This window comes from Ptychodera flava, chromosome 8 (genome assembly GCF_041260155.1).
Source record: "Ptychodera flava strain L36383 chromosome 8, AS_Pfla_20210202, whole genome shotgun sequence".
NCBI classification, from domain to species: domain Eukaryota; kingdom Metazoa; phylum Hemichordata; class Enteropneusta; family Ptychoderidae; genus Ptychodera; species Ptychodera flava.
The window spans coordinates 19,851,076-19,913,736 of NC_091935.1; the positions used below are offsets into that span (position 1 = coordinate 19,851,076).

General features: G+C 39.0%; 2 protein-coding genes and 2 long non-coding RNA genes across 4 annotated transcripts; 3 read left to right on the plus strand and 1 right to left on the minus strand.

The window, feature by feature from the left end:
• Nucleotides 1–26,739: 26,739 nt before the first annotated feature.
• Nucleotides 26,740–28,406, minus strand: LOC139138739 (uncharacterized). The gene is made up of 2 exons (XR_011553665.1): nucleotides 27,670–28,406; nucleotides 26,740–27,277 (listed from the first exon to the last, which is right to left on the minus strand). It is a non-coding gene; the product is annotated as an uncharacterized lncRNA (long non-coding RNA).
• Nucleotides 28,407–52,113: 23,707 nt separating this feature from the next.
• On the plus strand, nucleotides 52,114–52,552 carry LOC139138740 (uncharacterized). The gene is made up of 2 exons (XR_011553666.1): nucleotides 52,114–52,338; nucleotides 52,515–52,552. It is a non-coding gene; the product is annotated as an uncharacterized lncRNA (long non-coding RNA).
• Nucleotides 52,553–55,920: 3,368 nt separating this feature from the next.
• On the plus strand, nucleotides 55,921–57,645 carry LOC139138000 (uncharacterized). The gene has a single exon (XM_070706218.1). It carries the CDS (start codon nucleotides 55,921–55,923, stop codon nucleotides 57,643–57,645), a length of 1,725 nt encoding a protein of 574 aa, XP_070562319.1.
• Nucleotides 57,646–57,657: 12 nt separating this feature from the next.
• Nucleotides 57,658–58,602, plus strand: LOC139138001 (uncharacterized). Its single transcript, XM_070706219.1, has one exon. The coding sequence runs from the start codon at nucleotides 57,658–57,660 to the stop codon at nucleotides 58,600–58,602; it is 945 nt and encodes a 314-aa protein (XP_070562320.1).
• The last annotated feature ends 4,059 nt before the right edge of the window (nucleotides 58,603–62,661 follow it).

Here is a 62,661-nt window from a genome sequence, read left to right on the forward strand (position 1 = left end):
TTACCGTCGGGTCACTCTATGAATTCTACCCCAAAGTAAGTCTTTGCAATTGATACATTTAGGTGAGAGTTTGTTAGGTTGACCTCCGGTGGCCCGTTGCAATGAATTGAAAGTTTGTATTCTTTTGATACGTAGTAGACAAGTGACCAACGAAGTGTAAAAGTCACCTGGGGCGTTTTTTTTATGCGCGACACACATACCTCTGTCGTACTTTTATGAGAAGCGAATGTAGCTTTAACCGACCGAGAATCTGGTTTACAAGAATACTATGGTGTATTCACTCAGCATTACGCGGAAATAAGATCTATCTCCAATTGAAGGAGTCAAGCCTTGCTACGTTTAGGCCCAGTTGATCTCGTATGAGAATTAAGTGTTTTCGGTTACCATGCCTTCATTTCGCAAACCTGCCACCCCTCAAAATTCGAACGCAAGTCCGATGAAATGGTGGGAAATATTCTGAAGTACAGTCTGACAACCTCAGAGGTATGGTCTAACTATCCCGCAGCCAAAAACTATTTAACGTGAAATCAAAAATACTCATGTTTCAATTTAGCCACAGCAAGGTGATTTTTTTATGTTCAAACAACTGTAAGCAATAAAACCTTACAGGACGAACGAACCCCCTCCCTAAAATACACAAAAACCATTTACAAAAACAGGCTCAGTACGAGGACGCTATGCAAATATCCTTTGCAACCTTGTCCATATATATCATGTGTCACGTGAAGTCCGCTAGCAGGAAATAACGATAACAGACGAGAGACATTCTTCGAGGGAACGAGTCAGTCTGTTCCAAGTCAAAGTACCAAAACCTTGATGAAAGGATCAGATATGTTCATAATAGTGGATTTTATCATCCTATCTTTGCCAATATCTTTAACAGGTATGTTAAGTATAACAACTATTTGTTTACCTAGGCGGGTTCATTCTTAATTATAGACATGAAAGTCGTCGGGGCCGGGCACTGTCTCTCTTCTTCGAAAATTTACACCTTCTAATGTGTTTTGAACATGACACTTCATATATGTGAGTGTTGTCTCATTCAAGTGTGACAATGGACCAAGACGGCTCCTGCGTCTAGCCTTCCGAAACTTCAAAATCCCAATCGTTTATTGACACCTTCAACATTAAAGCACAAGATCTAGGGTCCAGCGTTTAAGAAAGGCTTAGACACGGTTTTCTGCTAACATTGCTGGTACGCTTGTACGCAGGAAATCCTTCGTCAGAACGATGGCAAGAGCGTTATAGTTAGTTGTTCATCGAAACTTTTTTCAAATAAAGATGTTGCTGCAATTATCTAAATTTAGGGAAAATAATAGTTGAAAATAGTTGAAAAGAGATGCAAATTGAATGTGCTGTTCAGTTAACTTTTGATATCTGGGCACTATTATTTTTTGTGACTTTTACTGCATACATCATTAAAGTTAACATTCAATTGTCGACCACCGTTTAGCAGAGATTAAAAAAATGCAGGCTTTGTAAATGAATTGTTAAATGATATTTGTTTAATGACAAGCTCTATTAAAAGTTTATTTCATGAATATTAGGTCTACATGAACAAAATTAGGTCAAAATGGTCAAGTGGAACCCAAATTCTTCCATTGAGTTACGATGGTTTGTCATATCCCCAGCACTTGTACATCAAGAAGACCGTAATATTGATAAACAGGAAGTATTTTACCCATAATTGTAGGCAACCGAAAAGCCTCAGTGATTTTGGATATCATATCATCAGAAAGTAACCATGCCGCTGAAATTATGCGGTCGCCACATCACAAATAAATGCTCGAGACCGAAACTATGAAAGTAGACAAAACAATCTTTGTTGAAGAACTCAAAACAGTTACGGAAAACTAGCCATCATAAATATCCGAACAAGAGATGCTTGTCAAGCCTTATCAAGTATTGAATTTCAATTCCGAATTTTGAAAAACTCTCTCGGCTATCGTACCTAAGTGATAAAGAATTTATAAATTTCTATAAATTCACCGGTACTACTGTCTGTCAATGATTATACTTAACTTCTTAAGCATAAAAAACCGAGAGTCGTAGTTATAAATTCACGAACGTTCACGAGGAGACACCTCGGTCTGTCGCGGATTTTTGATATTTTCTGCGAACTTGCTACGGTAAAGCTAGTTACTATGCATACCAGTAGCCTCGAAAAAGTGGAAGAGATTGTCTCAGATTTAGTTGCTTTTTTTGGTCCATGAAAAGATAGACTCATTTTCTAGGCTCTATGGTGAAATCAACCGGTCGCCAGTGTAATGTAATAAATCAACAAGTACATTTATTTTACTCAAGAACTTATTTTCAAAAAGCAAACGCGCCGGAGAAAGGCAACGTAACCAATCGCTGTCTTTTGCGATTTCCCATGAAATTCTTTTCACGAACATTATACTGAGTTTCACATCTCTTTATGTCTTTCAATCTGACACTGTAATGCCACCTGTACGGTAGCACATTCATATCCCAGCGTTCGACTGTTCAGTGGCTAAAGAAATTCTATTCTGAATCTGTGCGGCCAATGAACACATCTCTTTAAATCCCAGCTTTCATGCTCAATCAAATACCTCGTCGAATCGATGTGTAACTCCTAGCTCCATGCCGTTTGCAACGGTGAGGCCGAGGCCCGATAATGCTGGATTGCATTAAACGGGAAGATAAAGGACTGTGGGTACACAATGGGGGGATTACTGATGACGCAGCCATTTGTTTTTGAGTTTTTGAATTATCATCTAAACTATTGATTTCAAGAGGTAAAGACTATATGTTACACACAAGGGGGTTAGGAGCATTCAATTATGGGCCTCTTCACACACAGTCCATTAAAACGCTTCTGAAACTTCTCAGGTCAAATGCTGGCATAAAAAGTTACATGTGGACGCTTCTAAATGGTCTGAAATATTTCACATTTGAGACGGTGTAGCTGGCCAGACCTGAGCAAGTGTACGGATTAACCCTAACCTCAACTCGCTGTTTGAACGGAGCCTTAGAGACGTTCTTAATTTCCTCAGATGACATGTATTTGTAACGTATAACAAGTTACAACCAATATTCAGTTCACTTTCGTCATGGCGGCTGAACAGAGTACTACATCTCGTGGCAACAATTGGTCCAATGAAGAGATGAGTTTACCTGAAAAGATTCTGCAAAAATGGGTTTAGCAGGGCATCTGAGTAGTGCCACCGGAAGATCAAGGCGCCGAAAAACATCTGAGAAAATGTGGACAGCAACAGGCGACTTGGTAGAGGGAGAATATTATTCACGCCTGCCATCTTGCCACAATGCTGTGTTTTGGCCATGTACACCTTTTGAACTCAAGAGAGCGCATTGAACCGGCTTAAAACACCAAAACAAAGACTTCACTTTGTGTATGTGTAGACACAAGCGGACTTAAAGCCGCAATATTCAATTCCTGGTTCTCGCATTAGTGGAGTTCTCCTCCCATTCAAACACTTGGTCAGTACGATGTTTGATTTTTAAACATTAATTACACAAACTGATCTCAACCTTTTGGAACCTTTTACTAATCCTGCAAACATAGTTTATACAAGTGTTTGATTGACGGTCGGTTCAAATCGCCAACGATTCCCCACCACCAACGCTCAAATTTCCTAAAAATCGTCTTCCAGTTGCATTAGAACTTGAATATCGTCACAGAGTTCGATCGGCAGCAGCTTCGCGCTGACCGCTTGGCAGTCTGTCTGCGTTTTTTCCGGCCGAGAAAAACTAAAAAGTGGCATTTTCTGGAGCTTGTGCCGCGTGTTGCCTGTTTGTGTCCACTTACACAATGAACGCCGCCATAGCTTCGCGCCCTTCTAAAGGGAGGCTCCGCCTTCAAACTTTTAATCCTCCGTGTTTGCATATTACAAATATGTGTTCATACACGGGCCATTAAAACGCCTCTGAAACAGCTCTGGTCAATACTGCCTTAAAAAGTTACGTGTGGATGCTACCAAGTGGTTCTGAAACGTTTCAAATTTGAGACGGTTTAGCTGACCAGACCTGAGCCGGTGTAGGGATTAACTCTATCCGCAACTCGCTGTGTGGACGGACTGAGCCGCTTCAGAGCCGTCTTAAACACCCTCACTCGCACGTATTTCTAAAATATAACAAACGACACAATATTCAATTTATTTCCTTTTGTCATGGCTACCAAATGAACAGAGCACTATATCTCGTGGCAATAAATGATCTGACGATGAGATCAGTCTGCTTATCTCAGTCTGAAAGTATACAGAGAATGCTGAACGGAACCTGTAGAGACAGCCTCGTTTACAAAAAAAGAAATTGCCGAAAAGGCTCTACAAAAGGGTTTTTAACAGATAGCTGATCAGTACCACCGCAAGATGAAGGCACTGAAACTTAAGAACAAAGAAGTTGTTGACACCAATATGGAGGTGCCTCCATGGTACGACATCGTTCATGTCAGCCATCTTGTTAAAATGCGGTATGCTTTGTCATATCTTTTAATTAAGCTGGCTAAAACACCAAAACAAAGACTAGATTTTGCGCGTGTGGACACAAGCGGACTCAAACTATTAATCCTTGTGTTTGCAAATCACAAATAATGTCACAGAAACGTTTCAGATGTTTTTCTGTCTGAACGTAATAATAGTGTCGCTGAAACGTTTCCAGTTTTACCCAGTGTGAACACAGTTTATTACACCTCACTCATTCAGCGTGCACTGCCATTGGTTAAACACGACTCACGTGACATGTAAAAGTATACACATATTGACTGGCCATGAGGGCAACAGCATACGTCTGTACCCCGAGGGACTGTGAGTCACCCCCAAAAACAGACTGTTTCCCAAGGCCGTAGGCCGAGGGAAACAGTCTGTTTTTGGGGGTGACTCACAGGCCCGAGGGGTTAAAGACGTATGCTGTTGCCCTCATGGCCAGTCAATATGTGTTTGTAACACACCTCATCATCTTTGGGGGTGACTCACTGGCCCGAGGGATTAAAGACGTATGCTGTTGCCCTCATGGCCAGTCAATATGTGTTTTGTAACACACCTCATCCGTAGTCATACATAAGAACGTACCATACACAAAAGTTGTCGCGTGTAAGCTTATGATGTAATATGTTGGAGTGGTTCAGCAAGAAAAAGTTTTTCCCGACAGGGTCGCAATACTTCTGCAAAACGTTCAATGCACCTTTTGATTATTGTCTTCGTTCGTTTCGAGTCCTTGTTTGAAACCAGAGCATTCAGTTCTTCTTCAGAAAGTAGGATAAACCGAGAAATTTCTCGACTATCGTTTCGCTCGGCCGCAGACGACATCTTTGTTTACATTCCAGTTCGCGCATGCGCAAATGTTTTTTTACGTCATCAGGCATCATTTTTGGAACTGATGCCTGGCAGGCAACAGTTCCGACAAATGATGCCTGATGACGTCGTTTACGTGGATCAGCACAAAAAGAACGCATCCCACGTGACTATCAATTGGCGAATTAGAACACAGACTGCAGATGAGGTGTGTTACAAAACGTGATAATGCCCTCTGCGAACGTGATGATGCCCTCTGCGAACTTGATGATGCCCTCTGCATTTGATATTACATGGATGACGTCATTTTACTTACTGCGCATCCTTTCTGCTGCTCTTCGCCAAAATAAATTGTCGTTCGCTTGTTGTACTTTGCAGTTGGCAACTTATGGCTGCAAAGCGTTATGCAGAGCTGTCACTGGCACAGTATAATACGATATTTTGATGCAAGTAAACAGCAAACGAACGAAAATGGCAACAAGGAATGCAATTGCTGTGTCAGCGACTATGCAAGCAACAAATTTTGGATACGCCACCGAGGAGATCGGCAAACTTTAGCGGCAACCCTAGACTCGGCACTGACAACATTTTACGCTGAGGTCCGGACTCAGAAGGCGAACTGTACTCGAAAAAGTCTTTGTGTTTTGGTTTCTTTGTATGTTTGCTTGTTGGGTGTAATAAAAATAATAACACATGAGAGCTTGGGCAATATCACGATATTTTGCCTGCCCTCGGGCTGGTCGTCATGATCGAAATACTGATGATGCCCGAGCCGTATCCCCGTTTGTCTGGATACTCTACCAATATGTAGTTTTCATGCCCATGAAGATATTTTTACTCTCATCGTATGTTTTGCATTGCACTTTTAAATCGCCGTGGCTTGAGTAATCATTGATTTTGTTATCAATTCTTGATTGTGTCCTCCATGAACTGTCAACAGAATGGACAAAGATGCCCTCTGCGAACTTGATGATGCCCTCTGCATTTGATATTACATGGACGACGTCATTTTACTTACTGCGCGTCCTTTCTGCGCAAAATAAATTGTCGTTCGCTTGTTGTACTTTGCAGTTGGCAACTTATGGCTGCAAAGCGTAATGCAGAGCTGTCACTGGCACAGTATAATACGATATTTTGATGCAAGTAAACAGCAAACGAACGAAAATGGCAACAAGGAATGCAATTGCTGTGTTCAGCGACTATGCAAGCAACAAGTTTTTGGATACGCCACCGAGGAGATCGGCAAACTTTAGCGGCAACCCTAGACTCGGCACTGACAACATTTTACGCTGAGGTCCGGACTCAGAAGGCGAACTGTACTCGAAAAAGTCTTTGTGTTTTGGTTTCTTTGTATGTTTGCTTGTTCGGTGTAATAAAAAATAATACCACATGAGAGCTTGGGCAATATCACGATTTTTTGCCTGTCCTCGGGCTGGTCGTCATGATCGAAATACTGATGATGCCCGAGCCGTATCCCCGTTTGTCTGGATACTCTACCAAATATGTAGTTTTCATGCCCATGAAGATATTTTTACTCTCATCGTATGTTTGCATTGCACTTTTAAATCGCAGTGGCTTGAGTAATCATTGATTTTGTTATCAATTCTTGATTGTGTCCTCCATGAACTGTCAACAGAATGGACAAAGATGCCCTCTGCATTTGATATTACGTGGATGACGTCATTTTACTTACTGCGCATCCTTTCTGCGCAAAATAAATTGTCGTTCGCTTGTTGTACTTTGCAGTTGGCAACTTATGGCTGCAAAGCGTTATGCAGAGCTGTCACTGGCACAGTATAATACGATATTTTGATGCAAGTAAACAGCAAACGAACGAAAATGGCAACAAGGAATGCAATTTCTGTGTTCAGCGACTATGCAAGCAACAAATTTTGATACGCCACCGAGGAGATCGGCAAACTTTAGCGGCAACCCTAGACTCGGCACTGACAACATTTTACGCTGAGGTCCGGACTCAGAAGGCGAACTGTACTCGAAGAAGTCTTTGTGTTTTTGTTTCTTTGTATGTTTGCTTGTTCGGTGTAATAAAAATAATAACACATGAGAGCTTGGGCAATATCACGATTTTTTGCCTGCCCTCGGGCTGGTGGTCATGATCGAAATACTGATGATGCCCGAGCCGTATCCCCTTTTGTCTGGATACTCTACCAAATATGTAGTTTTCATGCCCATGAAGATATTTTTACTCTCATCGTATGTTTTGCATTGCACTTTTAAATCGCCGTGGCTTGAGTAATCATTGATTTTGTTATCAATTCTTGATTGTGTCCTCCATGAACTGTCAACAGAATGGACAAAGAAATGGCATACCGTGTCAAAATTGATAAATACTTCTATAGCCTTTTTACTGTTAAAATCTTATTAACTCAGTGTGTCGATCATCATTGAGACCGCATTGACAGCGTACATAAAACACAAAACTCAAGATGTGATTATCAGTTTTCGTCAATCTTAATTGCGCATAATGGAAAGTGAAAAAATGATCATGACCAGAGTTTCAAGTTGTTCAAAGTCGTATTATGCAGGTCCTAGCCATGCCTCTCTTCAGCGTATTGCCTGTAATCACCCCTGAAAGCTACAATACATTTTGGTTACGCCTCATGACTTTAACTAATATTATTGCATTGCATCGAAACTTGAATATTTAGAAATATTTGCATTGCCGCACTGAGGAATGAAGCATTTTATTATGTAATCAAACTCATTTTGGTTTCAAGAGAGACGGGTGTATTCAAAGGTGATAAGATCGACAAGTTTCATCTCATCTTGAAAGATGGTATTTTTTACGAACGGAATACTGCAGTCGCGGTGTTTTTGAAAGACCACTTCCTTTCTGGTTATCATTGACTACTCGTGATGAATGATAGACTATTTTAAGCGACAACCGATCAGTCATTGTTCCTACTTTTGCTTTGCGTGATGGTGAGTAATTAGAGTTAGAGAGAGAGAGAGAGAGAGAGAGAGAGAGAGAGAGAGAGAGAGAGAGAGAGAGAGAGAGAGAGAGTTTTATAAAGATTCACCACTTACTAATTTTCATTACAGTCAGTGGCCAACTTTCATTCAATGACATTCAGATCGACAGACGTGATAGCGACTCACTAATGTTGAGCGTCGACGTAAATGGCAATCCACTGACTATTGAAGGATGTCGCATTGAACTCGACCCACCATCTAACGATGGAACTAGCGTCATCGTTCTCTCTGACACTGAGACATACAACCTGTTACAGACTGACGGCAGACATCATTACGAATTTACTCAACTCAGCCCGGGGACATCTTACACAGTAACCTTTGACATCCTTGATGCTAGTGGTGGTACAATAAACACGGTGTCTATCACAAGCGGTAAGTGCTTTAATCTACTCACGATCTTGCCGCTGTGAAAATAAACCATGATCCATTATTACGCTCACTGAGTGCTATAAGAAGAGGTTTGTCGGCGAGTTTGTGGAATGCATTTATATTTTATATCATCATGTTCAACAAATTCATTGTTATCGATATAATAGGATTACTAAATTAAATTAACATCAAAATCGCAAAAACGCCTGCATACATCGCCTATGCAGCAATCTGTGAACACTCCTGTATAAGATAACATTTATCTGTGGGGAGGTTACAGTAATTTTAAAGATTATGCTACACAACAAAACCTTTCAACTTCACTTCTACTTCTATTCTAGCTTGCGAATATGTTTACGACTGTGTCGGTAAAGATTAAGTTTAAAACAAATAAAACACCATGCCAACGTCCAAATAGGATTAGCTGGATGGCGATGGCAGTATTAATATTGCTCATGACACGCACCGAATAATGATTTTGAGACAAATAATTCGAGTTTTTCAAACGATTTTCACACTAGATGACCTTTGCCAAATAGCCAGTTCTCCGTGCAAAAATGGAGGCACCTGTTGGGACGATGGCAATAGCTACCATTGTACGTGTACACCTTCCTGGACTGGTACGGACTGCCAGAATGCTGCAGACCCATGTCATCCAAACCCATGTTTAAACGGCGGTTTCTGTTTCATTGTGGTAGGAGATTTCATGTGCAGTTGTCCGATTGGCTATGGGGGACACGACTGTGGAGACCGTAAGTACATCTCCATTCAAGACACTTTGAGGTTATACAGGAGCTAAAATGTAAACAATGACCTGCGCGATGATAATTATCAATGAAAACCCCTTTGGATCCTATCATGAACTTGTGCTTCTCATCAGACTGATTCTTGTAATTTTTCGTTGTGCCATGGATACCATTTTGTAAGGTTCTAGCACAGTTACCACCCAGACAAATACCCCTGGACAATTACCACCAGATGTTTACTCCTCAGCTAATTACCACAAACCATTTACCACCGAGACATTTACGCCCAAAGACATTTACCACCCGGAAATTTACCCCACTAATTTTATTTATAACGACAATATTGCTTTGTCGAAAATGATGTCAAGTGGGAAATGATGAAAAAAGAAGGTTCCCGAACAATCGCGAAGACTGCGTTTGCGTTTTTTTCTAGTACTGTCTCCTGGATGCCATATGATCTGCCTTGTTCAATGCCTGGCAAGTGTTACCAAACGTTCTAATTTTCAGCCTTTCTGACTCTTAACCTATGCCTATCAGGGAAGCGAACCCAGACGCCCGATACTAAAGACCCTCTCTATAACCACTAAGCCACACGGAGTTGTCTGGGGCTGTCAGTTAAAATGTTAATCTTGAACTTAACACTGTATTTCTAACCATGCATTATATAATAATGAATACTATGAAAGAATAATAATATAATAAAATAATATTTACTTCTTTAAAAACGCACTACACATACGTATCTATACGAATCATTTTATTGCCTTACCTTAAACCTAACCTTGAAGGCAACCATTAATATTTGTCTCCATTTTCATTTTTGTCTCTTATAATCTAAACCGGGTTGCATCGAAAGTTACACACATCTTCAAGTTCGTGTTTTACGGGTAGAATGTGTGTTAGATGTTTCATAAAATATTTACTAATTCCTTCATCACCAACATACAAAATACACTCCATAAGGCTGTTTGAATCATAGATAGTGTCTATGCTATGTCAAAACAAAGATGAAACTGTTTGAAAATAAAGATAATGGATCAGTTATCCTTTAAAATTAATTTTAAGAGAGGGGTAATTGTCCGGATGGTAAACGTCTTCGTGTGGTATATGTCTGAATGGTAAGTGTCCGGTGGTAAATAGCCGCAGGTTAAATGGAAGGTGTCAAATGTCCGGGGACTAAATGTCCTGGGGGTAACTGTCCTGTTACCTTCTTTATTCACTCTGTTACTTCGGGAACATTTATTTTTAAGATGTTATTGAATGCCGTAATGACACATTCGAAGTTTTTCATGTCGTCAATTCTCATGTTCAAGACAGTACTTATCTCAATGGTTCGCGCCACCTGATATCTTGTCACTTTTGTGTACGTACACCTGAATCTGTCTGTCCGTAGATGTATCAGTCGATTTCTTGCTGAGGCGATACGTCTCTGGTTCGTTGCAACTGGCTATTTCCTCTCTCACACATAATCCGCTGACCATGTTAATGAATATTTTGTTCTTGTGGTATCCTTTACTCTCTTCTTTATCTGTCTCTCCCGTCTATAACCTCAGTTGTTCTGGTAAACGTCGGCAATGGAGCAGTGACGGTCAACGCTAGGTGTCTCAGTGCCGACATAAGCTGGGAAGTGCAAACTATCGGACTGACGCCTGATAAATACCAGGTGTGGGGTTATGACCTCTTGTCTGGCGCAAGCAGTATGAGAATGTTATGTGAGACCGACCCAAGCACAGTTCCCGTACCTGGTGAAACGATTGGGTGCATAGCATCTAATCTCACACAAACGACGACCTATCTGTATTCTATCAGAAGTATAGTTAATTCAGATTCTAGTGAGATAGACACTACTTCAATTACGTTCACAACGACAGGTGAGACTCTATTATGTCCGTCTATTCACAAAATTTCCCTTTTATCGTTGATGATTTCGGAAATAACTTTTGCGGTGTTGGCGATGGACTTGAGACGAATTAAAACTTTCAGTTTACAGGGACATAGTCTAACGTGTCAGCTTTCTAAAACTTTTTTGTAAGAAAAGTTTTTTGAGTCGATCTACTATAGGGCTGAACACATTTCTGATAGTCTTATCATTTACTTTTGATTTTGTGAGTCAGATCAGCCATCGTTCGTGAATTGCCCAGAAGATCTTGAAGCTCAGTACAGTGAAGGAGGGGGAGGGGCTACTGAGGTGTGGTGGGATCCCCCTGATGCAGAATGTCTTGGATTAGGCGATATAGTGTTCCCCTCCCACAATCCAGGCAACAGCTTTCCTGATGGCACTTCAACAGTTAGCTACAGACTGATTGTGTCTGCCGCCGTAAAGGACACATGCACTTTTGATGTTACAGTTGATGGTGAGTAAATTTTGTGGGTGAAAACCTGATATTGTTTTTATGACCATTGGTTGAGCGTGAAGCAAATGCAATGATCGTCAACCATTATCAATTCAATTTCATTGTGGATTTCGTGGTTTGTATAACTTGGCCTTCCAACGGTCTAGAGACAGATTTCTGGACCGTTGAGAAAGGCGTTTGCTTTTGTCATAAGGAATCGTAAACACGGCCGAGGGGAATGAATATGCTCCATTCTTCTTCAATCTGTGAAATTTCCAATGACGACATGTACTAAGTGCCAAAACCTCGTCTTCCTCTAATTATAATGAATACTTTAGTTGTGTGTGATCCTTGATTGTTGACGACCAATTGCTAAATAACGTGTTGACTTTACAAGATAAGCAAACAGATCGGTCAACCTCAATGACGGGAAAAGAAAGCTATCTTTCATTTATGTATTTTCATTTCTCTCCTATAGTCCAGTCAAAATAGGGTAAGCATAGGGTTAGCCACCACAAATCGCAACAGATTTTTTCACACTTAATGTACCCACCTTACACACAGCCACATCATACATCATTTACAAGCTTATTATCTCTACTTCAAGAAAATGACGATGTGGAGCTGCCAAGTTGGGCCATAACCCCCTAATTTGCATAATTCACATGGGTACCCAATTTGCATAAATGTGATATAAAATTAGGAAATTCATTGTTAACTACTCTAAACATACTTTTAAACTATGGAGTGATATATCAAATGAAAGGTATTTGCATGTAGAACACAAAATTGATATCCAAAAAGATATTTAAGATGGTTTTACTGAAATATTTTCATATTAATACTGAAAAAAAAATATTTTACCCTTTTGAATAACAATATTTTAAAAAGTTGAACACATACAGCCACATCATATATCATTTTAAAGCCTACTGTCTCAACTTGAAGAAAAAAGACTACATTTAGCTGTCAAATACGGCCGTAGCCCCTAATTGGCATAAGTCCCACGGGTACCCAATTTGCATAAATGCGATTAATATTAGATATTTATTATTCACTACTCGAAACATACTTTTAAACTATCGAGTGATATATCAATGATATCAATGAAAGGTATTTGCATGTAGAATACGAAAAAGACATCCAAAAGATATTTAAATTCATTTTACTGAAATATTGTCATATTTATTTTGAAAAAAATATTTTTCCCTTTCCAAAAACAATATTTAAAAAAAATTAATACAAAAAGCCAAATCGTACAGCATCATCATACGTTATTTGAAAGCTTACTATCTCTACTTCAAGAAAATTGACAATGTGGAGCTGTCAAGTACGGACGTGGCCCTTAATTTGCATAATTTACATAGATACCCTATTTGCATAAATGCGATATGAAATTAGAAATTTATTAACTACTATAAACATACTTTAAACTATCGAGTGATATATCAAATGAAAGGTATTTGCATGGAGAATACAAAATGGATATCCAAAGAGATATTTAAATGATTTTACTAAAATTTGTTCATACTAATGTAAAACAATATACTTTCCCTTTAGAATAAGGATATTTTAATAATTTTAACACATAGAACCGCATCACAGAACCACATCAAACGTTATTTGAAAGCCTATTATCTCTGCCTCGTGAAAAATGACGATATGCAGCTGACAATTAGGGCTGTAATGATTTAATTTGCATAATGCACACGGGTACCTAATTAGCATGAATACAATATAATATTACAAAAATCCATTGTTAAGTACTCTAAACTTACTTTTCAACTATCAAGTGATATATCAAATGATAGGTATTTGCATGTAGAATAGAATCATGAACTCCAAACGTGTATTCAAAATATTCTTATTGAATATTTTCAATTAAATTGTAAACATCTTGACTAGTTTTTGATATATAAAAATATTGTGTACTTAATACGAATATTGCTAGCGTTATGGGGATAAATATCTGAATTTGTTTTGCAATTGATTTTTTGTTTATTAAGGATACGCAAACTGGAACCTTTTCCTGTCTAATTCCCATATAGCTGAACAACAAGAATACATAAAACCAATTTGAACTAATTCGGGATAATTAGGTCTTCATATTTTGCAAATTTCTAAAACGTGTTTGTGCTCTATAGTCGAGTGTTGAAATATAACAAGTTACTCTTAAAAACAAGTAAAAAGAAAAGCATAAATTTGCAAATTAGACCGACATTACTTCACCATCCAATTATCCAAAATTAGTTCCAATCTTGTTATAAATAGCTGTGTGTTGAATGGCCCATTTGTATTATTGATGTCATTTTAATTTCAATTTCTCTAGAAATCTTGTTTTAATGGAGACTTCATTGGTTACTACATCTGTGTTACATCTGTATTTTCAGTTCAGTTATGTGGAATATGTAGACGGAAGGCACCATATTTCATTTATCGTATTTATTGTTATATAATGAAGGAAAAGCAACTCAACACACCGTTCATATCTTCGTTGTTTGCATTTTGTGTATGATATTGTGTACATTGTCAGTGTATATTATGTTTGGCTGTTTTATATAAAGTGTTGATTAGCCATGGCGATTATTCCAGTTAACAGTAAAATACTAGCACCACTTACAAGTTGGTACCTCATGCTAAAAATACAAGTGAACAAAATGACGCTCACCAGGAAAGTTCGTAGGCCGCCCAATTGTTAGTGGATGATGCAGTCGAACCTTCACAGATCAGAATTCATTGACTATTTTGTCAAACAAATCGTGAAGAAATAAATAACATACATCAAAGATACGACAGATTTTACACAGAAAATTGAGACAATAAAAGTTCCGGACAATGCGACATTGGGAACACTTGACATTGTTTCAATGTACAGAAATATGGAGCAATGGAATCAGTCGACAGAGCATAAAATCAGGAAAGATCATCAAATGATTGCATAATCAAACAACCAACAACAAAATACACGATAGCTATGCAGAAAATGATCTTAAAAACAACACTTTCAGGTCAACAGTGACTTTTGCCTTCAGGTATTTGGGTGCGGTACGGGATCTCCAGTTTTACCAGAAATTCCCGACATTACATTTCACAAGACGAAATGAGAATAATTCAGCAACACACTGAACAAATATCGCTCTGACTGAGATTCAGAAACGATGTATGATTCTCATTGGAACTCAACACAAGCTAAATGAATTCATTTCAAACATGAACAAATGCATCATACTTTCAAATTTTCGAAAGCTCTTCTCAAGAAATCATATCGTTAGACCTCATTATCTATAAAGGTCATCGGTGGAACAAAGAGAACATTCTCGACTGCAAAACACACACAAAACCAACAGATACATGCGGTTCATGAAACCAAACGGCAACATTCAAGGGCCTTGTAAAACGCGAAACATTACGATACATTAGAACAATCATGCAACAATAAGGCAATAGAGAATACAATATATTTTCGAGATAAAAGTAATGAAATGCGACCAAACGATTCTAAATCTTGTTTAATTGTTACTAACTTTGGACAATCGGATGACATTTAAATGTTATTAATTTTCATTAAATTAATTTCAAATCTTGGAATCGTAAAAGTAAAGAAAACCAAAACTTTTTCAGGTCCCCTATATGCAGATCAAAATCTCAAAGTACCCCTCTACAATCTTCCAAAATTTTCGAATCCAAACCGAATTCCTCTGCCTCTTACCGTTATTTGTGAGCGTAGCCTAATCACATACATAAGAAACGGAAATATAAGCGTTACGATTATGTCAAACTTCACAAAACCTACAACAGTCCGATCTCCGATTCAAATGAGCGTACACAAATACAGCCTGAACGAACAGTAGACATTCTAGCTTCCGTACTTGAACAAACTGAACTTCAGTGGAACAACTCGACTGGTAACACCTACAATCATTCAATCAGTGCACATGTTTCACCAAAAAAATGAAGGACTGATGAAGACAACTCTATTCTCGAAAGGTAGCATCAAAGGATCGCAGTGTCACATTAGTCTTGCTACCCCAAAGGGCAGGACACGTAGATTAGGGCTACGTCTCGCCATGGCAAATCAACACTATACATAAAACGGCCAAACATAACATAATATACACTTACAATATACACAATTATATCATACACAAAATTCAAACAACTAAGATATGAACGATTTGCGGAGCTGCTTTCTCTTATTACATGTCACCAATTGTGTCTGCTGTCGAATTAATCTTCCCTGCACAGACCTTTGTTCCTGCTAAGGCAGCGATAACTTTGGCAACCGTTTTACTAATGACAATGCTGGTGAAGAAGAGGATGATGAATTCATACAATTACTAAATTTACTTGAAATGACATGAATGATTTGGGTCATGAATCACGCCATTACTTTGACAACAGCTTACTCTGACACATTGTTTCAGCTACAGAGCTACATTTCAACAACTACAATAGTGTCGTTCGTGTGGATCTTTTTGTTGCATTGATACTTTACTTAATTTTTTTAAAATACCATTATTCAAAAGAGGAAATATTTATTAACAGAAATATAAAAAATTTCCGTAAATTAATTTAAATATCACTTTTGATATCAATTTTGTGTTTTACATGCAAATACCATTACAACAGACAATATCTCACTTGATAGTGTAAAAGTGTGTTTAGCATAGTTAACAATGAATTTTCTAATTTCATATCTCATTTCTGCAAATTGCTTACCAGTGTAATTTATGGACATAAAGGGGTACGGCCTTCCTTGATAGCTCAAATTGTCAATTTTCTTGAAGTAAAGATAATAAGCTTTCAAATGATGTATGATGTTGCTGTGTGTTGTGGCTGTATGTGTTAAAATTTTAAAATATTGTTATTCAAAAGGGGAAAAATATTGTTTTCCATATAAACATGAAAATCAGTATAATCAATTTCAATATCTCTTTGAATATCCATTTTGTATTCTACATGGAAAGACCTTTCATTTGATATATCACTCGATATAGTTTAAGCGTATCGTTAGAGAATTTAACAATAAATTTCAAACATTATATCGCATTTATGCAAATTGGGTACCCTTCTTATTATACAAATTAGGAAGTTATGGCCCTACTTGGCAGCTCCACATCGTCAATTTTCTTAAAGTAGAGATAATAAGCTCTTAAATGATGTATGATGTGGCCGTATTTAAGGTGGGTACATTAAACTCCTAAAATAGGCCCTTTTGTGGATTCGCCGCTCGCCTAGAACAACATATTAAAAGTTTACTCGAATCTACCTTGGGGAAATATGCCTAATTTGCATAGGTCAAATATGGCGGCCAACCATCCGATAAAATAACATAATTGGCCATATATCACATGTTAAACAAGCTATTTCAGTGATTTCAAAGTCTGACACTAGTAATTTGGCTCAGGGAATCATTTTGGAGGTATAATATTTTATATAAACACTTCATTGAATTGCATAACTCCAATATGGCGGCCAACATTCCTACAAAAGACATTTTCGGTCGTATACCACGTATTAAACAAGCTATTTCAGTGTTTTGAAAATAACAGTATATTTCTTTGGCATGGAAAAACGGTTTTCGAGATGCAATAATTTGCACTGGCAATTTGTTAATTTGCATAAATCCAATATGGTGGCCAACATTACTACAAAGGACATTGTCGGTCATATACCCCGCATTAAACAAGCTATTTCAATGATTTTAAAGTTTTGATATTTTTCTTGGGTATGAAAAAACACTTTTAGTGGTTCAATTTTTACAAAGGACCTTTGATAATTTGCATAAATTAAATATGACTGCCATATTAATGCCCCATTGCTTAATAGCTTATAATATTAATAAGGATTTGGTATAGTTTTTAGCATTAGGAATCTATGAAGAAGAAACTGTTAAGTCCTTGGACATCTATTTTTAAAATTTTGATTTTTCTATATATGACGACTGTTAGTGGTTGTTAATCTTCTGAATAATATATTTTCTTTCTGAATATAGCACTGGATTCATCTGTCTACGGCATTATTTGTAATTTGTATAGGTGTTTAATACTGTACAGTGTCAAAACATGTAATCTGTAATGTTTACTGTTAAAAAAGACGTGTACAAAATCTTTAGTTTTTAACTTAGACTGAACCCCCTTCTTATGGATGAGTGTATCTTTATATGATCCCCCTAGATGATAGGCAAGAAGTCGTCACAGAGAACAGCAAAAATACAAAAAACACAACAAAGCTAAAAAACAGAAATGATACAACCAAAATAAAAAATGCCATAATATACACAAATTAAAACTTAGTACTATTGCAAACAAATTCATAACAACTCACAAAACTTAAAACTGCATGCTTTAGCAAAGGCTTACAATTAATCCAAATACGGAATCCAACTATTACACAATACAAACAAGTACATCTTGGGTCATTTTTCCAAGTGAAATTTTTCCAGTTGTACATGTTTGTATCGCGTAAGAGTTGGATTCTGTTTGGTTGATGAGTTGTTGAATTAACTTTAAGCCTTTGCTAAGCATGCACTTTTCAATTTTTGTGAGTTTGTGTGTTGATCAAGTTTTAAGAGTCTGACATTGTTTGCAACAGCGCTAAGTTTTAATTTGTCTATATAGTGGCATTTGTTATTTTTGGTCACATTATTTTTTGTTTCTGCATGTTTATTATCTTTGTTGTGTTTATTGTATTTTTGCTGTTATATGTGATGACGTCTTGCCTATCATCTAGGGGATATACCAAAGATGCACTCGTCCATAAGGAGGGGGTTCAGTCTAAATTAAAAACTAAAGATTTTGTACACGACCTTTTTAAAACAGCAAACGTTAAAGATGACATGTTTTGACACTGTAGAGTATAAGACACCTATAAAATTCACAATTTATGACGTACACAGATGAATCCAATGTTATATTCAGAAAGAGATTATTATTAGACGACTAACTATAGGTAAGCAGACGAGTAGGAGGCGGTTTACGGAATTTAACGGTACAGTTTGCCAGTAAAACTCCGAGGCCCGCAGGGCCGAGGAGTTTTCTGGCAAACTGTACCGTTAAATTCCGTAAACCGCCGACTACGAGTTCGCTGACCGTGTTATACCACGAATTTGCCGATCCGAGTTTTAGAGCCTTGTTTGCACGCCGAAAGTTTTTATTTGTAATTTTAGTGCAGTGCAAGTTGAAACTTTGGCAGGAAAACATTGACGCGTTTTGACACCTTGTTGAACGAAAGTGTAAAAAACTAACCCATGATTGGATAAAACAAAGTTGACATGTGTTGCTATTGTAGTGCGATGACGTGGTTGCGCACCTGGTTTGATTTGAATTGTATGAATTATGTTTGATTGATTGGTTGGTTGAATGAAGTGAAAAGGTGTTAGCAGATCGACGTTAGAGTCACGCTTTGCTCATTTGGGTCGAAAACTTTGAGCAGCATACACGCAATTGCCGAGTCGCTCTACGTATATCGATATGGCGGATGAAGTACAAATGAAAGCTGTATCCGGTGCACTTCAACTACCAAGGCCAAAGATGGAAAGAAAAGTGCCCCTGTCACGCCAGTGCTAACGGCCACAATCGGAAGACCAAGCTACACAGCCACGTCAGAGAAAGGCGCAACAGAAACTGCAAGTACAAAAAAATACGTGTAGATCCACAATGACTGTGGTACTGCGTGTGTGTTTGCCTGTGGCTAGATTTAACTTTACCAAAGGCGACTGAAACCTCTACATTCAGTGTTGATAACTGACTTTGAAGTCTTAAATTTCAGCTTCGAATGATCGTGATAACAATAACCTTAACACAGAAGTGATATTTGCAATCAATACCGTTATTTCACGGTGACCTGTAATTGATTTTGAGATGTACAGTCGTGCAAAATTAATTCAGTCCGGTGATTCTTTTAAAGTGTCTTTACTCTGTACTTAATGGTGAAATAAATTTCTTCTGGTATAATGTCTCGCATTTGTTTTTTTTTTACTCGTCGCCACGTGACTTTCTTTTGTTTAAAAAGTGTCCATTTTACAAGTTCTTTTGTTTAAAAGTGTCCGATTTACTAGTAAACCGGACAGTTTTTAACAAAAGAACTGTCCGATTTACTAGTAAATCGGACACTTTTAAACAAAAGAACTTGTAAATCGGACACTTTTTATACAAAAGAAAGCCAGGTGGTATATAATAAAATATTCGGTTATGGAAATTAGAGAGCATGGTTAGAACAATGGGCACGAGGCGGAGAGTGGTATAACAACCATTAACGGTAGTCATATATAGAAAAATCACAAAATAATTAAAATGCATGACTTTCTTATATCTCAAGAGTAATATTTTAATCCGTTCGGAAGTCATATATATGTAATTCTACCAAATTTGCTGTAACATTCTTTTCAAAATACAATATATTTATGGAGTATTTTAACAAGTTCAGGTATCACAGACACCTATTAAAATAAACTTTAATTCTTAAATGGATCATTAATGTAAGTATAGTAAATTTTCCACATTTATAAAAATAAATGTCAAAGGACTTAAGATTGAGCTGCACGTAGCCAACAGTTTTTTCAAAGGAATATTTCTCTTCTAAGGTGACATAGAAACCCATTGAAACTATCTTGTGAAATGTAATATTTGACTTGAAACAAGAGTATATGTAGAAATAAACGACAATTTAATTTTTCATTTCTATCCTCATTTTAAAACGGCATGGGTTGAAAGACTGACACTCAAAAAAGTGCTTAAAATCATGATTAGCAAAATAAAATGCCTCTAATTCAAAATTATTGCAAAGCAAAATAATTGTTTAGTTATATAGCATTTAAAGAACATAATGTGAAAATTTCAGAAAATTTGACCCAGCCAGACTAAATTTAAATTCTTAGGAAATTTGATATTGGGATAAAGGGAAGCAGAAAATCAGGTGATTTGCATACATTTGCATACATTAACATTTCTATATCATGCAACTTACGAATCTTTAGCAACTTTAAAATCACAGAAATAGCTTGATTAACACTTTGACTGCTGTAATTTGTTACACCAAAATGTTAATGCAATATTTTAACAATGTCTGTTAACATTTCTGTAATTTTTTCGTATTTTGGACCAAATGGATATACTTTTTCAACAGCTACAGTTTTTTATCAAATTTCTGGCAAAATGCAGAAAAAATTGACTGTGGTACATTTAATAAAGTTGGCAAAAATAGACTTTGGCGCTTAAAGGGTTAATTCGTGGTATATGACAGAAAATGTCTTTGTAGATATGTTGGCCACCATATTGGATTTATGCAAATTAACAACTTGCCAGTGCAAATCATTGCATCACGAAAATCGCTTGTCCATGCCAAAGAAGTATACGTTTGACTTTAAAATCGCTGAAATTGCTTGTTTAATATGTGGTATATGACCGAAAATTTCTTTTGCAGGACTGTTGGCCGCCACATTGGAATTATGCAAATTAAAGTTGCAATATGGATCAGAATTGTCGATTTTTTTTCGTAAAACTAAAGCAAATAGACCATAGTACGTTGAAGTACTCTTCTTAGCTAAGCCTCTTACCAATCCCGACACACAAATACGTTCATTTTGATACGTTGCGGCCGCCTAGAAAAGCTGTTTTGTAAACAAACTTTCAAAACAAAAACATTGGCGTTTTCTGCTGTGCACGTGACAAGTACAACCAAGAGTGATGACGTCGCACTGGAGTGCACGTTGGAGGGGCGATGTTGTTACGCTGACAGAACTGGACATATATAATGATAATTCATTGTAAACTTTGCGTTTGCCTAACTTTGGTAGCATCACAATGTTTCAGAAATATAAGTATATCGATATGATAAAGTACAGCTCTACAAAAGATCGTGTGATTGATTTTTCTCACCCATATACATGTATGTCAGTGCCGCGCCGTGTGGCACCTACTGTGTACGTTCGATCGATCGAGCGTCCAGACCACGTGCACTGATCTGGTTGTGTTCACCGCGTGCCTGACAGCGTTTCCGCAATCCTCTCCCCGTTGCATGTTGTTACATTTTTCATGTTAAAAGGCGAGGTATCTGCTCGCTATATTTATTTGAAAGCTTTGCCCACTTCAGTATCATCCACCACTGCAGAAGTTCGGCAACTGTCTTGCCCCTCAGTCTGGTCTTGCATGGCCATGTCAGCGCGTCGATCGACGGGTCGTAAATGAGACCATGCCATGCCATTAATGATGGAGACTGCCGTTTTTCGTTGTTTCCGAAAAATGCATATTTGACCTGAAGGATATAGATTATCAATGAATGCTAACAGATCTAAGTTATTTCCTTGCGGGGGGGGGGGGGGGGGGGGCTATGGCCCGGTTCACATTACAAATCGTGGGGTCCGCACAGCCACGGTGTTGGTAGGTCGGTGTTGCCCGAGAAAACACCGCTGGCTAGCGAAGCTGATCATCACACAGTGACGACGTTGGTGTTTTCGAAAGGAACTGTAGACAGAGTCTGCCTCCTCGTCGTGGTGCAGTAGTCGCGCGTCACTCATTTTCTGGTTCCATCTTTCGATCTGACCAAACAATGTTTATTTTGCCGACATTTTTTGCCAATTTCTTCCAGTTTTGCAAGGCCGAATCAGTCAGCTGAGACCAAGGCGCGGGCAGAGACCTGACTGCTTGCCCGTGAGAAGGCTAGCTAGGCATGTTGACACGATGTTGCAATTTCATAAACCGTTACCATGCATCAAATACGCATGCGTACATATTCAAATAGTAAAAATGACGTTTCAAATTCTGTGCTTTACTCTCGCAAACAGTACGTACCAAAACAGCAATTTATTCGGTAATTAAATCAATTTACTCAAATTACAGTCATCCCCGCGTTCCTGTCAATGGTCGAATCTGCAAATGAAATTGTTGTGGATTTTTCTATAAAGTTAGATCTTCGAAATATGAAGGTCAATTCTGATCCATATTGCAACTTTAATAAGTGCCTATATGAAACATTTTACCTCCAAAATGATTCCCTGAGCCAAATAACTAGTGTCAGACTTTGAAATCACTGAAATAGCTTGTTTAACATGTAATTTATGGCCAATTATGTTATTTTGTCCGATGGCTGGCAGCCATATTTGATTTATGCAAATTAGATATATTTCCTCAATTTGGATTCCAGTAAAGTTTTAATATGTTTTTCTGGGTATCTCTCTCAAATGCATTCTGAAGAAAAAAACTCTGATGCAATTTGTGGTGGGTTGGGTGCCAAAACCTCCTAGATTGCCTGGACTACTGTGCTCTTGTGTGAATCAGATGTAGCAACCTACTCGCATTCTATTCACTTTTGTGATCATTAGAAATGATTAGACATCAAGGAGGGCCTCGTCACTGCAGAGCTATTCGACCTCTTACTGTCGGGTTACTCTTCCATTATGCTCCGAAGAAAGTCTTTACAATTGATGTATTTAGGTGAGAGTTTGTTAGATTGACCTTCAGTGCGCAATTGCAATGAATTGAAAGTCTACATTCTTGTGATATGTCGTAAACAGTGTAAGTGTCCGACGAAGCGTAAAAGTCGCCTAGGGTGTGTTTTTATACGCTACGCAAAGACATCTGCCTGACTTTTATGAGAAAAAAAATGTAGTTTTACTGACCGAGTATCTGGTTTACAAGAACACTATGGTGTGTTCATTCAGCATCACGCGGAAATAGTCTCTATTTGAAGAAATTGTAAAGACTTTCTTTGTTGAACTCGTATGAGATCAGCGTGCGAAATTCACGCTAGCCCAATGGCCCAAGCCCAGCTGTTTTCATGCCGGACCAGTAACTGCTGAAAGGTGTCTTGCTGTTCCCAAAGACACGGGCCAGTAACTTTCCCTATATGTAAAAAGTTTACCTGAATGTTCTGCTAAGCTAATACTTGGCAAAAATCTTCAAAGATAAGAAATTTATTGTAAATTTCAAGAAATTTGCAAAACGTGAAATTTGAAAATAAAAACTGAACTGACTGATCTGAACTGCATCAAGGGGAAAGTCGTACCTCATGTTTTCTCGCGAGAGTAGTGGCGCGATTCAATATGCTCCCCATTTGTTAAGCATGTGTAGGTTCGAGATCTAGTGACAGTCATAAATGCGTCATTGTTCAGCGTATTGACCGTGTCGAGGTAAACCGCTCGTCGCTTTTTGGGCTAGTACCTGAAAAGCGACATGCAGTTTGACCCAACAGGGAGTGCTAGTGACCCATGGTGATCGATAAAACGCGAAGTGTGTGTAGATATGTGGATAGCAAACAGAAAGTAAATGAAGGCAACTTCAAAGTTCACACGTTGGATCTACCACTGTTAATGTATGATATATCAAGTGAAGCAGTTTGTGTTATTTTGTGTGAAGTATACAGGGCGAGGCGCGACTGAATCGTACATAAATCATGAAGACACCCTGACATTACACTTTTACATGATTTGGATATTTACAGCCACTAGACAACACGGTATCGAAATTAGAATTGTTTGGTCAGGTATGTGAGGTGGTAAAATCTCTGATATAGGATATTTACGCACAGTTTTTTACAAGTCTAGTATCGTATAATTTAGGTTTGAGTCGGACTGCGGAAGCCAGACTGTGGTCATGGGGCCATATCTGAAAGGTAATGGAATGCCGGATTTACTAACGATTTGACAAGTAGCCTATTATCTGGTCATGAGGGCTATAGCGCCCATCTCTTATCCCGAGAGGCCCTGCGTTACCAGAAACACATCGCTATTCCCCTCTGCCGTACGGCCCCGAGGGGTAATAGACGGGCGCTATAGCCCGAATAAAGACCAGGTTATAGGTGCTTTATAACACACCACATGCTCATATCATGACGTTACCATTACCTTTATGGGCTTTAATGTATTCTTAGCAATAACATGTCATGGATTTTACAATAATTGGCCTTACAATATTGCTAATACGTTTTTTTGCACATCACATATGTTTTAATGAAAACTCATGAACTGGGGACCGAAACAGTGTTCAACACGGGCTAGAAACACGAACGCATGTATTCTGAATTTAAAAAATTACGCGGTTACACTTTAACTTTCTGTGCAGTGACAATGTTATCCATGAATGTCTAGTTATTTTGGATGTGTACAACACATCCATGAAAATGACAGTTAGGCCAGGAAGAAAAAATAAATTTTCATCGGAATCGCCGCTTCTACTTTTGGCATATTTGAATTTTTTTTTTGATCGCGGCAAATTCTTACTTCCGCATTACAAATATTTTAGTATTACCGCTGGTGGCGCCCTACATTTTGTCGGGTTTTCGCGGGCACGGGATTTTGAATGAGACTTCCGACGTGTTTGGACTTAGTTGACCGCCAACACGTTGTTGTGACGTCTGAATTTGGCGAATCACGACGCAAAGTGGGTCGATTTTGCCAGAAATTTCCTCGTTTTGTAAAGGTTAGTACATGTCACATCATGAGTATTAATTTGATCGCCAACATTCGACGTGATGGCCAACAGTTAGTTCCAAAGACGCTATTCAGTGTTTGTCCTGATATTACGTTCGGCGATTTGTTCAACAAGATCGTGACAGCAGATGAACGGTGCATCCGATTGAATGAAAATTGCATCGAAAGTATAAAAATTTACGGCAATGACAAAACACATGGTTGCGTCGATGTTAAAGTACGATCTGAATGATGACTATATAACTTCACTCCGATCACAGTACAGTGTTGTTAGACCACTGTGTAAAATGTGTAGAGACAGTGGTAAAGAGGCCAAAACATGGGGCCAAAATAAAAACTCAGATGCTAGTTCCACCAGGACAATATTAAAGGACAATACTGAATTGTTGGATTTCAGTGATTTGCTGTACATTTCAGTTTATATTCTGAGAAAATGTTGAAATACTCAGAATATGTTGTGCAAACACTAACTGTGAATGTAATGGCCTATGTTATTGTTGGGAAATATATTATTGAATTCAGTTACCAGTATCAGTGTTTCTTGTCTGAGATATTTCTGGTAAAAAGGGAAACAATTATCTTGCCTTGTCTGCATCTGCGCAAAAATGCCAGAGAACCCGTTTACCTTCGGCCTAAATAAAAAAATAACAAAAAATTTCGCTCGCCGCTCCTGGGACTTGGTCCAAAAACTCCGATGAACAATTTTTTTTTCTCTGGCCTTAACGGGAGAACCATTTGATTTTTTTGTTGGGGGGGGGGGGTATGGAGGAATGGGTATGGGAGCATTTTTTTTTCCTGTCACAGTGACTGCAATTTTTTTTCTACTGCCAGAGCTGCATCATTTTTTTTTCAAATGGAGTAGCAATGCAAATTTTTTTTCTTTGTCATCAAGTTTGTGATGTGTTGTCATTATTTACGGCCTGAAACTCAGAAATTTCGAGTGACACCCCCGTCAACCATGATGAATTTGAGTAACTCCCCTCTCTAACTCTGAAATTTTTACTGATCCCCCCCACTTAGAAAAGTTAAATACAAATACATGTATTTGTAAAATTGTAAATTTACAAAATATTCTTATCGACTGAAAGTTTGTCGCACCAGATATCAACATCTTGGCTTTTAACGACGATTTTGACCGTTACCACAAAGCTTGACAGTTTGGGTTGAGCTTCTGCAAATATAGCTTGAATGACCTACCTACATGCGTCCACACTGGCTAAATTCTCCGTCTTCGATGCTACCGCGATGATTCTTGCTCTGCATATCTCAGAAAAATGATACATATTTCAAGCCTACCAAATCAGTTTTTACGAGGCACCAAATGCAAAAAAAATAATTTACATGTATACATACATACATACACACACGCATATATATATATATATATATATATATATATATATATATATATATATATATATATATATATATATAATATATATATATATATATATATATATATATATATATATATATATATATATATATTGTCATGTAGCGTGGTTGTAATATAGCTATTGTCGGGGTACGTGCACTCTGTGGCGTAGAGGCGTCAGGGCAGTTGACGTATAAGAGACGGCAATGATACACCGAAATATACTCTAAGTCGTAGCACTTTATTCAGCTGAGTAACATAAAGTTACACGGTAAAACTTCTATGTCTCACACTAGTCTAATAATAGGCGTCGGTCACGGTCAGTGTCGTCTCGAGCGTCGCAACAGGTTCTACTTTAACACACTAAAATGCAGAGTTTATATTGGGTGAATATCTGGCTTTGTCATGACTTTGGTATGCGTCTATCATTATCTAAAGAATTAACTAACGGCAGTCGGCATACGTGCAAAGGACAGGAAGGTCGCTCCCATCAGTACATCTGTCAACATAACGCAGGAGGTCCAGCTTAAGTGTCCGGTCGGTGTTAATGACTTAAGCTGTTGTCAAAACAATACGTTCACTAAAGACGGATGAACGGTTACATCAAAAGGTCACGAAAATAAACAAGGGAATCGTTCTCACGATGCACCACGTGCAGAAGAGGTTACTATAGGTCACAGTCATTGTCATAAATTCAAGTCATATCGAATGGCTACGTCACACCTCCCAACCAAGATCGAAAGACGTCCTCGCTCGATCTACAAATAAAAAAATTAACAAAACAATAAAACAAAACAAAAATTAACAAAGTCCAAAAATCATAAAAATACAACAGAAAGTAATCAATGAATACACGTGTTACAGAACACTATATGTAGGCTTACTAGAGAACACTACAGTTGCAATCATTCATAATCAGTTCATAAGAGTTCGATGTATATTCGCTACTAAATTCAATGTTGTCAATACTCTCAAATGATGATTCAAATTCAATATCACAGAGTCCATTCGTAAAGAATAATGACAGAGTCATTGGTCCATTCGTAAAGAAAAATTACAGAGTCATTGATCATGGTTTCAGTGTTATCATTTCTCATATGTACATGGGTTGCATTCGCCTCTAACAGTTCACTGGCAAGCAGGTACTTACATAATACAGGAGTTGCATTGTCAAGTGGGTTGATTCTCGTATTGTCACTACAATATTACACATGTCCGTTTTCTTTTATCTTCTTCAATGTCCGTAAAAACGTTGTACTAATTCACACACAGCTCATCCAGCTGCCCTGTCTGCTCGGCAGACACATCTGTCGTCTCGCAGAGATTCACGCGGCTCCTCGAATTACCACCTTTGGGCAACACGATATCCGGGCCGGTTGCCAGTAATTCGCCTGGGTCGCAATTTTCCTCGGTCCTCATAAAGGCACGTCTGCCTAGAACCGGCATTCACTGGGTGATCATCATTATTAAACACGTCGTCATTTTCAGCACCCAAATTCGATACACATACAATAACATCATCGTCGTCACAAAATTCAAAACACATCTCGTCGGCATTACAAATTACCTTCAAGTCAACGCCTCCTGTGGCCGGTTGACAGTAATAAGCCTCTGCCGGAGCCTCGGTTTTCGTCCACTACAGACCGGAACGTTGGCTGATGATCGTCTCCGCGTGCTGGAATCATCACCCGGTTACTACTGCTACTGTCGTCTACTGCTACACGCGCCATAGTCGTCGTCGTCGTTTTGTAACAATGTGAATTACATCAACAGTTCGTTTACAGGTTCACATTCACATGTCTCTTCTTAAAGCCCGGCTCGAAATGGACCGGGATCAGGATTAGTGCCTAGTTTGGGTGGGCGTTTTGGGCATGGCTCTGCATAATGAGTCTGTTGGCAACGGTTGCGATCGTTCGCATTATCTGCGTAATCTGGTTGCTCTCAAATCAACTCAGGCTGGGTACGTACGGCCTTCGTTTCCCGGTTCGTTTCAGTTATGCCATGGCAATACTCGAAAGAAAAAGAAGGAAAGAAAAACTAGGAAGGAAAAGGAACACGTCAGGAAAATGGTAGGAAATAGGTAAACGGCGACGTCATGACCGATCGCAAAAAAAGGAAGTTCGCGGAAGGGTCGAGACTTCCTTGAATCTCGTGTATCACGATATCTGTAATAGCGATCGCGGTCAGTTGCTCGGTTGCTTGGCGGCGGAGTGATATCGAAAAATTATCACGAGTTATGTTTATTTTCGGAGCAATTGCAAGTTTTGCTCGAAACGTTTGTTAACCTTCGACTGGAATCAATGACAGACTGGGTTCCTCTCGTCTTTCTTTCTTCCTCCATGGTTATTGAAGGAATTAAAGTCCAGCTTTTGCCGAAATATTATTACGATGTAGCGCGGAATCAATGAGCTGTCCTCAGACACGCGTATCCTAAAGCGTTTACAAGATTGGGTGATGGCGCTTACTTGCTCATCTTGAACTGAAAGATTGAATGTTTCAACTGTTCAAATATCTTACAATTTTTGTTAAATTCTGATCACAGAAGTCCAAATGTAACTGGGATAATCGGTATGTCAAAACCTTACTAGTACCAGCCCTCCGAACACGACATGTCATTTCCACGTGTAAAAACACGTGTACATACGGCCGTTTTCGGGGCCAGCATATATATCCAAAACAACTGTTCAGTACCGTCACGTTCGGCCGTAGATTTGGAAGGGGAGAGTTGTTAAAAACGTGGATCTCTTCGACTGACAATAATTAAATTGATCATGGAGGCTACCGCCATGTTTTGATGGTTATTTTCGATGCCATTCTCAGTGCAAACTACGGACTCTGCTTACGCGCTTTTCGCTAGAAAACATCGTACTACGGGTAAGCTTACTGACTAGTCCTCTTGCTAACTCACGTCTGAAAATGGTTCACTTTCGTGATGTCATTGCACCATAAACGCTAGCAAAAGAGTTGATGGCAACACAAAGTTTTCATCCTTCGCTCGCTGATATAACTCTAAGTTTACATATAGTTTGTTTACATCGTAATTGTTCTCGTATGCACAGCAAATGTTTGACCAGTTTACGCCTCTGCGCGTCACCGAATGATTGACAATTGTTTGAATCATGGAACGACTGTCTCCTGAGGGCCATTCCCTTTGTTCAGAAAGCGATTTTCCCCCTAATCGTCGTAGTTTTAAAAAACTTTGTGAAACTTTGCAGATATCTGTATGGCCTAGGTGTTTATGAAACAGTCTATGTTCATGGTATGCCAATAATGTTTGTTTGAGAATCGTTTAGGCCGATTTTCACGGAGCGGTCTACCTTGCTATTGCCAGTTGTCACTCAAGCGCCATTATGAATTTTCAATAAGTTAGGGGCCTTTTATACCCCGCACACCGGTTTAATAAGCACAAATTCTCAGATCGTTCAATGTCCGTATTTCTACTGAAAATTCTCGTAGATAGGCAGGCAATATTTGAACGTCGTCACCAAGTCTTGATGGAGTTACAACAGTTCTGGCTTCTGTATATCCGGCCATATCAGGATATCTTGAAACAGAGGTGTTGATTGATCGTTGTCTACGGCCTGGCATTATAATAAACCAATGTTCGAGCACAAAAATGGAAGTACCATCCTTCGAAAGATGAGCGGCACCAAAATATCACGTCGAGCAGAAGGCGCTGGCTTGAGTCGATCCAAACCGCTGCACACCAAATATGTCACGTAGCGTGGTTGTGATGTAGCTATTATCGGATACGTACACTCTGTGGCGTGGAACGTTAGGCAGTAGACGTATAAGAGACGGCAACTGGTACACAAATATACTCTAAGTCGTAGCACTTTATTCAGCTGAGTAACATAAGTTACACGGTAAAACTTCTATGTCTCACACTAGTCTAATAATAGGCGTCGGTCACGGTCAGTGTCGTCTCGAGCGTCGCAACAGGTTCTACTTTAACACACTAAAATGCAGAGTTTATATTGGGTGAATATCTGGCTTTGTCATGACTTTGGTATGCGTCTATTATTATCTACAGAATTAACTAACGGCAGTCGGCATACGTGAAAAGGACAGGAAGGTCGCTCCCATCAGTACATCTGTCAACATAACGCAGGAGGTCCAGCTTAAGTGTCCGGTCGGTGTTAATGACTTAAGCTGTTGTCAAAACAATACGTTCACTAAAGACGGATGAACGGTTACATCAAAAGGTCACGAAAATAAACAAGGGAATCGTTCTCACGATGCACCACGTGCAGAAGGGGTTACTATAGGTCACAGTCATTGTCATAAATTCAAGTCATATCGAATGGCTACGTCACAGCTACATCACAATACATATATATATATATATATATATATATATATATATATATATATATATATATATATATATATATATATATATATATATAATCATACGCGTATGCATAGAGTGTATTCATTCAGACATGTAAAATACATAAATTTATATGTCCATACATATATCATATGTATACACGTACACACATAATGTCGCACAAACACACACACTACACACACACTACACACTACACATAAATATATACATACATACATACATACATACATACATACATACATACATACATACATACATACATACATACATACATACATACATTCATACATACATACATACATACATACATGCATGCATGCATGCATGCATACATACATACATACATACATACATACATACATACATACATACATACATACATACATAGACTATAGAGCCTGGACAAGGGTCGAAATTTACATCGAACCTCGCCGCGAAAAATTCTATAGACCTCGGTCTGACTTACTGATACAGGTGGACCTCGTTCTGACATACTGATAGAGCTGCAAAATTTTATATACATATAACCTCGTTCTGACTTACTGATACAGCTGGACCTCGTTCTGACTTACTGATAGAGCTGCAAAATTTTATTTACATATAACCTCTTTCTGACTTACTGATAGAGCTGCAAAATTTTATATACATAGGACCCGTTCTGACTTACTGATTCCACCGCAAAACGATGCTGTGCGTTCCTTGCGTTGAAGGTGCTGGACGGGAGGCGGTATGCCTCTCGCGCCGCGCTGGGAAAACACAGTGTTGCACGCAGGGCCATGGAGCTAAAACATTAAAGAAGGTACCATGGCAGGGCTAAGAATGATCCAGGCTGGGTGGAATTATTGTAGCCCATATGCTGTGCGCCGGCTTTTCTGACCTGTTATCTTTGCAGCACTGGCCTGTAGGGGCTGCTGCTTCACAGCAACACGTTAGGAAAAGACCGCGCACAGCCCGGCCGGCCGTGAGCTGCCTTTTTTGCGGCTAGACTAAAGCTAATACACGCATAGTGCTAGCGCTTATGCTATTCAAGTGCATTTGAACTTTCCGGTTTATTTTGTGCTAGCGACAACAATGACCGTGGTATAGGTATCAGGAGAGATCACCGCTGATCTGGGCTGTTCGTAGAAGAAACGACATGCGCTAGGCGTCGACCACACAGTGCTCGTTCACTGCAGGTCACTGCAGTCGGCTGTGCAACCTACTTTTGCGGTCTACAGAGTTACGAGAATAAAGACAAAAATGTTATTTTGATTTTTGGTGCAATAAACCCATGCACCATGATGGATGAAGGCAAATTTGGGTAACAGGACAGCAATTCTTGGTCTTGGGCGTTCCTCGGGGCATTCGACGCAAGGAGAATGGCGGTACGCAGAGCATGGTCCTTGGTTGTGTTTACGAGAATTAGAAATGATCAAACATTCCGATTCACCAGTCAACCAGCGACACTCAGCCGATAGAGTATATGGCATTCATCGAACATGGCATGGAGGTAGAAAGAGACCTCTTGCGACCTCCATGCCGTCTTCAATGAATCTCATATACTCTGTCGGTTGAGCGTCGCTGATAAGTCTCCACGGACACCGTCCGGGGGGACTTATAGGTTTGGTCATGTCCGTGCGTGCGTGTGTGCGTCCGTGCGTGCGTGCGTGCGTGCGTGCGTGCGTCCGTCCGTTCACGCAGATATCTCAGACATGCTCTGGTCAATTTCTTTCAAACTTTGCACAAGGATAGTACCTTACCCCATACAGATGCACGTCGATTTGTTTCACAATGCGATCAAATTTGGCCGTGTTAGAGGACTTTTTAGTTTTCACCTCCATAGACTCCCATGTATAAGGCAGTCCATGGACTCCCATGTATGAGGCCAAGAAATAAAAATTTAGTTTCTCATCGTATTCATATTGCAAAAAGGATGCAGTGGCACAGTTTTTAGTCTCCACGGATGAAGTCCAGGGGGCTTATAGATTGGGTCATGTCCGTCCGTGAGTCCATCCGTGAGTCCATCCGTTCACGCAGATATCTCAGATATTTTGACAAAATGTCACGTGACCTTTGTGACCTTTGACCTCAAATATATATATATGTCTATAAGTCGGTAACCACAAGTGCTACACCCTTCGTATACATATATCAATATCACATATTGTACCTCATTAATTATGTGCATATCTAATTTTGAGCGAGTCAGTAGAGCTAGAGGTCTGATTTTTGGTATATAGGGATAACTTAGCAGTACAATTTTTTGACAAAATGTCACATGACCTCGGTGACCTTTGACCTCAAATATACATATTTGTCCATAACTCAGTAACCACAAGTGGTACACCCTTCATATATGGTATGATAGGAGACCTTATGATGCTTCATACTGTACCTCATTAATTATGCGTATATCTAATTCTGAGCTGGATGTCTGATTTTTGATATATAGGGATAACTATGGGATAGAAATTTTTTGACCAAATGTCATGTGACCTCGATGACCTTTGACCTGAAATATACGTTTATGTCGATAAATACGGAACCACAAGAGCTATGTCCTTTATATTTAGTAGGATGGGAGACCTTATGACAACACACGCTTTCCTCATTAATTATGCACACACACATATATATATATATATATATATATATATATATATATATATATATATATATATATATATATATATATATATATATAATTTTGGGGGTATATTTTAAACAATCAGTCATTCTGTGTTTTAATGAAATTGGTGTCATGTCAGTTGTAAGATAGGAACTTAAAAGTGTCAATTCTAAAGTTTGAGTACAGTATTTTGAATGAGCTGTATGTATTCCAACTCTCTTTATGCATAAGCATATGTCCAGAACTGTTGTAAAGAAAATGTGATTGAAACGTTAGTGCATGTTACTTAGTAATACTAAATTCTCATAGAGAAAACATAAAAGTATCAGGAACTTGCCATGCTTTTCATATGAAGGGCATGCTGAAAAATATGTTTGATATTATAAAGAAATGCGCCCAAGGGCACGCCGAAAAATTTTTAACATACAGATATCTCAAATATATATATGTCAAATATATAAAGTTTTGCACTAGGACAGGGCTCTAAAAAATATTTCTTATTATTATTTTCGCGCCGAAAAATGCAACTCAATGCTGAAATTTGTGGCTGCCACAATGCATTTTATGCAAGTATGAGCCCTTGTTGAACTTTTTACTCAAATTTATCTTCATCCATCATTGTGCATGGGTTTATTGCACCAAGATTTCAGTATTAATTTTTTTTGTTATTCTCGTAACTGCGTAGACCACGAAAGTTCGTTGCACAGCTGATGGACTGTTGCGGTCTCAGTGAACGATCGTTGTATGGTTGACGCCGTTGTACGGTTGACGAGTAGCCCTGCGTACAGGTCTGTGTGTTCCCGGCGTTATACGGCCTCCACCACAGCCGTATAACGCCGGAACACACAGACCTGTACACAGAGCTAGGCTACGAGCAGCCCAGATCAGTGGTGATCTCACCTGATAGCAATACCACGATCATTGTTGTGGCTAGCTTACTAGATCAAAATAAACCGGAAAGTTCAAATGCACTTGAATAGCACAAGCGCCAGCACTATGCGTGTATTAGCTTTCGTCTTGCCAGGCTCTAGCCGCGTACAATGCCTGGCAGAGTTCAATCACGCTTTCTGAGCACAAGCATCACTAGGTATTACACTTAATCCAAGACGAGTCTGTAGGCTTATGTAAAAGCTTCCCACCGAGTCTGTGTATAAAATTCCCAGCTAGCTGTATGTAAAATTTTCCACCAAGTCTGTGTGCAAAACTTCCCAGCGTGCTGTTTCTTCAGAACGAGTCTGTATGTAAAATTTACCCACCGAGACTGTGTATAAAACTTCTCAGCTATAGCTCTCTTCAGAACGAGACTGTATGTAAACTTTGCTGTGTGTAGTTGTAAGATCAGAACGAGGCCCGATATATATAAACTTTTTGCAGCTGTATCGCTGTATCAGAACGAGGTTATATATGTAAGAAACTCAGCTCAGCTTCATCAGAACGAGGCTGTATATGTAAGATTTTGCAGTGCTGCCAGATACTATAAACGTCAGCAGCTGCCTCGAAAACGAGGCTCAATGTAAAATCTTCGAGCTGTATCAAAGTCCGATGTATGTATGTATGTATGTATGTATGTATGTATGTATGTATGTATGTATGTATGTATGTATGTATGTATGTATGTATGTATGTATGTATGTATGTATGTATGTGCGTTCTTATGTATGTGTGTATGTATGTATTCTACATGTATGAATGAATACGCTACATGCGTGCGCGTATTTTTTTCTATATGTATGTATGTATGTTTATGTATGCATACGCAAACATGTGTGGGGCAATGTATCTGTGTATGTGTATACACACGCACACACACACACACACACAGACACACACACACACACATATATAGATAGATAGATATATATATATATATATATATATATATATTTATTTATTTATTTATATATTATTTATATATATAATTCCTTTCTCTATATACATTTTCCACCTTTTCTATTTCTAAAAAAGCTTGATTGTGTAAATTAATTTTTTTACATTTGGCGCCTCGTACAGTTTTGATGGTTGAGACTTGGTCATGTCGTGCAGGTTTTCCCGTCCACGATTGCAAAGATATATCATAATGTCAACAAATCCCCTTTTTGATGTCCCCGTGGTGTTGAACGATCAAGAGCAGACGACAGCATAACTTTTGTCACGTCCTCCTTTGTTATCGGTTCTTTGTGTTGAGTCGCTCCTTTTCCCTCAACTGTCAGTTTCACCAGCATTGCAGAAAACAAGTCATTCGCTTCCTTGAAATTGTCGTCATTAATAATGTCGATGCCACGCTGTCTCAGAAAGTATCTTTGAAGGCCACCGTATAGTTATCATTGATTTTCTGGAATACAGTTCTGCGTTACCCTGCCGAACCCCTGCATAGAAAGTTCCAAAGAACGAGCATTGTTCACCAGGCGATTTTTCCACAGCGGCCATAGTGGGGTAGTTTCTTTGCATAATGAAGCCAAAATGTCCTTAGCATACCAAATGACGTCCGTCGTTGCATTTGAATCTTTTTATGAGCTGTTCAAGTTCTTCTGCGGATGGAATGCAAAATCTCATATAACAGATTTTTGAATTATTATTTTGTGTATTTTTATGTACGGTTGTATGTCTTTTCACGTGACTCTTTTGGACTGTACCATTGTGAAAACTACGCCTACTATAAGGATGGATAGGTAAGCCCCCACTATGAAGGATTCAACGTAAAAATAGGCCAAAAATTTTAGAAATGGGGAATAAAAGTCATACTTTGTTTGAGTGTTTTTATATCAAAAGCAATAAATATTTCTCATTAAAGACTTGATTATGAAAATTGATCATCCTAGATTCAATGTGATATGATGTTTTGATTAAAGAATGCACATTATCAATGCTTAAAGCCCGATTTTAAAATGGTGCAGGCCAGGCTAATCATGTGCAGCTACTCTGCTCTGAGTTGGCTGCCAGGTTAGGCTAGCCAGCCATTTGCAAGAGGTCATTTGTATGTAATTAGGGTTTGCAAATGTCAAGGTCACATACCCAGCCAATTGTGAGAAGAAGATTTTAAAGTATTATTTTTCTGATTTTTCTATACCTTTCCTATACCTATGCAGCTAAGCTATGGCACTGGCTCATTCTGGCTTATGTGAGAGAGAACAATGACCAGTGGGGGCACGAATTGCACACCGAAATTTTGGGAATACCCCTTGACCTTTGCACTTGGTATGATCCCTCACTTCATTAGATATGCACAACGTAATTCTGGACCACCAGACAGAGCTAGACATCTGACGTTTGGTATAATGGGTGACTAACGGAACAAAGTTTCCTGACAATAAGTCATATGACCAACCACTTCCTTACCTAATTAATTGTGCGTATATCTAATTCTAGGCTAGCTAATGGAGCTAGATGTTTGACTTTTGATATATAGGGACAATTTTTTGACAAAATATAACATGACCTCTATGACCTTTGACGTCAAATATACAACTATGCCCTACGTTCGTCATATTTGGTATGATGGGAGACCTCATGATGCTACATCCTGTAGCTCATTTATTATGCGCATATATTATTCTGGGCAATAAGGCTTGAGGTCTGAATTTTGGTATATAGGGAAAACTATGGGATACAACTGTTTTGACAAAATGTCATGTGCCCTCGATGACCTTAGACTTCAAATATACATATATGTCCATAACTCAGTAACCACAAGTGCTACACCCTTCATATTTTGTATGATATGAGACCTTATGACACAACATCCTGTACCTCATTACTTATGCATATATCTAATTCGGGGCAAGTCAATACAGCTAGAGGTCTGATTTGTTGTATAGAGGGAAAACTCTGGGATACATTTTTTTTAATGTCAAATGACCTCGATAACTTTTGACCTCAAATATACATATATGTCCATAATTAAGTAAACTGAAGCTACACCTTTCATATTTAGTATGATTGGAGATCTTATGGCACATATCCTGTACGTCTTTAATTATGTGCATATCTAATTTTTGGCAAGATAATAAAGCCAAAGGTCTGATTTTTAGTATATAGAGAAAACTATGGGATACAATTTTTTACAAATTGTCACGTACCCTCGATGACCTTTGACTTTGATTTCGCGAACATACCAATAGTCTTTATCTTTTTGTATATCTATTTCTCTAATTGCCCCTGTGCATTGAAATGTCTCCTAACCTGGTCATTGCCGCTTTGCAGCTATATTTATCACTATAATAATTATTTTTATTTTTATTCTTTTTATTCTTTCTACTATTCTTGTTCTTCTTCCGTCGTCTAAATGCAACTGCCAAGCGAACACTGGTGGCGCTAAAGATTTCAAATGTGGCAAAACTCCTCCAAGTAATTTTGATCACATTACCATAACAGTGCGTCACATGATCTGGCAGACATTTTGAATTTAATCTTTAAAATTGACCTTATTTGTATAAAAAACTAATCAATCAAAATTCTGTACTACATTTTTTTTGACCAGGCTCCTTCATGCAAAATATTAAGGTCACAGACTGTGTAAATTTTTAGAAGATTTTTAAAGCTTTATTTTCTTGATTTTTTCAATGACCTTTGACCTCCCCTATACATATGCAGCTAAGCTATGGCAATGACAGGCCTACGTAAGAGTCTGAGAGAGCTAGTGCCTAATGGTAGAGGACCAAATTGCACACCGAAATTTCGGGGATGTCCCTTGACCTTTGACATTACCATCACCCCGCATCTCATTAAATATACACATATTCTAATACGGTGATCTCAATAGGGTTCGAACTCACAACATACGGTACCCAGTCACCTAATTCTGAACTTGCAAATAAAGCTAGAGGTCTGATTTTTTTGTATACAGGGTTAAGTATGGGAACAAAGTTCTTGGCCAAAATGTCACATGACCAGCCACTTCCTGTGCCTCTTCAATTATATAAATATCTAATTCTGGGCTTGCTTATCGAGTTAGAGGTGTGATTTTTGGTACACAAGGAAAACTATCTGATAAACTTTTTTCACAAAATATCACGTGACCTCGATGACCTTTGACCTCAAAATACGTTTTATAACTTTAAATCACGAACCACAAGTGCCACAACCTTCATATTTGGTATAATGGGACACCGCATTAATTATGCACAAATCTAACTTTGAGCTAGCCAATAGAGCGAGAGGTCTGTTTTTGGTACACAGGGATAATCGTACGACAAAATTTTGTTGACAAAATGTCATTTGACGTCGATGACCTTTACCTCAAATATACATATATGTCAGTAACTCAGTAACTACAAGTGCTACACCCTTCATATTTGGTATGATTTTAGACCTTATGACGCAAGTGACCCAAGCGTGATCAATAAGCCACAGCATTGCTGCGTAATCACAGCTACAAGTAGATGTGACCATGTTCATGTGGTTTTATATCCAGAGACCTTGTGTTTAAAAAAAAGAGTTTTCAAATGCATATACAGGACCAGGGTGCTTGAGAATTTTAGAATTGGGTTGGTTATTTTGGCATTGGTTGTGCCTGGACAATAGGAATGACTAAGTTTTTGGATAGGGCTGGCTCTCACATTATGTCAGATCTCTTTGTTGTAAACATGGTTACACTTACGCCATATGTACACCTTCAATCACAGGCAGTCATGCTTCAGCGACATTGGCGCTATTTTTTAAAGATGCTAGCCCGCTTGGCCAGTAGAAATTTGCATGAGTTCGCATACTATGAGAGTGAAAGTGTTTTCGCTTACCATAACATATCGCAAACCTGCCACCCTCAACATTTCCACAAGCACGGAAGTCCTATGAAATGGTAGGAAATATTCTCACCTACAGTTGGAGATGCTCAGAGGTATTGCCTATCCATCCTGCGACCATACACCATTTATACAGGAAACAATAGTTATCATGTTTTTATTTCGTCAGCCCAACAACTCCCCGCAAAAGCAAAACAAAACAACACACATAATCAAATTCACAAAAACAGGATCAATACGAACACGCTATGTAAATATTCTTTGCAACCATATATATCACGTGTCAAATGAAGTCCGCTAGCAGAAATAATAATAAAAAGGTGAGAGACATTCTTCTAGAGAGCATGACAGTCAATCCCAAGTCAAAGTATCAAAAGCTTGATGAAAGGATCCAATGTGTGCATTTTAGTGGCGTTTATCGTCGTATCTTTGGCAATATCTTTAGCAGGTATGTAAAGGTGAACATCATCACCTTCGTAAGATATTATCTTGTGGACCCAAGTTCAGAGAACCTCGCAGGATCAACTGGAACCATAATTTTAAGATCGTTATGGACTCTGTTGAAGAATATGCCAGGAAATGGGCTAAAAGGGAGGATGTAGAGTTGGACACACTGTCAGAATGGGTCAAATCTGTGAGGAAAATAGTGCGTGGCCGTATTGGCCGACTAAGATCACATGTTTGCAGAAGACCCTATTCTGTATTTAAAGATACTGATACTGTTAAGTGTTTGAATGATATCCATGACAAATATGTTGTCGTTCCTGCTGATAAAGCTGCCAATAACATTGTATTTGTCTGTAAGAAGTATTATTTTGAATGTCTTATAGACGAACTTGGTGTAACTAAGACCTCCACCAACTCCACTTACAGACAATCAATGTTCAGCAAATCCGAAATTTTGGCAAACCATAAGTCATTCATGAATAATTTTAATGTTACAATAAAGGATGACCATAATAAGTTGCCTAGCTTATACTGTATACCAAAGCTCCACAAAACACCTTACAAAGCTAGGTTTATCGCAGGATCTTCAAATGTTCAACTACAGAGTTATCGAAGATACTGACTTCTGTTCTTTGTACTGTTAAACGGGGACTTCAAGCATACTGTGATGTTGTCTTTTCTCGGAGTGGTATAATCAAATGTGGATATTAACAAATTCGAAGGAACTCTTGGAAAATTTGAAATCAAGATCTGTTTCAAAAATAACATCTATTAAAACTTTCGATTTTCAACATTGTATACCACAATACCACATAATAAATTGAGGAACGCTTGAAAAACATCATCAACCAAGCATTTTTCTACAAAAACGGTTCACGCCGTTACAAATATGTGGTATTAGGGTATAATTCTACATATTTTGCGCTAAAGTGTTTTATACCGAGAAAGACATTATCAGTATGCTTGATTTCCTCATCGACAACATATTTGTAGAATTTGGAGGGCATATTTTCCAACAGTGTATAGGAATTCCTATGGGCACTAACTGTGCTCCCTTGCTTGCAGACTTATTTCTGTTCTCATATGAGGCAGAATTTATCCAGAACTTAATTAAACAGAAAAAGGTCTCTGTAGCTCGAACTTTCAACCTAACATATAGATACATAGACGATGTTATTTCTATGAATAACTCTGAATTCAGTAAATATCTCGCTATGATTTATCCTCCAGAATTGGAGATTAAAGAAACTACAGAAACGGCCTTTTCTGCTTCATATCTGGACATTTTACTTGAATTTGACTCTAATGGTCACCTTTCTACTAGGCTATATGACAAGAGAGATGATTTTAACTTTAGAAGCATCAATTTTTCACACCTCATAAGTAATATTCCACTCTCACCAGCTTATGGGGTATACATTTCCCAGCTTATTCGATATGCTAGAGCATGCAGTTCATATGGTGATTTTGTAGAGAGACATGGCCATCTCTCTTACAAACTATTAAATCAAGGTTACACCAGAGCAAGACTTGTCTCTACATTCAAACGCTTTTTTGGCAGGTATTGCAAGCTGGTAGATAAATACAATATCTCTCTTCGACAAATGATCACTGATGGCATCGGTGACATTGGGCCTTAGTTAGTGACCACTACCTATCTGACTTATAGATTGATATATGGCGGGTGCCACATGTGGGGCAGGATGCGCTTACTGTTTTCGAAACACCTGACATCACTTCTTGGTCTTCTGGCCAGAGGTCCATATATCTTTCTTTCATGAATATGACTTTGTTTGTGTACCGTCTATTTACTGCCTGTTCTGTGCTGTTTTGTGTCTATGTTTACAACTATTGTCTTGCGAATTCCGACCTACTGTCATTGGATTATGGATTGGTATGATTGTGATTATCCTATTTGTTCCTCCAGGTTCATTCTTAACTGTAAATGAATGTCGTTGAGCTGGGCACTGTCTCCCTTCTTCGCAAATTAACAATTTCTGATGCGTTTTGAACATGATGTCACTTCATACGTGTGAGGCTTGTCTCTTTCAAATGTAGCGATTAAACCCGGCGGTTCCTGATGGTGTAGCCTTCAAAGTTGTCGTCGTTTGTAGAGACCTCGTACATTAATGTACAAGATCTACGGTCCAGCGTCGAGGGAGGGCTCACATTATTGTACGTGACAATGTAACGGAACAAAACGAAATATGACTGATTCAATATCACTGCTCAATCGGTCTTCAACACACTTTCACATTAAATGACGTTGTGTGGCATTGCGATGTTGATATTTTGTACCTCTAGCAGAGACAGATCAAAATATACTTGAAGTGTTTCCTATGATTCTATTTTAACAGAAACACTGGGTACACATCGGAATGTATATCCGTAAACAATGTAAACAAAACATAACGCACATTTAATAAGCAATTGAAATACTGAAATTTTTGCTCAAACATTAGTCGAGGAGACTTTAAACAATTCTTCGTCATCATCGAGAATAACAACCACAGGTCACCGTGCTAATTTTGTACATGAGATACAAATATTTTAAATTAAACAATGAATGCCATTTCTGTGTTAAGTCTGTGGGAATATCAAATTTCGATGTTAACAAAACTAAGTGAAGATTTGATTTACTTCATAAATGTCTACGTTCATATGCTCATAAACATGGCGAAGGAAACATTTATATGCAAATAAAATATATGCTAACTTTGACTGGTTTTCATGAGATCACCTCACTGCTGCCAGACTAGTATGACCTAGTGGCTGGTTAACAGGCCAAAAAAGATCAAATACCAGATAATCCCTGATTTTACCTTACGTGTACTGTGAAAAATAACCAGACAGGTAGAATCATTGAAGCAAGCTATGCTTATTACTGTATATGTACTGTGTTACATCTACAATCAGTAAATGAGCTCCTACTTAAGCCGTTAATCAGAGATTCGGACATGTAGAATTACGCTACGTTTTTATTATTTCAAAGAAACATTGACAGAGGAAACCACCCTCTTCAATTGCACTGTTTTAAATCCCTTGCGAGGTAAAGCTGTGTCAGGTCTAGAAATGCTACCTTGTTTTAAATTTCCGATATGACGAGGATGCGTAGTGAGCCCAATATCGTGACTAAATTTCATTTTAGAGATAACACACTTTCTAAAACTGAAAAACTGGAAAGAGTATCCATCTCAAACAAGTTATTTATTACGATATGTTTATTTCGTTTTGTTTTATTTTAAAGTAAATGCCATTGTAATTTTTGCAGACTCTGTACTTAATTTAAGGGCTCTTATTAAGGTACTTTCCCAATCTTTGGAGAATATATATATATATATATATATATATATATATATATATATATATATATATATATATGTATATATGTATATATATTGTATATATATTGTATATATATATATATATATATATATATATATATATATATATATATATATAATTAAAAACGAAAAATCCAATATACTAATTTTTCATAAAGGAGGCTTGAAGGGCTAAAGAAAATTACCTATTCAGCTATTCTTGTACCTGTTTCATATAAGAAACATAAAGGTCTGGTTTTGTCATTCCTTAACAGTTTGTTCAATAAATTTTCGACGAAAAAGATCAAACTAACATATTCCTTAATTTTTTCTAACTGCTAGTCGTAAAGTTAACGTTTGGCAGGTTCAATTAAGTATCATACAAATTTGGATTCGTTCCTTATACCAATTTCGGGTTACGGATGTTTTTAATGCAAGTGGACTTAAATATTGTGACACAATTGACAGATTTCAAGGAAAATGCAATGTCGACGTTATGTCCTAAGTCAGTAAAAGTACAATAAGCGAGGCAATTGCATAAAAATTGTGGACGGCTTCCCATTTCCCGTCTAACGGAAAAACGCGGTCTTAGTTATTGGATATTCCTGTTCTGTATATCTCCTGACATGCTACCAGGTAAGGTATACAGTATATTTGTAACACACTTCATCCAAACCCTTTTTGTGATCCATTACAGTGGCATGCTTTGAATCGTTTGCAATACGGGAACTAGACATACTTTCTAAATGAGGAGTTGTCAACACTGCCATGCATAAATTATTATCTAGGTATCAGTCAATAACAAATAAATCAACTTTGCAGAAGCTAAACATTGTCTTGAAGGAAACAAGACGTAGTCAACCAACACCACCAGATTCGCACAAACAAGCCTTGAAAATGATGCCCTCTGAGCGGGATGTGCGTGGATGTGTGGTGTTTTTACTAGTCATGACTTTCTATCAGAGTTGATTTTTGTCATTGACTGATATTACCACGATTACTACAGTGTCGACAACTCCGCAATTTAGACCTAATGTCTAGTTCCCGTATTACCAACGGTTCAACGCAAACCATTGTGATTTACGGTTACCTGGCTTTCAGTTGACAGTTTGAGAAACTGTGAGCAGTTTCAATAAGAGTTGACTGGTGGACTTTGAAAATGCCGTTTACACATGCTCACATTTTAGAGCGTCCAACGAAGTGTCGTCTGCAATCGAGATGAGTGATGATAGCTTATGAGGATCTTCTCGATTTTTCGTCGAGAAAATGGATACGCCGTAAGAAAACACATATTCACTAGCCATATTCGGATACAGTATTCGTTTGTTTTCCATCTGACACAAGAATAGGCAAAGATAGACTGTTTCTATTAGCATACGGCCCCGCGTGAAACAGATTTTGGGCCGAGTCTCAGACCGTCGGGAAGCAAAGGTATGCTTTTACGCTCATGGCCGGTCGACGTGTTTATCATATCCCAATCAACTGCTGAGATATATATGGTCGTCATCAGCTCAACATTTTCAATTTCAATTGTACAGGCACATAAGTGATCGTAATTTGAATATATATGCAGTATGGTGTGCCCATCGACAAAACCCACTACGAGGAGAAAAATTTATTTGTAACATTTAGTCATTTTAAAATCAATGCAAGATAATATGGCACGGCCTAGACTTGCCCTAAATCTGTAAGCGATAAATATCAAAGACAAGAAAGAGTAAACTGAAGGACTAAACTTCAGCAGACTCTCGCGTAGGTGATGAGGTAATAGTAAAATTGAAGCAACACGCTTTAACACACCGTCACGAATATCGTGGGATGTAAACGTATCAGCGGTGTTACCAAGGATCAGTCTAGCAGGACTGATATCTCAGCGAATAAATTTAAATACGTCCTCAACCGCAGCTTCTCAAAGACTTTAACAGGCCTTTGGCATCAATAAATTAAGTTTTATGTTTATAAAAACATTATGCTTACAGCTGTAAATTTCCTTCCATAACTGATAGGCAAACACGGGCGTGGTGCTAAGGCTGCTGCCAACTTCTGAATTTCTGCAGGTTCGAAGCTTGATTGCAGCTAGCCAGTAATACCGTTGTACTAGTCTTGTCCTCGAGACCATAAGATGCTCGTTACGTTCGACATTAACTAGAAATGTTTCAGTTGAATGAAATCCAATATCTTGAAGATAGAGTCATTTTGCCCCATAATTTTGGGACCTTTGCGCCCTTAATTTTGTGCAATTGGAACACCTCCTGCTTATTTGTCCTCATCGCATCAGCGTCCAGGGTATTTCACTACGTAGGTCACTATGTAAGCTCACTAAGTAATCTTACTGTGCACAGTCGTTTGCTAAGAAAAATTATGGTTGTGACCAGAGAAAGTTGTCAATCCCAAAAAATAAATCGGTCACGTTCAAGGAAGTTGTCATAGTAGATACAACGTGACATAAAATATTTATGAACTGTTAGAGTCATCATGACCTGCCATCTATGAAAATGGTGATGCATCGATCTGCGAGATGGTTGCTCTAGTGACTAGCAAAAGCATCCATTCAAATTGGACGTGGTTGCATTTGGAAGCTTGGTTATGACTGATTGGTGACAACATCAAAGAGTGGTGGAGTACTCGGCGGTGTTGCTATAGACTCTGGCCAAGCAGGACTCCTGCTGCCTGGGACACTTATTATATAATGTTCCCATGTTCAGGCTGTGACCATCAACTTCCGTGGTCATTGAAGTAATAGGGTATATTAGGCACTATAGTTTAGCATTTGCGCCATCACTGTTGGCAATGTGTCTGTTACAGCAAAAAACAGGATGGTTGAACAGTCTCATATACGTTACGTTTACTTTTTTATACGTGGCACACAAGTTTTGTAGATAACATTGTAGATAAAAAGAACTGACTCATTTGAGTGTCTGGATAGAACACACAAGGGAATAGCTAAATTAGTTATTGAGTTGATAGTAGAGACTCTGGCTAAACAAACCATAATACAACGTATACGTACTGGTGCCAATCTGTCTAGACACACAAGGATAAACAGTGGAGTGGAGTGTTACATTATTAGTATTTCACTCAAATGAGTCGGTTCTTTTTATCTACAATGTATCTACAAACTTGTGTGGGACGTACAAAAAAGTAAACGTAATGTATATGAGACTGTCCAACCTCCTGTTTTTTGCTGTAACTCTTGGATAGTCTTACCATGCTCTCCAATGCTTTTAGTTAAAATATGGTCAAAAAGAGGCCCAGAGACCTTTATAGTCCTCCAACAATTGCATTATTTCGATCTGATCAGTCGAGTGATAGATACAGAGGGAATGTGTAAAAATTTACAAATAAGACAATTAGGCAATACCGAAGGATTCAAATTGCTAAGCAACTGTTGCTAATTGTAATTTCCAAAATCAAGCAAAATACAAAGTTTTCATTGTTTTCTTTGCATAATAAAGATTTACAGAACCATACGATTCCAAAAGACGCAGGTTTGTCGCGCGATTGGTCAGTGACGTCACACATTTACAAATTTTTACAGCTCTATTTTAAAACGTTTCAGCTCCTACAAATTTTCACATTTTCCAAAATTTCAGAATTATCTGTCTAGGGCTCCTAGCATAGATAAGTTATCTGTTCTAGTACAAACGATTTTGAACAGGAAAACATCTACTGTGTCATTTTGTAAAATTATGAAGGGTTTTACGGCGGTATCTCATAAACTGTCCGGAATTTTTAGAAACGCATGCTTATCTATATTTTCATATATGATTTTAATAATCCTACCAAAAGTCAGCAAAATTGGTTTATACTTGAGAGTTGAAAGATTTTGAGCATTTTCAAAATACCAGGAGTCACAAATCCATAGAAATATGACATTAAACTGGTCCAATAATCATTTTCATTCAAGGTAATACATTACCAGGTCCATGGGACATTTGAGATTTACAAATTTAAGTAGGACCATCCTGAACCGCTGATAGTTAGTGGTGGTACCAGGTGTCCGGAATGGGTAAGCGTACCCTGCTAGCATGCTACACCCGTCAGGATTGGTCCCAAAATTGTCTAAATATTGTATGAAGTGATACAGTATATGAATCACTGTAATAAGTCAAAGCCGGGAATTATTTGAGTGACCGAAGTGTCATATTTGGCCACAATGTCGTCATATCGACCGTAGAACTTTTTTAAAGACCTCACGAGTCTTTTGGATGAATATCCCGGTCTTACTAGTTTTGATACCAATAGGCTGTGTCTCATTTGAAAATCAGCGTAGGAATCACAAGCCCTACAATATCTGAGAAGTTGAGACACAGAAGTTGAGACACATACACACCATAAGCAGGTGCAGATGGAGTATTACTTGATAAGAAGGGATAATTTATGATTCAAAATCGAAATCATCCCTTATGTCATACAGCTTAGTGTGTAGCCCATTAGTACCCACTTGTAGGAACAGATCAAGATATGAAGCTAAGTTCTTACTCTCAGTTGTTTCTTTGATTTCAAACTCATCAGGATAGATAAGATGTAAGTAATTTGATACGTCTGGATTGTCTAGACTAATCAGATCATCAATATATCTGTGCGTGTTGTTAAAACGCCTTGCAATTTTTTGACCCTGCTTTGTAGAGAGATTGTAGGAACTCTGCTTCATATGATAGAGAAAAACAACGGAACGGTAAGATTTTGCACGTGCAAAAATGCGCGTTAGGAACGATGCCAGCAATAGCAACGAACGCGCGCTTTGAATCCTTCGGTATCGCCTGAAGGATTACCTATCTCATCTTAAAATGTTCAAATAATCAACTAGGATTCAGTGTCAGAAATGGAACATTCGATTTTCATTTGGCGAGTTAGGGGGTCAAAGTAACCTGTCGAAAGTACACGGTGGCCATAGGTAAGCTGATGTAACACTACAAGTGCCTTATTTTGCCATCAGGTTGAAAAAACGTCTCTTTCATAATTAGGCACTGAAGGGAGTCATATGACTAAGTTACACTAAGTTAGGAAGTCATAATGTGCTGCACTCAAAACAATGTTAACGTTTTACTGATGAAGAAAAGACTTTGCGTGCCACGTTCCTGAATTCATTGCCTATCTACCCGGCATATCAACATTTTTGACAAACATGTGTAGCGGACTCAGTATCAGAGAGTAAGGTACTTTGCGTGGTGGATAATGGGCACATTCCCCTGCCATAGGCTGTTCACCGTCACACAGAAAATAACATATAGACCATTGATGACCAAAATTAGGTTGTCCTACACATACTATACATTCCTTTTCGTCGTGTATCTGGCAAGTGTGTACCCTGGGCTACAACTCATGTGAAATAAAAAAGGGTTAGTCAACAGTACATCTCAAAGCCTTAGTAATGCCAACTTTTTCTTTGATTCATTGTTGTCAAATTTGTTTGAAAGGCGTCTTCAGTTTATAAAAAGTACATGATATATTGTGCTGAATCGCACAATATTGTATTCCCAACCCGGCTCACAATTGTGTGCAATTTGAATAAAACGAGTGAAAATTTAATTCTTGTCCGGAAAGAAATTCAAACTTTGATGACACATGAAACATAATGTCTCATTCAAACCAACTTTGTTACAAGTGGTCTGGTCGACCCAAAACTCTGATGGTAATAAAGAGTTAATCACATGCAGAGAAGTAGTATATACTCACAACCGTAAGCCCCTCATTTGTGACCGTTGCAAAGTGGTACTTGCGGCACCAGACCCCCTAGATTACCAGAAAAGTTTAAGAGTGTGCCTAAGTTCTCCTAGCCTACTAACTTACACCAAAATGTTATGGAAAGTGGTGTGGCCCCCGTAAGTTACCCTCAAAGTCACACTTTGTTGATTTTTCAGTACGTCCGTGGCGTCTATGGTGCTGGATTGGTTCCCAGACTTGTTCCAAAGTTCTTGAACATTCCCAATGCTCCATTGCTTCTTTTTGATGAGTCATGGAATGTGTCCCGAGGCTCCTTAACTTACCCAAAGTAAATAAATATATAATAGATATGGCTTTGCAATCTCCGTACAGAGATTGTAGCGGCTAGGAAAATTAAAACATAGCTTAGGAAGCCTCAGCAGCAGCCACAGTAATATCTGCCTCGAAGGATTTCACCAACTTTTAGGGTATTGCGCGTTTTCCATGATAAATATTTTCTGTCTTTTTTATATATAATACTTCGAACCATCAAATTTAGTCAAATGAATAATACTCTAGTTTCAATATCGATACTCGATTCCGTGAACACTTGCCAAACATATACCTTGTTCTAGGTTACATGGATGTGAATCGAATGTTCAAAATGTATGCCCAATGACTGTCAGCATTGCAGACTCGATTTCAAAGGTTTAGCAGATTATTTATTATTTTTACTAGTGTATAATGTATTATTTTTACCAGTGTGCGGAAATTGCGATCTCTAGCTAGATAGCTCCTATCAAAATCTGCTATTACCGCAACGTTTATTGAGCCAGTTAGGCGCCGCTGGACTGAAAGAAGTCCCGTATGGAATATTCAAATTTGCATGCAGCAGAGATTGGTGGGGGCGCGCGGTCAACGACTCTGAAACCCTCTAGCTTTGTTCGAAATATCCACACTGGACTGCTGCCGAACGCCCTTCGATCTCTGTTTGGAGATTGATGGCTTTGGTGACCATTTATGGAAACTACATTTCATCCAGGAATCTGGCGCCTGACCCCTCTTCTTCATTGAAATACTGTTTTGAACTTGAAGTGTTTGAACCGTGACTTGTTTCAGATAAATCATATGATTACTAGTACTTTTGACACGTTGTTATTTACGAAGAGAGATTTAATGTGGTATACATGTATGTTGAAGGTATAAACCCCACATGTAGGATTGTTGAACCTGTGGCACCAGATTCCTGGCTTAACAAAAACAGGTGAAGAAAAGCGTAAAAATAATACATTTGAGGTGAGAAAATCCGTCCCCTCCCTTACCTCTTCTGGATTTTCAACCAACATTGGAAGGTGTTGCACAAATGCCTACCTCAGCTATAACAAACTTTCCCATGGGATGTGAATGGCACTCGAACGTAGCAGAACAAATGAATATTGTTGTTTCAATCATCCTGCAAATAAGTTTCTGTGTTGGTTTATAATGATTGAAAATGTTATCCCTTTGCAAGTTGGCAGGCTGGATGTCACTTTTTTCAGTCTTCAAGCAAGCCCAAGATTCAGTAACAGTTTTTTTCATCGGTGGATACTCAGCTGGAGATGCCGAGTCAACTGTGGGTGCAAGTTTCTCTTACGGTAGAATGTTAAATACAGGTTCAGGATCTAGTCTCCCCGAAGGATATAGGTATGAAGATTTTATGGGCTATGCAAGAAGACTTTATTTACCTACTGGCGCTGGTAGACTGGGTGTATATTACTGTGATGCCCATTCAAACAATGGAGAGACTGAACGTCTGCAAACAGTATTGGTGGCTGCAGAAGGTAAATCTTGAACCTGAACAATAATATATTTATACTACCGCGACAGTTCAAGTTAGGTTACCTCCTTTCAGCGCTTATTAACCAGTTCATTCAGTCAGTCAGAAAGTGCTGTTTAAACCGTACCCAGCATCGAAAGCTCTATCTCATGGGCAAATCCTGAGAAATTTCTGTTAGATTATGAACAAGTTTCCTGACCAAACTAGCAATTTAAAGCTTAACAATTTAATTTTGCCCTTGTTTTGTATTCTTTTTTTCAAAACGCAGTGTTCGAATTCGGACTTCATGATTTTCCAGTCGTCATTTGTAGGTAGATTGTGGTGTACTTCAAATAATCACAGTATTTCCCTTTAAAGCAGCGGACTATATTCATTTGATCGTTTATTGAAGTTATACATCTTCTTTTGTTTCCTATGATGACCACAAAATCTTAATTAAACCTTAATCGAACGCGTTTTCGTTCTTCTAGTGCAGTACAATGTACAGCAAGTTTTTGCTTCCAAATCTCACCTCGAAGAGTGGCACAACTATTGTTGAACCACGTTTCATGCAGTGCATAATCCATAATGGCATTACTTATTGTAAAGCTTGCCTACAAAAAGGGTGTTGCTCTGTATTAAACACTCTGACATAAGCAGAAATGTTATTTTCGCAAACTAAATAGCTGAAGTAAAGCCAGAAAGTCCAACAAAGACAGTAAGCTGGGGAGACGATATAACACTGACCATGACGACGTCAATATCAGAAGCCTCATTGAAATGGAGACATAATGGGATACAAAAATCAGAATGGAATGGCAGGAGTAGTATTACAATATCATTTGCAAAGACCACTGACTCAGGAATTTATGAATGTTACAGCAGTGAAACACAACGAAGCCAAGGAAAGCATGGATTCACGAGACTTATTGTTAGAGGTAAATATACCATACATATACATCAGTCGAACATGTCAGTATTATAAAATTTATTTTTTTCAGACGATACCGACGTTATAAGGGATTTACAATATCAATGCGATATTTATGTCAAATCACATCGAACAGTTTAAGAATTTTCATCAACGCTACACGTCTAAGACAATACCGAAGTGAATCATGTACGAAGCCATAAGTCATAGTATGGGTAAATAATGTTGTTATATTTTGGTAGAAATAGATTTTATAAGTAAAGTTGAAAATATATATGGTGTTTCACAATGCCCTAACACATGCATATTCAGCATCACATTGAACATTATTAAGGTAGAATGCGCCTCGATGACAGAAATTCAGACTCTCAAACTTTTACAATACGTTTTGATCTACCACTCGAGGGGGCTCATTTTCAAGCTTATCGAGTAAATAAGCTTTTCGCCTACTAATTTTTTGCAAAATGAAAAGAAAAATATCCACAAAGATAACAGAGATACTGCAATCATTTCAAATTCGGAGTGTAGGTAAATATTGCCATGTGTAATTTGTTTCTCCAGCACCAACTTTTTGCATTTTGCCTAATTTTCTATTCTTGATTTCGACATGGAATGGCTTAAATATCCAAGCATTACATTTTAGCAGAACTTTAAGTCTTTAAAATTTTTGAGGTGCTTTCTGTAACCTCCACAAATGTAATAATCTCCACAAATGTAATATCAACCACAATTGTAATAATGCACGTGTTGAATTGACCCTTCATGACCCTAACTAGATTTTCAGAAGATCGCCCTCTATCTTTCTTAAGGCCCTCTGACACAAAGGTCAAGAAACTTCTTGGTAAAACAATTAAAAGGTTAAAGATTAAATTACACCCACGCAGACACGTTTTTCTTCCACTGTCTTAAAGCAAGTAGACATGCCACGTGGATCTCACAAACACTCCAGCCAAAAGTAGGACTGTAGGCGCAACGATGTAAGTTGATTTCCTTTTATGACTTTCCAATTATTTAGAGGACCATTTTGAATGCAGTGCTTAGATATTTTAGTAGAATTTAGTTCTTTTATTCCGTTTACTTTGAACTCGATTTACCTCGACTCTTCGATGTAGACAATGAATGACCTTGTATTTTAATCTCTTTATTTACCCAGTTTTCACCGCTTCTTGAATAAACCTATCCTAAACTAAAGCAACTGAGGGTGGTTATTTCTTGGAGTGGTTGGCACTTAGCGGATACAAAAGTAACTGGACTCCGCCACAGTGAAAAATCGTCGCAAGTGAGAAATTGCGGAAAACCAGTGAACCATTGGACAAGACACTGGCTCGAGTGCACAGCGGACACTGGCATATAGGCTACAAGGTAGGCCAACTGTATACACATATACAGCCAACTACAACTGACTCAAAGAAACTATAATGGATGAAGATAAAGTCGAAGGAGCTGAACTACCAGCCCACACAGAATCTCAAAATGAAAATCAAGGAGATATTTCTAAGACAGAAAATACCTCAGAACAAACAAACGAAGGGGCGGTGCCCAGTGGGACGGCCACCACTGTTGAAGATGGATCTACTGCCGTGCTGAAGGGCGCCCTCTACAGGACAGTAGAAAAAACGAAGGAGGACTGCTCTATGCTACCCTGAACACTGAAAAGGCCCTCTCAAGCATTTGGAACCAAACAAGGGGAGTTCTCATCGACCTCAGGGGGATGCAGGACCCAACAGAAAGCAAAATCGATACAGCAGAGACACTTTCCAAGGAATATGAACAAACTTGGAACAAACTTCAGAGACTTTATCAACAAGACAAGACTCCACAAGGTAAGGAGCAAGCAGAATTAACGGAAATAAGCTTCAATAGGAACATTGAACAAGCGAATGAATACATTAATGATGCAAAGACAAGGAGAGCTGAAAACAGCGCCCTCAACTTCAAATCACCATCCGAACGAGGATCTACACTAGGCAGCTTGCATAGTTCACACAGAACCAGATCATCAACATCATCCAGAACAAACGCATTAAAGGCACAAGGCAAGGCACGCTCTGCAGCAAGAGAGGCAGAGTATATGAAGACAATTGCTCACCATCAAGCAAAAATCAAAGTTATCGAAGCTGAAATGAAAGCAGAAAAGGCAAGGATAGATGCAGAAACCCTCCAACAAGTAGCGAGAAAAATTCCTTACCAGTACAGACACTTACTACACCAGACCAGTCATCGAACGACCATGTATCACGATACATTGCAATGAAAAGAGAAATGAAGCATGATCCATTACCAGCACTGAACTTTACCGAGTTCGTACCCAAAGCACAAAATAAAGACTTAGAATCATCCCCTCTACTGATACAACCAGGACAGGGAACACCAACAGAATCAGGTGAGACAGTCACACCTACTTCAAATCAACAGACACCTACAACAAGCCAGAACAACAACAACATGCAACCTCTGACGGAGATAGCCCAAATGATGGCCCGTCAACGTCTACCTCTACAACAACCAATAACATTTGGAGGCGACCCAACCATGTACATGTCATGGAAAAGATCATTCGAGCCACTGTAACAATGGCCTGCATACAGACATCTGAGAAACTGGATTTCCTGCATAAATACACACAGGGAGATCCGCAGAAAATCGTTGAAGACCATCTACAGCGATATGTAGACGACCCAGACGAGTCATATAGAGAGGCTTGGATAGAACTAGAAGACAGATTCGGCAACCCTGCAGTCATCACCGCAGTAATCCTGGAAAGACTGAAGTCCTTCCCGAAAGTTAAACCAGACGAAAGCAAAAAGCTACTCGAACTATCAGACTTGTATTCTAACACAGAGGCACACATGAGAAAACTTCCTGACCTTTCGTCCCTCAATACACCACAGGGACTCAAGCCCGTCATGGAGAAGTTACCAAGATTCGTCCTCAACAAGTGGAGAGATAACGTGGCATCATACAAACGACGCCACAAAACATTTCCTCCATTCAAGTTCTTCAAAGACTTCCTGAAAGACACAGCGAAAGCAGCATGCGATCCTGATATTCCAAGACCAGACGACACACACCCTGGAACAAGTAAGTCAAAATCCGTCCAACATACGAAGACCAGAGGCGTGTACACGCAACGAAATCATCAAATGAAGAAAAGCAATGTCTCTTCCACGAGGCTAAAGGACATGACCTGAAAGATTGTAAAGCATTTGCAAAGCAACCAATTGCTGACAGAATTGAACTGTGTAAGAAGAAAGGCTTGTGCTTTAAATGCACCGAGAAACATCTCGCCAAAGACTGCACATCGACCATCGAATGCTCTATATGCAAGAGCAAGAAACACATCACCTGTCTCCACGCTGCACCCGGCGAGATCTAAGCAGAAAACAACCGAAGCTAAACCAGAAGATAAAGAAAAGGAAACCCAAGAAGCTACAACAAAATGCACCAGACTCACGAAATGCCCAGCCGGACGTTCGTGTGGGAAGATAGTCCTCGCAAAGGTGTATACACAGGACCATCAGCAGACTACATAGAAACTTACGTAGTCCTAGACGACCAGTCCAACGCCTGTATGGGTGACAGCCACCTCTTCGACGCACTGAAGATACACGGCCCAGACCTTGAATACGAACTGTCAACATGCAGCGGCAAAGGAGAACTCAGAAAGGGACGACGTAGCAACCGCGTCATCATAGAATCACATGACGGAAAGAAAAAATTCTCTCTTCCCGTCCTACTAGAAAATGACAACATACCGAGCGACAAGAACGAAATACCCACACCAGACATTTGCAAGGCCTTCAAACATCTGAAGCCCATCATCGATTACATTCCGGAACCGAAAAGGAACGTCGGAATTCATCTCCTCATCGGCAGAAACTGCCCAGAACCACTGAAAGTCAGAGAAACAAGAAACGGACCTGTAAATTCGCCTTGGGCTCAACGCACCGACCTAGGGTGGACAATTTCAGGCGAACTGTGCGTAGAGACAGCAAGAGGTGTAATTCGCACTTCAGTACACCGTACGACTGCAACCCTCAACGGCTACAACGAATCAGCGCTCGAATGTAACCATCACATTCACATCAAAGACATAATAAGCCCGAAACCCGTCAACTTCGGCACCACCGTCTTCAAGCGGACACCTTACGACGAACAAAAGGCACCCTCCATTGAAGACAAGCAATTCCTGGACATCATGCAACGAGAAGTCCATGTAAATGAGGAAGGAAATCTAGAACTTCCTCTCCCCTTCAGGCAAGACCCGAAGAAATTACCGAACAACCGACAATCAGCTCTGAACCGATTCTACAATCTACAGAATCAGCTTCAGCGTAAACCACAAATGATGGAAGAATACTTTCAGTTTATGAAGAAAATAATGGAACGTGACCACGCAAGTTCCGTTCCAGAAAACGAAATAGATGCCGACAATGCATGGTACCTACCACACTTCGGTGTCTACCATCCCAAGAAACAGCAGATCAGAGTAGTATTCGACTCCAGTGCAAAGTACAACGGAGTCCTTGAACGACGCATTGCTTCAGGGACCTGACCAAATGAACAGCCTCCTCGGTATCCTGCTACGATTCCGACGCAAGCAGACAGCAGTAATGGGCGACGTAGAACAAATGTTTCATAGCTTCCACGTCAACAAAGAACACAGAGACTATCTGCGCTTCTTTTGGTTCAAAGACAACGACCCCACGAAACCAGTAATTCAGTACAGAATGAACGTACACCTGTTCGGCAATGTCTCCTCACCAGCCATTGCTACCTTCGGACTGAGAAAGATCGCTGAAGACGGCGTATCTACATATGGAGAAGACGTGAAAGAGTTCATCGACAAGAACTTTTACGTCGACGACGGACTAACCTCAGCACCAGATGCACAGAAAGCTATCAGTCTCATCAATAGAACAAGAGACTTACTAGCGACCAGAAACGTGAACTTCCACAAGATCGTTTCTAATGACGAAGAAGTCATGACAGCACTTCCAAACGAAGTACGAGCCAAAGATCTACAGAGTTTGGATTTCAACCAAGACACCTTACCAACACAGAGATCATTAGGGGTCAAGTGGTCTCTAGAGGCGGACGCATTCACATTCGAAGTAGACTTGAAGGAGAAGCCATTCTCACGGCGGGGAGTACTGGCGATCGTCAACTCAATATACGATCCACTTGGTATACTCGCACCAGTTTCCATAGAAGGAAAACTAATACTACGAGGCCTCATGACAGAAACTAAAGGACGCAACTCATCAAACCTTGGATGGGATGAAACATTACCAGAGAAATACTTGCCCAGATGGACCCGCTGGTGCAACAACCTCAACTACATCACAAAGATACAGCTACAGCGATGCTACACTCCACCTACCTTCGGACCCATAAAGAAAACTGAGTGTCACTTTTTCTCTGACGCCAGCAATGAAGCCATAGGTGCCGTAGCGTACTTGCGGTTGACCAACCATGAAGACAATGTCAACGTATCATTCATACTTGGCAAAGCAAAGGTAAACCCGACTCATGCAGTCTCCATACCTCGCCTAGAACTGTGTGCAGCTGTCCTAGCGACAGAACTCGCACAGAAGATCACATCAGAAATCGGCCTGAACATCAACAACGTCATATATCACACGGACAGCGAAATCGTCCTTGGATATATAAACAACAGCTCGAAACGTTTCCACGTATACGTAGCAAACAGAGTAGAAAAGATACACAACATCTCATCACCACACCAGTGGCGACATGTGTCTACACACGAAAATCCAGCTGACATCGCATCACGCAGTGTACCAGCCCCAAAACTCAACTCAACTATCTGGCTATCAGGACCAGCATTCCTGTGGCAGCGAGACGAGCAAGACAAAGACAACCATGAAGAAACAGAACACAAATACACAGTAAGTGACGAAGACCCTGAGGTCCGCAAACAACTTGCTGTCCTCAACACATCAACGAAGGAAGTAGAACAAGACGACTTAGGTGCTCACCGATTTCAACGATTCTCATCATGGAGATCCTTGAAGAGAAGTATTGCCAACTTAATAGGCAAAATCAGACAAAGAAAATCACCAGAAAAGACAGACAAAAAGGAGAAAGAGAAGTCTCCAGAAGAACTGAAAATTGAGATGATGGCACAAGCAGAAACCATCATCCTACGCTCAGTACAGAAAAGTGTGTTTCATAAAGAATATGAGATACTATCCGCAGCAAAGTCAGCAGGCACGGACAACTTAACAGACTACAGAAATGAAATCCCATCACCCGGATGAACCCATTCATCGATGAAAAAGGATCGACTCATCCGCGTTGGAGGAAGACTTCGTCAATCTGACATCGACCTCTGCGGCCGACACCCCATCATCCTCCCACAGGACGACCACATTTCACGACTTATCATCGATCATGTACATCGACAAGTACAACATCAAGGCAGACAACTCACCCTGTCAAACGTCAGAGCTAATGGCTATTGGATCATGGGTGTACATGACATGGTAAGAAGCATACTACACAAATGTGCGATATGTAGAAGACTGAGAGCAAAACCACTCACTCAACTCATGGCCGACCTACCGTCGGACAGAACAGAGAAAACCCCACCATTCACCGACGTCGGAATGGACGTATTCGGCCCCTGGACTATAGCTTCCCGCAAAACCAGAGCCGGTACGTCTGAAGCAAAGAGATGGGCAGTTATCTTTGTCTGTCTCTACACTACAGCAGTACACATAGAAGTAATAGACTCCATGGACACTTCATCCTTCATCAACGCCCTACGTCGCTTCATAGCTATACGCGGCAACATCAAGAAACTCAGATGTGACCAGGGCACCAACTTCATCGGCGCAAAGAACGAACTTCAGGCAGCAGCCAAAGAACTGGATCAAGACCGCATCAAGAAATTCCTTACAACAAAAGACTGTGAGTGGATTTTCAACCCACCTCACGCATCACACTTCGGCGGTATATGGGAACGACAAATTGGTACCATCAGACGCGTTCTTGACTCCATGCACTATCAACTAGGCAAGCAACAATACACACATGACTTGCTGACAACTCTCATGGCAGAAGCCAGCGCCATCGTCAACTCCAGACCTATAACAACTGTATCATCAGATGCAAACGATCCTCAAGCTCTCACCCCAAACATGCTACTCACCATGAAGACTCAATCACCGACACCCACCACCAGGCTCATTTGTCCAACAAGACATATACAGTAGAAAACGTTGGAGACGCGTACAGTATCTAGCTGATCAATTCTGGATACGATGGAGAAAAGAATATCTACAAAGCCGTCAGCCACGACCAAAATGGAACAAATCTACAATCAACGTCAAAGAAGGAGACGTGGTTCTTTTGAGAGAGAAAGAATACGCAAGAAACAGCTGGCCCCTCGCTCGCATAGTGAAGGTCTACCCCAGCGATGACAACAAAGTACGAAAAGTAGACGTGATGATCTACAAAGATGGCGAACATCGAACCTACCTCAGACCTATTAGTGAATTAGTTTTGATTGAAAGCACAAATTGAACTCTGTGATTGAATTCAATGAACACTATATACGGACTCCTTTAGTATGAACCCTTTCGTATATACTCTTAGCTTTTAGAATTTATTTAGACCTAAATATTAGTAGGCATTTATTCTATTTGAAATTCATGATTAGTAAAAATTCAGCTTACCGCGCATTTTTAGACGGGGAGTGTGTTGAATTGACCCTTCTGACCTCTAACTAGATTTTCAGAAGATCGCCCTCTATCTTTCTTAAGGCCCTCTGACACAAAGGTCAAGAAACTTCTTGGTAAAACAATTAAAAGGTTAAAGATTAAATTACACCCACGCAGACACGTTTTTCTTCCACTGTCTTAAAGCAAGTAGACATGCCACGTGGATCTCACAAACACTCCAGCCAAAAGTAGGACTGTAGGCGCAACGATGTACGTTGATTCCCTTTTATGACTTTCCAATTATTTAGAGGACCATTTTGAATGCAGTGCTTAGATATTTTAGTAGAATTTAGTTCTTTTATTCCGTTTACTTTGAACTTGATTTACCTCGACTCTTCGATGTAGACAATGAATGACCTTGTATTTTAATCTCTTTATTTACCCAGTTTTCCACCGCTTCTTGAATAAACCTATCCTAAACTAAAGCAACTGAGGGTGGTTATTTCTTGGAGTGTTGGCCACTTAGCGGCTACAAAAAGTACTGGACTCCGCCACAATGCACCTATAAATGTAATATCGCCCTAAATGTCACAAAAATCAACCATAAATGTAATAAAAAATCACCAATAAATGTAATACTTACCAGCCATAAATGTATTAAATCCATGTAGTAAATCCATTTTGTCGTTGCAATTGAGGAATTAGCCTCTTAAATATTCATCTAATAGATGTAATAAGGAAAGCAACTTAACACATTATTCATTTCTTTATTGTTTGCGTTTAGTGTGTTTTGTATATTTGAAAGTGTATTTTACGTTTCCCTGTTTTGTGTACAGAACTGATTGGCAATGGCTAGACACAGCTGTAATCTGAACGTCAGTGCAGTCTCTACTCCAGAGTGGGGAAGACTGTATAACACTACGATCCTTTAACGCCGTTTTTTCGAAAATTGCCGTACTTTCTTAATCAATCGCCTCAAATTCGTCTTCAGTGGATAAATTGTGTGGAATAATCGATAGATTGTCTGTATTCCTATGTTGTCCCACTTAATGTTTGTTCATTCACTAGGGATGCCAGGATGTCTAATTTTGTTCTACTGTGTTGAAGGTAGTGTTCGTATTGTTTTTAAACTAGATTGAAATATATGTTCTCGTCGTAATGTTTTGTGTCGTAAGTTTCTGTTATAAGGTTTTATATTTCTCTGTTATTTGTTCTGAGTCATCTGTCATAAACTTTGTGTGGTATCACTGGTTGACGAGTTATTTTGACGCTTCCTTATTATGTAATTATCAGTGTCTAGAACTGCTGTTCCACTTCCATTATCTGACGGTTTGATCAGTACCTCGCCATTTTCTGATAGCGTTCTCAAAGTATTCTATTCTGTGTTTCGGAAAGGAAACCTAGTTTCAGGAAAGTATGCAATAACATTACACTAGTCTTATTAAAGTTATTATTTACTCAGGGCATTGATTAACAAATGATCACATATGCAAGTTCAAGTTTATTACATTTATGGTTGAGTTTTATTACATTTATGGTTCATTTGTTTATTACATTTGTGGTTGCGGGTTGTTACATTAAGGTATACAGTCACCTGTAATCTAAATATGCCATAAATGGTCAAAGGGGCGTTCCTTGGTATTCAAAATGCCTATGTGAGCGGCGCTATTTTTAAAAAGCGGCCGGCCGCTTAAAATCTGTGATTGGTTAGATTTTCTCTTCCCATGGTAACTGTGGCAAAATTGGAACAGATGACGGTATACCTTTAATGGTTGACTGTTTTATTACATTTGTGGTTGATTTTATTACAATTGTGGTTGATATTACATTTGTGGAGATTATTACATTTATGGAGGTTACACTTTCTACCTCAAGTCAAATTTAAGACTAGTCTACATATAATAATAATATGCTTAGCTGGAATCTAGCAATCTGATTGGTTGGAGCCGGGGTTTATATTCTCAACAGAAGACCTGCGCGCCGCGTAACATTTTTGAGCTCGCACAAATTCGAATGCCAACTTGAGAGCTCAACGCGCCCTGTCGAACGAGTCTATGGCTTCAGATTGATTTTTATTGTTAAATTTTAGTCTATTGAGCTTGACGAACCAACAAATGAAGAGTTTCTGTAAGCAGCGGAGGCTATGTAACAACAACAGTAACCATATTTATGAATTCAACTGTGCACGTGCAAACGTTCATTTTTTGCTCACGTGTTCACACACGTGAGCATATGTCGCAGCGATGTCTGTCTGTCTGTCTGTCTGTTGGTCCGATATCTCAAAAACGGCTGATCAGATCAGATCAAATCTGGTACATAGCAGTCTGCCACAGAACCCCTGATTTGGGGTGTGTCCGGTACCAGCAATTTGATTGGATCTAAAGCAATGACATCATGCATGGTACTTCTCACTATGGAAGGGGGATATTGCCAGTTACGTGTGATCCAAAAAAATTATTAAGTGCTTCTAAACTATATTATTTCTCGCTTTCTCAGCTGCTAATTTATCTGAAACTCCTACTAAGTAATTGAATCGCAAATATCAGAAATATCTGTGCGATTACAAGCCAACCGTACTCACATTAGCATTCGCTTCGGCCCTACAATAAAAATGGTTTCCGCCAGCGCAGACTGTGGCGATGACCCGAATGACTCAAGCGCGTTCGATATACGCCACAAGTACTGCTGCGATATCACAGCTAGACAGCAACAATGATGAACTAAATTCAAATAGGTAGCGTTTCAGATAGCCACATGCCCAATCAAATGTTGAAACATTTTTTGACAGCATGTTGATTAATTAACAACGTAATTATCAATGCCCTCGAAAGCAACTGTGTTGTCTTTTTGCACGTTTCGCTCACAGACTTACCAGAATAAGTGATACAATATAATTTTCGTTGAAAGAAGAATTTTGTGATCGCTAGTGTTGCCAAGGGCTTTTGACAAGTTTGCTAACAATGAACTGTATCAAATTATATCACAGCGTGTGGCATGGCCACGCGTCATAAACTCAGAGCTAAGTAATCATACAAAGCGTTCACCTACTGACTAATTATCTACTGTAAAATATACAATATTTCACCGACTTTTCAACACACACTGTTGAACGTGATAACCTACTTGATAATTAATTGAAAAAGACGATGAAAATACTCCGACTCGGCATGAAGGTATTTAATCAGTACCAGTCACTCACCAACTGGACTAGTTTGGCACCCGGTGGCACTACTAAAGCGCTCACGAACAAACTAGGAGCCTACGTTATGTAGATATAATTCGTGCAAAAAACATCAAAACTTTCAGAATACAGTATTAAAATGATTTCTACAATAAAATGAAGACGGCAATGAAATATTCAGCGGGGATGAAGACGAGCTGGTGTTTCGTTCGAGGCTACTTGCGCGTAAATGATGAGTGACCTTGGTTAGTAATATATTCATTCACGTCGCCTTGTGTCAATAATGAAAGTAGCTGGCCAATGGCGGTTGCCAAAATATGTCATGTGACATTATTGTTGGGCGTGTCCTTAGGACATGCCAGAATTTCCCGCCAAATGCAATATGCCAAAAAGAAGCATGTTCTGCCCATTTTACCTTATATAGAGGGTGA

Excerpts from the sequence above, each read along its gene's own strand:
- LOC139138000 (XM_070706218.1), top strand. The coding sequence starts at position 55,921 with ATGAACAGCCTCCTCGGTATCCTGCTACGATTCCGACGCAAGCAGACA.
- LOC139138001 (XM_070706219.1), top strand. The coding sequence starts at position 57,658 with ATGAAAAAGGATCGACTCATCCGCGTTGGAGGAAGACTTCGTCAATCT.